This window comes from Ranitomeya imitator, chromosome 7 (genome assembly GCF_032444005.1).
Source record: "Ranitomeya imitator isolate aRanImi1 chromosome 7, aRanImi1.pri, whole genome shotgun sequence".
NCBI classification, from domain to species: Eukaryota; Metazoa; Chordata; class Amphibia; order Anura; family Dendrobatidae; genus Ranitomeya; species Ranitomeya imitator.
Genome location: NC_091288.1, coordinates 215478767 through 215550543, shown reverse-complemented (window position 1 = coordinate 215550543; position 71777 = coordinate 215478767). Strand labels below are relative to the sequence as shown.

General features: G+C 51.3%; 3 protein-coding genes across 9 annotated transcripts; 2 read left to right on the top strand and 1 right to left on the bottom strand.

Moving 5' to 3' along the window:
• Nucleotides 1-23810: 23810 nt before the first annotated feature.
• ATXN2L (ataxin 2 like) lies at nucleotides 23811-35257 on the top strand. 7 transcript variants are annotated; one of them, XM_069734827.1, is made up of 23 exons: nucleotides 23811-24104; nucleotides 24944-24977; nucleotides 28157-28213; nucleotides 28425-28496; nucleotides 28583-28733; nucleotides 28945-29066; nucleotides 29479-29570; nucleotides 29646-29846; nucleotides 29952-30127; nucleotides 30329-30433; nucleotides 30521-30682; nucleotides 31628-31696; nucleotides 31773-31837; nucleotides 32026-32288; nucleotides 32482-32551; nucleotides 32724-32870; nucleotides 32958-33027; nucleotides 33142-33317; nucleotides 33409-33538; nucleotides 33625-33734; nucleotides 33813-34022; nucleotides 34101-34296; nucleotides 34674-35257. In XM_069734827.1, the coding sequence occupies exons 1-23, from the start codon at nucleotides 23944-23946 to the stop codon at nucleotides 34721-34723; spliced, it is 2889 nt and encodes a 962-aa protein (XP_069590928.1). In that variant the 5' UTR covers nucleotides 23811-23943; the 3' UTR covers nucleotides 34724-35257. The 7 variants fall into 7 exon arrangements, with proteins under 7 accessions (XP_069590928.1, XP_069590927.1, XP_069590926.1 ...); XM_069734826.1 differs by having other exon boundaries at nucleotides 33622-33734; XM_069734825.1 differs by having other exon boundaries at nucleotides 32026-32303; nucleotides 34674-34868.
• A 6498-nt stretch (nucleotides 35258-41755) lies between these two features.
• Nucleotides 41756-54172, top strand: TUFM (Tu translation elongation factor, mitochondrial). Its single transcript, XM_069734822.1, has 11 exons — nucleotides 41756-41855; nucleotides 48586-48617; nucleotides 48824-48983; nucleotides 49740-49906; nucleotides 50365-50469; nucleotides 50555-50719; nucleotides 52654-52786; nucleotides 52877-52981; nucleotides 53220-53371; nucleotides 53445-53564; nucleotides 53677-54172. The coding sequence occupies exons 1-11, from the start codon at nucleotides 41816-41818 to the stop codon at nucleotides 53848-53850; spliced, it is 1353 nt and encodes a 450-aa protein (XP_069590923.1). The 5' UTR covers nucleotides 41756-41815; the 3' UTR covers nucleotides 53851-54172.
• CDKL4 (cyclin dependent kinase like 4) lies at nucleotides 54173-65229 on the bottom strand. Its single transcript, XM_069734823.1, has 10 exons — nucleotides 64982-65229; nucleotides 63192-63378; nucleotides 61689-61810; nucleotides 61423-61495; nucleotides 61093-61183; nucleotides 55394-55594; nucleotides 55032-55120; nucleotides 54895-54951; nucleotides 54638-54757; nucleotides 54173-54565 (listed from the first exon to the last, which is right to left on the bottom strand). The coding sequence occupies exons 2-10, from the start codon at nucleotides 63357-63359 to the stop codon at nucleotides 54464-54466; spliced, it is 1023 nt and encodes a 340-aa protein (XP_069590924.1). The 5' UTR covers nucleotides 63360-63378; nucleotides 64982-65229; the 3' UTR covers nucleotides 54173-54463.
• Between the last annotated feature and the right edge of the window lie 6548 nt (nucleotides 65230-71777).

Here is a 71777-nt window from a genome sequence, read left to right as displayed (position 1 = left end):
CATCTACGGCCGCATCCGTCACTGTGGCATCCACCATCAGGATCGTCATTACACATCTACGGCCACATCCATCACTGCGGCATCTGCCATCAGGATCGTCATTATACATCTATGGCCGCATCCGTCACTGTGGCATCCACCATCAGGATCGTCATTACACATCTACAGCCGCATCCATCACTGCGGCATCTGCCATCAGGATCGTCATTACACATCTACAGCCGCATCCATCACTGCGGCATCTGCCATCAGGATCGTCATTACACATCTACAGCCGCATCCGTCACTGTGGCATCCACCATCAGAATCGTCATTACACATCTACTGTCCGGATCCGGTCACTGTAGCATTCGCCATCAGGATCGTCATTACACATCTACGGCTGCATCCGTCACTGTAGCACCCACCATCAGGATCGTCATTATCCATCTATGGCTGCATCCGTCACTGTGGCATCCACCATCAGGATCGTCATTATACATCTATGGCTGCATCCGTCACTGTGGCATCCACCATCAGGATCGTCATTATACATCTATGGCTGCATCCGTCACTGTGGCATCCGCCATCAGGATCGTCATTATACATCTATGGCTGCATCCGTCACTGTGGCATCCACCATCGGGATCGTCATTATACATCTATGGCTGCATCCGTCACTGTGGCATCCACCATCGGGATCGTCATTACACATCTACGGCTGCATCCGTCACTGTAGCATCCACCATCAGGATCGTCATTATACATCTATGGCTGCATCCGTCACTGTGGCATCCACCATCAGGATCGTCATTATACATCTATGGCTGCATCCGTCACTGTGGCATCCACCATCGGGATCGTCATTATACATCTATGGCTGCATCCGTCACTGTGGCATCCACCATCGGGATCGTCATTATACATCTATGGCCGCATCCGTCACTGTGGCATCCACCATCGGGATCGTCATTATACATCTATGGCCGCATCCATCACTGCAGCATCCGCCATCAGGATCGTCATTACACATCTACGGCTGCATTCGTCACTGTAGCATCCACCATCAGGATCGTCATTACACATCTACGGCGGCATCCGTCACTGTAGCATCCACCATCAGGATCGTCATTATACTTCTATGGCCGCATCCATCACTGTGGCATCCACCATCAGGATCGTCATTATACTTCTACGGCCGCATCCGTCACTGTAGCATCCACCATCAGGATCGTCATTATACTTCTATGGCCGCATCCGACACTGTGGCATCCACCATCAGGATCGTCATTATACATCTACGGCCGCATCCGTCACTGTAGCAACCGCCATCAGGATCGTCATTACACATCTACGGCCGCATCCGTCACTGTGGCATCCACCATCAGGATCGTCATTATACATCTACGGCCGCATCAGTCACTGTGGCATCCACCATCAGGATCGTCATTACACATCTACGGCCGCATCCGTCACTGTGGCATCCACCATCAGGATCGTCATAATACATCTATGGCCACATCCGTCACTGTGGCATCCACCATCAGGATCGTCATTACACATCTACGGCCGCATCCGTCACTGTGGCATCCACCATCAGGATCGTCATTATACATCTACGGCCGCATCCGTCACTGTGGCATCCACCATCAGGATCGTCATTACACATCTACGGCCGCATCCGTCACTGTAGCATCCACCATCAGGATCATCATTATACATCTATGGCTGCATTCGTCACTGTGGCATCCGCCATCGGGATCGTCATTATACATCTACGGCCGCATCCGTCACTGTGGCATCCGCCATCAGGATCGTCATTATACATCTACGGCCGCATCCGTCACTGTGGCATCCGCCATCAGGATCGTCATTACACATCTATGGCCACATCCATCACTGTGGCATCCACCATCAGGATCGTCATTATACATCTATGGCCGCATCCGTCACTGTGGCATCCACCATCAGGATCGTCATTATACATCTACGGCCGCATCCGTCACTGTGGCATCCGCCATCAGGATCGTCATTATACATCTACGGCCGCATCCGTCACTGTGGCATCCACCATCAGGATCGTCATTATACATCTATGGCTGCATCCGTCACTGTGGCATCCGCAATCAGGATCGTCATTACACATCTACGGCCGCATCCGTCACTGTAGCATCCGCCATCAGGATCGTCATTATACATCTACGGCCGCATCCGACACTGTGTCATCCGCCATCAGGATCGTCATTACACATCTACGGCTGCATCCGTCACTGTGTCATCCGCCATCAGAATCGTCATTATACATCTACGGCCGCATCCGTCACTGTGGCATCTGCCATCAGGATCGTCATTATACATCTACGGCCGCATCCGTCACTGTGGCATCCACCATCAGAATCGTCATTATACATCTATTGCCGCATCCGTCACTGTAGCATCCACCATCAGGATCGTCATTATACATCTATGGCCGCATCCGTCACTGTGGCATCCGCCATCAGGATCGTCATTATACATCTACGGCCGCATCCGACACTGTGTCATCCGCCATCAGGATCGTCATTATACATCTACGGCCGCATCCGTCACTGTGGCATCCGCCATCAGGATCGTCATTATACATCTACGGCTGCATCCGTCACTGTGGCATCCACCATCAGGATCGTCATTATACATCTACGGCCGCATCCGTCACTGTAGCATCCGCCATCAGGATCGTCATTATACATCTATGGCCGCATCCGTCACTGTGGCATCCGCCATCAGGATCGTCATTACACATCTACGGCCGCATCCGTCACTGTGGCATCCGCCATCAGGATCGTCATTACACATCTACGGCCGCATCCCTCACTGTGGCATCTGCCATCAGGATCGTCATTACACATCTACGGCCGCATCCGTCACTGTGGCATCCACCATCAGGATCGTCATTATACATCTACGGCCGCATCCGTCACTGTAGCATCCGCCATCAGGATCATCATTATACATCTATGGCCGCATCCGTCACTGTGGCATCCGCCATCAGGATCGTCATTACACATCTACGGCCGCATCCGTCACTGTGGCATCCACCATCAGAATCGTCATTATACATCTATGGCCGCATCCGTCACTGTGGCATCCACCATCAGAATCGTCATTACACATCTACGGCCGCATCCGTCACTGTGGCATCTGCCATCAGGATCGTCATTATACATCTACGGCCGCATCTGTCACTGTGGCATCCGCCATCAGGATCGTCATTACACATCTACGGCCGCATCCGTCACTGTGGCATCCACCATCAGAATCGTCATTATACATCTATGGCCGCATCCGTCACTGTGGCATCCACCATCAGAATCGTCATTACACATCTACGGCCGCATCCGTCACTGTGGCATCCACCATCAGAATCGTCATTACACATCTATGGCCGCATCCGTCACTGTGGCATCCACCATCAGAATCGTCATTACACATCTACGGCCGCATCCGTCACTGTGGCATCCGCCATCAGGATCGTCATTACACATCTACGGCCGCATCCGTCACTGTGGCATCCACCATCAGAATCGTCATTATACATCTACGGCCGCATCCGTCACTGTGGCATCTGCCATCAGGATCGTCATTATACATCTACGGCCGCATCCGTCACTGTGTCATCTGCCATCAGGATCGTCATTACACATCTACGGCCGCATCCGTCACTGTGGCATCCACCATCAGAATCGTCATTATACATCTACGGCCGCATCCGTCACTGTGGCATCTGCCATCAGGATCGTCATTACACATCTACGGCCGCATCCGTCACTGTGGCATCCACCATCAGAATCGTCATTATACATCTATGGCTGCATCCGTCACTGTGGCATCCGCAATCAGGATCGTCATTACACATCTATGGCCGCATCCGTCACTGTGGCATCCACCATCAGAATCGTCATTATACATCTATGGCCGCATCCGTCACTGTGGCATCCGCCATCAGGATCGTCATTATACATCTATGGCCGCATCCGTCACTGTGGCATCCACCATCAGGATCGTCATTATACATCTACGGCCGCATCCGTCACTGTGGCATCCGCCATCAGGATCGTCATTACACATCTACGGCCGCATCCGTCACTGTGGCATCCACCATCAGAATCGTCATTACACATCTATGGCCGCATCCGTCACTGTGGCATCCACCATCAGGATCGTCATTATACATCTATGGCCACATCCGTCACTGTGGCATCCACCATCAGGATCGTCATTACACATCTATGGCCGCATCCGTCACTGTGGCATCCACCATCAGGATCGTCATTATACATCTACGGCCGCATCTGTCACTGTGGCATCTGCCATCAGAATCGTCATTATACATCTATGGCCGCATCCGTCACTGTGGCATCCACCATCAGAATCGTCATTACACATCTACGGCCGCATCCGTCACTGTGGCATCCACCATCAGAATCGTCATTATACATCTATGGCCGCATCCGTCACTGTGGCATCCGCCATCAGGATCGTCATTACACATCTACGGCCGCATCCGTCACTGTGGCATCCACCATCAGAATCGTCATTATACATCTATGGCCGCATCCGTCACTGTGGCATCCACCATCAGAATCGTCATTATACATCTACGGCCGCATCCGTCACTGTGGCATCCACCATCAGAATCGTCATTACACATCTACGGCCGCATCCGTCACTGTGGCATCTGCCATCAGGATCGTCATTATACATCTACGGCCGCATCCGTCACTGTAGCATCCGCCATCAGGATCGTCATTATACATCTATGGCCGCATCCGTCACTGTGGCATCCGCAATCAGGATCGTCATTACACATCTACGGCCGCATCCATCACTGTGGCATCCACCATCAGAATCGTCATTATACATCTATGGCCGCATCCGTCACTGTGGCATCCACCATCAGAATCGTCATTATACATCTATGGCCGCATCCGTCACTGTGGCATCCACCATCAGGATCGTCATTATACATCTATGGCCGCATCCGTCACTGTGGCATCCACCATCAGGATCGTCATTATACATCTACGGCCGCATCCGTCACTGTGGCATCCACCATCAGAATCGTCATTATATATCTACCTTTCGCATCTGTCACTGTGGAGTCTGCCATCCAGACGCAAAATTGTGGTTTCTGCCATCCATATCTGACACTGTGATATGCACCATCTGGAGCAGTGATTGTGGCATCTGTCATCCATTTCCGTCTTTTCATTTTGAAAAGAAAATATGAATCGTACCTGTAACCTAAATGTGAAGGTGTATTGTATCGCTAGGGAGTATTCACATGATATGTCATAAATGTATGGTCGATGCTGGTCCCACCACTGGGACCCATGTCTGTTAAAAACAGGGCTCTGAGAACCCCTTTAAAACGTGCTTGTGCCGTTTCTGCGCTTTAAATGGAGGCCAAGATGCTGGTGTGAACGGAGCCCGATTCTAGCTGCGCCATCTCTGTATCTCATTAACTGCTGCTTGGGTCTCACACTTCTGCCTTCAGTGTTTGGTACGGGAATTCGCTGCCTGATCGTTGCTGCCTGATCGTCGCCACCTCATCGTTGCCGTCTGATCGTCATACCCGATCATTGCCGCTTGATCGTTGCCGGTGTTCACCAGGCAACCAAACATGTGGTTATTTTCTATGTCATCAAGTCTTCCTTCTGGCAGCTCTCCCTGGCAATCACAATGCAGACACATAAATGATGAGAAATATGACCTGGTATCATTGCGGGAGGAAGTATTATTTTTATTATTATTATTTATTTATATAGCACCATTCATTCCATGGTGCTGTACATGAGAATGGGTTACATCAAAATACAAATATCACTTACAGTAACCCAAACTAACAATACAGACTGGTACAGAGGGGTGAGGACCCTGCCCTTGCGGGCTTACATTCTACAGGATTATGGGGAAGGGGAAAGTAGGTTGAGGGTTGCAGGAGCTCCGATGGTGTTGAGGTGGCCGTGTGGTCATTACAGGCTGTAAGCTTCTTTGAAGAGATGGGTTTTCAGGTTTCTTTTGAAGGATAAATGTGGTGGATAACCGGACGTGTTGGGGCACAGAATTCCAGAGGATGGGGGATATTCGTGAGAAGTCTTGGAGGTGATTGGTTGAGGAGAGAATAAGCGTGGAGGAGAGGAGGAGGTCTTGGGAGGACCGGAGATTATGTGAATGAAGATATTGAGAGATTAGTTTGGAAATATATGGAGGAGAAAGGTTATGGATGGCTTTGTTAGTAATTTAAACTGGGAAAATGGGAGCCAGTGAAGAGATTTGCAAAGAGGGGAAGCAGAGGAGTAGCGAGGAGAGAGAGTCGGGCAGCAAAGTTAAGGACAGACTGGAGGGATGCGAGAGTGTTAGAAGGTAGGCCACAGAGGAGGATGTTGCAGTAGTCCAAGCGGGAGATGATGAGGGCATGCACGGGCATTTTGGTAGAGTGAGGGTTGAGGAAAGGACGGATTCTGGAAATATTTTTGAGCTGGAGGCGACAGGAGGTGGCGAGAGCTTGGATGTGCGGTTTGAAGGACAGGGCAGAATCCAGGGTTACTCCGAGGCAGCGAATTTTGGGGACAGGGGAAAGTGTGATTTCATTTATTTTCATAGATAGATCAGGTAGGGAAGATATGCGAGATGGAGGAAAGATGATTAGTTCACATTGAGCTTGAGAAAGCGAGAGGACAAGAAGGAGGATACGGCTGATAGACACTCTGGGATTCTGGAGAGCAGAGAGGTGACATCTGGGCCAGAGAGGTAGATCTGAGTGTCATCGGCACATAGATGGTACTGGAAGCCATAGGACCTTATGAGTTGTCCCAGGCCGAGTGTATAGATTGAGAAGAGTAAGGGTCCTAGGACAGAGCCTTGAGGGACTCCAACAGAGAGGGGGCGAGATGAAGAGGTGGTGTGGGAGTAGGAAACGCTAAATGTGCGGTTGGTAAGGTATGAGGAGATCCAAGATAGGGCGAGGTCTTTGATCCCAAAGGAAGAGAGGATCTGTATTAGGAGGCAGTGGTCAACTGTGTTGGAAGTAGCTAGCTTCTTCTCCATAGAAATCAGAACTGCAATCGGAGACATAACTGGATGAGAAAAAAATAAGACGAGTACTCGAAAACAAAAAATTGCCAATTTTATTGTTGTATGATACATAATTTGTAGTTTCCTGTAAAGCTCTGTCTCTTTGTAACATTAAGGTTAGAATTACATTCAAAGGCTGAAAATTAGCCCTCTGTGTCTGTACTGCTACATACTTAGGCAGGTAACTGGTTCATGCAGCTTTACATGAACACCCGAGCCTTACACTATGGCCGGTCCGAATAACTAAAGCAATTGTTACCATCCACCTCTCGTGTCTCCCCTTTTCCCCATAGTTTGTAGCTTGCGAGCAGCAGGGCCCTCACTCCTCCTGGTATCTGTTTTGAACTGTATTTCTGTTATGCTGTAATGTCTATTGTCTGTACAAGTCCCCTCTATAATTTGTAAAGCGCTGCGGAATATGTTGGCGCTATATAAATAAAAATTATTATTATTATTATTATTAGTGATTCACATGACATTGGTCCCGTGGTCATGGAAGTAGTCCATGGCTGCCAGTCGGGAGCCTTGCGAACCACCTGTCCCCATCCCTAGATCCTTTTCTAAAATAGTAAGTCCAGGGGACTTCAGGAGTATTAACTGGACAAGATATTGAAGTAGGATGAAGAATGCAGATGAGGACCAACTCTGGCCTGAGACATCTTACCTGTACAGACACATTATAACAATGGCGGATTGTTTGTATGTGAATAGGTGACGGAAACCTCATTCTCATGCGTGGAATACGAATCTCCCTGGGTATTGTGTGCGAAATGCAAATTAATAACCGGCCCTCAGGGTGTGTGGAGGAAGGGGTCATGGATGAAAACTGCTGCTCATCTGGGGGATTTATGGGCGATGTGTATGAAGACCACTTTTATTTTTCCCTTGTAAATCAATAGGATTATACTTCAGCTTAACCCCTTAAGCCCCAAGGGTGGTTAGCACGTTATGGACCGGGCCAATTTTTACAATTCTGACCACTGTCCCTTTATGAGGTTATAACTCTGGAACGCTTCAACGGATCCCGGTGATTCTGACATTGTTTTCTCGTGACATATTGTACTTCATGATAGTGGTAAAATTTATTCAATAAGACTTGCGTTTATTTGTGAAAAAAATGGAAATCTGGCGAAGATTTTGCAATTTTCCAACTTTGAATTTTTATGCCCTTAAATCAGAGATATGTCACACAAAATACTTAATAAGTAACATTTCCCACATGTCTACTTTACATCAGCATAATTTTGGAACCAATTTTTTTTTTGTTAAGGAGTAATAAGGGTTAAAAGTTGACCAGCAATTTCTCATTTTTACAACACCATTTTATTTTAGGGACCACATCTCATTTGAAGTCATTTTGAGGGGTCTATATGATAGAAAATACCCAAGTGTGACACCATTCTAAAAACTGCACCCCTCAAGGTGCTCAAAACCACATTCAAGAAGTTTATTAACCCTTCAGGTGTTTCACAGGAATTTTTGGAATGTTTACATAAAAATGGACATTTAACTTTTTTTTTTACATAAAGTTTACTTCAGCTCCAATTTGATTTATTTTATCAAGGGTAACAGGAGAAAATTTACCCCAAACGTTGTTGTACAGTTTGTCCTGAGTACGCTGATACCCCATATGTGGGGGTAAACCACTGTTTGGGCGCATGGCAGAGCTCAGAAGCGAAGGAGCGCCATTTGACTTTTCAATGCAAAATTGACTGGAATTGAGATGGGACGCCATGTTGTGTTTGGAGAGCCCCTAATGTGCCTAAACATTGAAACCCCCCACAAGTGACAACATTTTGGAAAGTAGACCCCCTAAGGAACTTATCTAGATGTGTGGTGAGCACTTTGACCCACCAAGTGCTTCACAGAAGTTTATGATGCAGAGCCGTAAAAATACAAAATAATATTTTTTAACAAAAATGATCTTTTCGCCCCCAATTTTTTATTTTTCCAAGAGTAAGAGAAGAAATTGGACCCCAAAAGTTGTTGTACAATTTGTCCTGAGTACACTGATACCCCATATGTGGGGGTAAACGACTGTTTGGGCGCATGGCAGAGCTCAGAAGGGAAGGAGCGCCGTTTGACTTTTCAATGCAAAATTGACAGGAATTGAGATGGGACGCCATGTTGCGTTTGGAGAGCCACTGATGTGCCTAAACATTGAACCCCCCCAAAAGTGACACAATTTTGGAAAGTAGACCCCCTAAGGAACTCATCTAGATGTGTGGTGAGAGCTTTGAATCCCCAAGTGTTTCACTACAGTTTATAACGCAGAAAATACTTTTTTTTCCCACAAAAATTATTTTTTAGCCCAGTTTTGTATTTTCCCAAGGGTAATCGGAGAAATTGGACCCCAAAAGTTGTTGTCCAATTTGTCCAGAGTACCCCATATGTGGGGGTAACCCACTGTTTGAGCGCATGGCAGAGCTCGGAAGGGAAGGAGCGCCATTTGGAATGCAGACTTAGATGGATTGGTCTGCAGGCGTCACGTTGCATTTGCAGAGCCCCTGATGTACCTAAACAGTAGAAACCCCCCACAAGTGACCCCATATTGGAAACTAGACCCCCCCAGGAACTTATCTAGATGTGTTGTGAGAACTTTGAACCCCCAAGTGTTTCACTACCGTTTATAACGCAGAGCCGTGAATCTAAAAAAATTTTAGCTCCCAAAATTTTTATTTTCCCAAGGGTAACAAGAGAAATTGGACCCCAAAAGTTGTTGTCCAATTTGTCCTGAGTACATTGATACCCCATATGTTGGGGTAAACCCCTGTTTGGGCGCACGGGTGAGCTCGGAAGGGAAGAAGCACTGTTTTACTTTTTCAACTCAGAATTGGCTGGAATTGAGATCGGACGCCATGTCGCGTTTGGAGAGCCCCTGATGTGCCTAAACAGTGGAAACCCCCCAATTATAACTGAAACCCTATCCAAACACACCCCTAACCAAATTACCAAAAACCAGCTATTCATATATTTCTTTTGGGGGAGGCGTTTATACCGTTCCGCATTTGGTAAAATTGATAAAGCAGTTTTATTCTTCGGGTCAGTACGACTACAGCGATACCTCATTTATATCATTTTTTTAATGTTTTGGCGCTTTTATACGACAAAAACTATTTTATAGAAAAAATAATTATTTTGGCATCGCTTTATTCTCAGGACTATAACTTTTTTATTTTTTCGCTGATGATGCTGTATGGCGGCTCGTTTTTTGTGGGACAAGATGACGTTTTCAGCGGTACTATAGTTATTTACATCTGTCTTTTTGATCGCGTGTTATTCCACTTTTTGTTCGGCGGTATGATAATAAAGCGTTGTTTTTTGCCTCGTTTGTTTTTTTAGTTTTTTACCGCGTTCACTGAAGGGGTTAACTAGGGGGACAGTTTTATAGTTCGGGTCGTTACAGACGCGGCAATACTAAATATGTGTACTTTTATTGTTGTTTTTATTATTTAAAGAAATGTATTTATGGGAACAATATATATATTTTTTATTTTTTTAACTTTGTAACATTGCCGGGGGGGGGGCATCATGTTATAGTGACAGATCGCTTATCTGACACTTTGCTGTGCACTGTGTCATATCAGCGATCTGACATGCACTCCTGCAATCTTACCAGCGTTTGCTTTGAGCAGGCACTTGGTAAGCCACCTCCCTGCAGGACCCGAGTGCAGCCCCGCGGCCATTTTGGATCTGGGGCCTGCAGGGAGGAGGTAGGAGACCCTTGGAGCAACGCGATCACATCGCGTTGCTCCAGGGGTCTCAGGGAAGCCCGCAGGGAGCCCCCTCCCTGCACGATGCTTCCCTATGCCGCCGAAACACTGCGATCATGTTTGGTCGCAGTGTGCCGGGGGTTAATGTGCCGGGGGCGGTCCGTGACCGCTCCAGGCACATAGTGCCGGATGTCAGCTGCGATAGTCAGCTGACACCCGGCCGCGCTCCCCCTGTGAGCGCGGACGATCGCTATGACGTACTAACCCGTCACTGGGAATTAAGTCCCAGGTCACCTCGACGGAATAGTACGTCAAATGGGATTAAGGGGTTAAAGGGGAGCTCAGGAATGATGTTTAATAGCAATGTGATAACATAGGTTCTCTATGGGGTTAAGGTCAGGTGAGTTTGCTGCCAATCAAGCCCAGTGATACTGTTGTTTTTACACCAGATATTGGTACTTTTGGGCGTGTGGACAGGGGGCAAGTCCTGCTGGAGAATGACATTTCCATCTCCATAAAGCTTGTCGGCAGAGGGAAGCATGAAGAGCTCTACAATGTCCTGGTAGACGGCTGCGCTGACTTTGGTCTTGATAAAACACAGTGGACCTACACCAGCAGATGACATGGCTCCTCAAACCATCACTGATTGTGGAGACTTCACACTAGACCTCCAGCAGCTCGGATTGTGGCCTCCACTCTTCCTCCAGACTCTGGGACCTTGGACCACTGACCACAGTCCAGTTCTTTCCTCCTTGGCCCAGGTAAGACGCTTCTGGCGTTGTCTATTGGTCATGAGTGGCCGGACACAAGGAATGCGACACTTGTAGTCCATGTCCTGGAGACGTCTGTGTGTGGTGAAGCAATGACTCCAGCAGCAGTCCACTCTTTGTGAATCTCCCCCACATTACTGAATGGCCTTTTCCTAACAATCCTTTCCAGGCTGCGGTTATCCCTGTTGCTTGTGCACCTTCTTCTACCACACTTTTTCCTTCCACTCCACTTTCCATTATTAATATGCTTGGATACAGCACTGTGTGAACAGCGGCTTCTTTAGCAATGACCTTTTGTGGCTTCCCCTCCTTGTGGAGTGTGCCAGTGACGCCTTCTGGACATCTGTCAGGTCAGCAGTCTTCCCCATGATTGTGGAGCTACTGAAACAGACTAAGGACCTTTATAAACCATTAGGAAGCCTTTACAGGTGGTTTTTGTTAATTATTCTAATTTACTGAGATAATGACTTTTGGGTTTTCATTGGCTGTAAGCCATAATCATCAACATTAACAGAAATAAACACGTGGAATAGATCACTCTGTGTAATGACTCTCTAGAATATAGGAGATTCACGTTTTGATAATATTCTAATTTTGTGAGAAGCCCCTGTATGTTGTCTGTTATTGTTCCCTATAATTATTGATTATACAGTTTGTCTATATTTCCTGGTTTGGGCTCCATGTGCACTTGGCACTTTATATTTCTTGTTATATATTAGTTTATGTCGATTCTTCAGAGGCACAGGCACTTTACACACAGGATCTATATACATCTTGTGACCAATTGCTCTGTATTACCAGTTATCCACTTTGGGAACATTCCTGATTCTTCAGCCTCCTTTGTCCTCCCCGGTTTCTCCGCAGTACATGGACTTTGTGCCCCAGTATGGACGTGGCACTTTGCTGTTGCCTTTTCCCCCGCTATAAATAACTATGTTTTGCTTTTTACGCTTTTATAAATTATTCTAATATAGATTGTTGATATTTTTTATACTCTCCCGCGTCCAATCTCTTCTTGGGTCAATTTTACGGTTATGGATGAGCGCTAGAAATAGACCGGATTTTCGTTTTTTGTGTTATCAGCATATATGGCACGCAAACGCTGCAGCCAATCCTCAGGATAAACGCTGTAGCCAATCATCAGACTCGGCATATATGGCATGTAAACGCTGCAGCCAGTCATCAGAATAAATGCTGTAGCCAATCATCAGACTCGGCATATATGGCATGTAAACGCTGCAGCCAGTCATCAGGATAAATGCTGTAGCCAATCATCAGACTCGGCATATATGGCATGTAAACGCTGCAGCCAGTCATCAGGATAAATGCTGTAGCCAATCATCAGACTCGGCATATATGGCATGTAAACGCTGTAGCCAGTCATCAGGATAAATGCTGTAGCCAATCATCAGACTCGGCATATATGGCATGTAAACGCTGCAGCCAGTCATCAGGATAAACGCTGTAGCCAATCATCAGACTCGGCATATATGGCATGTAAACGCTGCAGCCAGTCATCAGGATAAACGCTGTAGCCAATCATCAGACTCGGCATATATAGCATGTAAACGCTGTAGCCAGTCATCAGGATAAATGCTGTAGCCAATCATCAGACTCGGCATATATGGCACGCAAACGCTGCAGCCAATCATCAGGATAAACGCTGTAGCCAATCATCAGACTCGGCATATATAGCATGTAAACGCTGTAGCCAGTCATCAGGATAAATGCTGTAGCCAATCATCAGACTCGGCATATATGGCATGTAAACGCTGCAGCCAGTCATCAGGATAAATGCTGTAGCCAATCATCAGACTCGGCATATATGGCACGCAAACGCTGCAGCCAATCATCAGGATAAACGCTGCAGCCAATCATCGGACTTGGCATATATGGCATGTAAACGCTGCAGCCAATAATCGGACTCATCATATAAGGCATGTAAACGCTGCAGCCAATCAAGATAAACGCTGCAGCCAATCTTTGGACTCAGCATATATGGCACATAAATGCTGTAACCAATTATCTTGCTCAGCATATATATCATATAAACGCTCCAGCCAATCATGAGGCTCAGCATTTATGGCATGTAAACGGTGCAGTCAAACATCAGGCTCAGCCTATAAGGCACGTAAACACTGCAGCTAATCATGAGGCTCAGCATATATGGCATGTAAACGCTGCAGCCAATTATCGGGTTCAGCAAAAATGACACATAAGCGCTGAGGTGAGTACTCAAAAGACTCACGTCCAGCACCCCAGGCAATCAGTGACCTTGTCTGGAAGCACAGCAACCCTTCTTAGTACCTGGGCACAAAATGGGACTGAGCTGCTACTAAGAGTACGGAACTAAAGAACAGGAAGTCCGTGGCGCACATTTCCACAAACTGAGGATGAAATGTGGTCAATTCTCAGCCATTTTCCTGCAGGACTACCCAGGAGAGATCCGCAGCCTGTACGTCACCTGTGGACCCAGCCTTGGGCTTTGAGGCATTCAGAACAGAATTCTTCAAGTGGAATCCACTTCAGGAAATGCTCGTTTTTTTCTCCACCAGGTGTTTTTCAGAACCTCGAAAGGTTTTTCAAACATTTTAAAACGTTTTTGTTTTTTTTTTTAAAGGCAGATCCTCTCCAAGATCCTCCTTGAGGGCTGCGCACAGTTCAGGAGACCGCCGACGTATTGTGTCCACTGATCGGAGCGGATCCCTCGCTGGCGTCTTCTATTTCCGAACCCTGAAGCAGTTCACAGTGAGACTAAACCTGCGCAGTTTTCAGTGACGGGAACGAGGTTCATTTTTGTGGCGGTTTGGCAGCACTTTTTCATGTGGCTTCCAGGCTGCAGAGTTTTTCCATGGAGTCTCGTCAAATCTTCCTCAAAAAACCTTGAATGGCAAAACAGACAGTGTGCACAAAGCCTAAGGAGACGTCGTTACACTCAGCCGACCGGACAAGATTTTCTAGAAAAAGACACTGTAGGAAACTGTGGTGTTTTCTGCTGTTTTTTACAGTAATTTCCTGAGTGTTTTTCCGACTTTTTAATAATAATAATCTTAATAATAATAATCTTTATTTTTATATAGCGCTAACATATTCCGCAGCGCTTTACACACATTATCATTGCTGTCCCCATTGGGGCTCACAATCTAAATTCCCTGTCAGTATGTCTTTGGAATGTGGGAGGAAACCAGAGTGCCCAGAGGAAACCCACGCAAACACGGAGAGAACATACAAACTCTTTGCAGATGTTGTCCTGGGTGGGATTAGAACCCAGGACTCCAGCGCTGCAAGGCTACTGTGCTAACCACCACTGCGCCACCGTGCTGCCTGACTTTTTAAATTATATATCTATATAGGAGGGCGAAAACAAAACGCGCTGGGAGCGAACCTGTGGATTATTCCCCAGGGACATTTATACGGTCACTATGGCGCGTCGTCGCCCACACGTGGGCCCTAAAAACTGATGTGCAGTGGTCACATCTCGCTGGTCACTATGAGACCCCGCGCTGCACATCTGGTCACTATGAGACCCAGCACTGCACATCTGGTCACTATGAGACCCCGCGCTGCACATCTGGTCACTATGAGACCCCCCGCTGCACATCTGGTCACTATGAGACCCCGCGCTGCACATCTGGTCACTATGAGACCCCGCGCTGCACATCTGGTCACTATGAGACCCCGCGCTGCACATCTGGTCACTATGAGACCCAGCACTGCACATCTGGTCACTATGAGACCCCCCGCTGCACATCTGGTCACTATGAGACCCCGCACTGCACATCCGGTCACTATGAGACCCCGCACTGCACATCCGGTCACTATGAGACCCCGCACTGCACATCTGTTCACTATGAGACCCAGCACTGCACATCTGGTCACTATGAGACCCCGCACTGCACATCTGGTCACTATGAGACCCCCCGCTGCACATCTGGTCACTATGAGACCCCGCGCTGCACATCTGGTCACTATGAGACCCCGCGCTGCACATCTGGTCACTATGAGACCCCGCGCTGCACATCTGGTCACTATGAGACCCAGCACTGCACATCTGGTCACTATGAGACCCCCCGCTGCACATCTGGTCACTATGAGACCCCGCACTGCACATCCGGTCACTATGAGACCCCGCACTGCACATCCGGTCACTATGAGACCCCGCACTGCACATCTGTTCACTATGAGACCCAGCACTGCACATCTGGTCACTATGAGACCCAGCACTGCACATCTGGTCACTATGAGACCCCGCGCTGCACATCTGGTCACTATGAGACCCCCCGCTGCACATCTGGTCACTATGAGACCCCGCACTGCACATCCGGTCACTATGAGACCCCGCACTGCACATCCGGTCACTATGAGACCCCGCACTGCACATCCGGTCACTATGAGACCCAGCACTGCACATCTGGTCACTATGAGACCCCGCGCTGCACATCTGGTCACTATGAGACCCCCCGCTGCACATCTGGTCACTATGAGACCCCGCGCTGCACATCTGGTCACTATGAGACCCCGCGCTGCACATCTGGTCACTATGAGACCCCGCGCTGCACATCTGGTCACTATGAGACCCAGCACTGCACATCTGGTCACTATGAGACCCCCCGCTGCACATCTGGTCACTATGAGACCCCGCACTGCACATCCGGTCACTATGAGACCCCGCACTGCACATCCGGTCACTATGAGACCCCGCACTGCACATCTGTTCACTATGAGACCCAGCACTGCACATCTGGTCACTATGAGACCCAGCACTGCACATCTGGTCACTATGAGACCCCGCGCTGCACATCTGGTCACTATGAGACCCCCCGCTGCACATCTGGTCACTATGAGACCCCGCACTGCACATCCGGTCACTATGAGACCCCGCACTGCACATCCGGTCACTATGAGACCCCGCACTGCACATCTGGTCACTATGAGACCCCGCGCTGCACATCTGGTCACTATGAGACCCCCCGCTGCACATCTGGTCACTATGAGACCCCGCACTGCACATCTGGTCACTATGAGACCCAGCACTGCACATCTGGTCACTATGAGACCCCGCGCTGCACATCTGGTCACTATGAGACCCCGCGCTGCACATCTGGTCACTATGAGACCCCCCGCTGCACATCTGGTCACTATGAGACCCCGCGCTGCACATCTGGTCACTATGAGACCCCGCGCTGCACATCTGGTCACTATGAGACCCAGCACTGCACATCTGGTCACTATGAGACCCCCCGCTGCACATCTGGTCACTATGAGACCCCGCACTGCACATCCGGTCACTATGAGACCCCGCACTGCACATCCGGTCACTATGAGACCCCGCACTGCACATCTGTTCACTATGAGACCCAGCACTGCACATCTGGTCACTATGAGACCCAGCACTGCACATCTGGTCACTATGAGACCCCGCGCTGCACATCTGGTCACTATGAGACCCCCCGCTGCACATCTGGTCACTATGAGACCCCGCACTGCACATCCGGTCACTATGAGACCCCGCACTGCACATCCGGTCACTATGAGACCCCGCACTGCACATCTGGTCACTATGAGACCCCGCGCTGCACATCTGGTCACTATGAGACCCCCCGCTGCACATCTGGTCACTATGAGACCCCGCGCTGCACATCTGGTCACTATGAGACCCCGCGCTGCACATCTGGTCACTATGAGACCCAGCGCTGCACATCTGGTCACTATGAGACCCCCCGCTGCACATCTGGTCACTATGAGACCCCGCACTGCACATCCGGTCACTATGAGACCCCGCACTGCACATCCGGTCACTATGAGACCCCGCACTGCACATCTGTTCACTATGAGACCCAGCACTGCACATCTGGTCACTATGAGACCCCGCGCTGCACATCTGGTCACTATGAGACCCCCCGCTGCACATCTGGTCACTATGAGACCCCGCACTGCACATCTGGTCACTATGAGACCCCGCACTGCACATCCGGTCACTATGAGACCCCGCTCTGCACATCCGGTCACTATGAGACCCCGCACTGCACATCCGGTCACTATGAGACCCCGCACTGCACATCCGGTCACTATGAGACCCCGCGCTGCACATCTGGTCACTATGAGACCCAGCACTGCACATCTGGTCACTATGAGACCCCCCGCTGCACATCTGGTCACTATGAGACCCCGCACTGCACATCCGGTCACTATGAGACCCCGCACTGCACATCCGGTCACTATGAGACCCCGCACTGCACATCCGGTCACTATGAGACCCCGCACTGCACACCTGTTCACTATGAGACCCAGCACTGCACATCTGGTCACTATGAGACCCCGCGCTGCACATCTGGTCACTATGAGACCCCCCCGCTGCACATCTGGTCACTATGAGACCCCGCACTGCACATCTGGTCACTATGAGACCCCGCACTGCACATCCGGTCACTATGAGACCCCGCTCTGCACATCCGGTCACTATGAGACCCCGCACTGCACATCCGGTCACTATGAGACCCCGCACTGCACATCCGGTCACTATGAGACCCCGCGCTGCACATCTGGTCACTATGAGACCCAGCACTGCACATCTGGTCACTATGAGACCCCCCGCTGCACATCTGGTCACTATGAGACCCCGCACTGCACATCCGGTCACTATGAGACCCCGCACTGCACATCCGGTCACTATGAGACCCAGCACTGCACATCTGGTCACTATGAGACCCCGCACTGCACATCTGCTCACTATGAGACCCCGCACTGCACATCCGGTCACTATGAGACCCCGCTCTGCACATCCGGTCACTATGAGACCCCCCCGCACAGCACATCTGGACACTATGAGACCCCGCACTGCACATCTGGTCACTATGAGACCCCGCACTGCACATCCGGTCACTATGAGACCCCGCACTGCACATCTGGTCACTATGAGACCCCGCACTGCACATCCGGTCACTATGAGACCCCGCACTGCACATCCGGTCACTATGAGACCCCGCACTGCACATCCGGTCACTATGAGACCCCGCTCTGCACATCCGGTCACTATGAGACTCCGCACTGCACATCCGGTCACTATGAGACCCCGCACTGCACATCTGGTCACTATGAGACCCCGCACTGCACATCTGGTCACTATGAGACCCCGCACATCTGGTCACTATGAGACTCCGCACTGCACATCTGGTCACTATGAGACCCTGCACTGCACATCTGGTCACTATGAGACCCCGCGCTGCACATCCGGTCACTATGAGACCCAGCACTGCACATCTGGTCACTATGAGACCCTACACTGCACATCTGGTCACTATGAGACCCCACGCTGCACATCTGGACACTATGAGACCCCGCACTGCACATCTGGTCACTATGAGACCCCGTGCTGCACATCTGGTCACTATGAGACCCCGCACTGCACATCTGGTCACTATGAGACCCCGCGCTGCACATCTGGTCACTATGAGACCCCGCGCTGCACATCAAGTCACTATGAGACCCCGCACTGCACATCTGGTCACTATGAGACTCCGCACTGCACATCTGGTCACTATGAGACCCCGCACTGCACATCTGGTCACTATGAGATCCCGCGCTGCACATCTGGTCACTATGAGACCCCGCGCTGCACATCTGGACACTATGAGACCCCACACTGCACATCTGGTCACTGAGACCCCGCGCTGCACATCTGGTCACTATGAGATCCCGCGCTGCACATCTGGTCACTATGAGACTGCGCACTGCACATCCGGTCACTATGAGACTGCGCACTGCACATCCGGTCACTATGAGACTCCGCACTGCACATCCGGTCACTATGAGACCCCGAACTGCACATCCGGTCACTATGAGACTCCGCACTGCACATCCGGTCACTATGAGACCCCGCACTGCACATCCGGTCACTATGAGACCCCGCACTGCACATCCGGTCACTATGAGACCCCGCACTGCACATCCGGTCACTATGAGACCCCGCACTGCACATCCGGTCACTATGAGACCCCGCACTGCACATCCGGTCACTATGCGACCCCGCGCTGCACATCCGGTCACTATGAGACTCCGCACTGCACATCCGGTCACTATGAGACCCTGCACTGCACATCTGGTCACTATGAGACTCCGCACTGCACATCTGGTCACTATGAGACCCCGCGCTGCACATCTGGTCACTATGAGACCCCGCGCTGCACATCTGGACACTATGAGACCCCGCGCTGCACATCTGGTCACTATGAGACCCCACGCTGCACATCTGGACACTATGAGACCCCACACTGCACATCTGGTCACTGAGATCCCGCGCTGCACATCTGGTCACTATGAGACCCCGCGCTGCACATCTGGACACTATGAGACCCCGCGCTGCACATCTGGTCACTATGAGACCCCGCGCTGCACATCTGGTCACTATGAGATCCCGCGCTGCACATCTGGTCACTATGAGACTGCGCACTGCACATCCGGTCACTATGAGACTGCGCACTGCACATCCGGTCACTATGAGACCCCGCACTGCACATCCGGTCACTATGAGACTCCGCACTGCACATCCGGTCACTATGAGACCCCGCGCTGCACATCTGGACACTATGAGACCCCGCGCTGCACATCTGGTCACTATGAGACCCCGCGCTGCACATCTGGACACAGACTCCGCACTGCACATCTGGACACTATGAGACCCCACACTGCACATCTGGTTACTATGAGACCCCGCACTGCACATCTGGACACTATGAGACCCCGCGCTGCACATCTGGTCACTATGAGACCCCGCGCTGCACATCTGGTCACTATGAGACCCCCGCGCTGCACATCTGGTCACTATGAGACCCCCGCGCTGCACATCTGGTCACTATGAGACCCCGCGCTGCACATCTGGACACTATGAGACCCCGCGCTGCACATCTGGTCACTATGAGACCCCGCGCTGCACATCTGGACACTATGAGACCCCGCACTGCACATCTGGTCACTATGAGACCACGCACTGCACATCTGGTCACTATGAGACCCTGCGCTGCACATCTGGACACTATGAGACTCTGCACTGCACATCTGGTCACTATGAGACCCCGCACTGCACATCTGGTCACTATGAGACCCACACTGCACATCTGGTTACTATGAGACCCCGCACTGCACATCTGGACACTATGAGACCCCGCGCTGCACATCTGGTCACTATGAGACCCCGCACTGCACATCTGGACACTATGAGACACTCCGCACTGCACATCTGGTCACTATGAGACCCCGCGCTGCACATCTGGACACTATGAGACCCCGCGCTGCACATCTGGTCACTATGAGACCCCGCGCTGCACATCTGGACACTATGAGACCCCGCGCTGCACATCTGGTCACTATGAGACCCCGCGCTGTACATCTGGACACTGAGACCCCGCACTGCACATCTGGTCACTATGAGACCCCGCGCTGCACATCTGGACACTATGAGACTCCGCGCTGCACATCTGGACACTATGAGACTCCGCACTGCACATCTGGTCACTATGAGACCCCCTGCTGCACATCTAGTCACTATGAGACCCCGCGCTGCACATCTGGACACTATGAGACCCCGCGCTGCACATCTGGTCACTATGAGACCCCGCGCTGCACATCTGGACACTATGAGACTCCGCGCTGCACATCTGGACACTATGAGACTCCGCACTGCACATCTGGTCACTATGAGACCCCGCGCTGCACATCTGGACACTATGAGACCCTGCGCTGCACATCTGGACACTATGAGACTCCGCACTGCACATCTGGTCACTATGAGACCCCCTGCTGCACATCTAGTCACTATGAGACCCCGCGCTGCACATCTGGACACTGAGACCCCGCACTGCACATCTGGACACTATGAGACTCCGCGCTGCACATCTGGACACTATGAGACTCCGCACTGCACATCTGGTCACTATGAGACCCCGCGCTGCACATCTGGACACTATGAGACTCCGCGCTGCACATCTGGACACTATGAGACTCCGCACTGCACATCTGGTCACTATGAGACCCCCTGCTGCACATCTAGTCACTATGAGACCCCGCGCTGCACATCTGGACACTATGAGACTCCACACTGTACATTTGGTCACTATGAGACCCCGCGCTGCACATCCGGTCACTATGAGACCCCCGCTGCAAATCTGGTCACTATGAGACCCCACGCTGCACATCTGGTTACTATGAGACCCCGTGCTGCACATCTGGTCACTATGAGACCACGCACTGCACATCTGGACACTATGAGACCCTGCGCTGCACATCTGGACACTATGAGACTCTGCACTGCACATCTGGTCACTATGAGACCCAGCACTGCACATCTGGACACTATGAGACTCTGCACTGCACATCTGGTCACTATGAGACCCCGTGCTGCACATCTGGTCACTATGAGACCCCGCACTGCACATCTGGTCACTATAAGACCCCGCGCTGCACATCTGGTCACTATGAGACCCCGCGCTGCACATCTGGTCACTATGAGACCCCGCACTGCACATCCGGACACTATGAGACCCCGCACTGCACATCTGGTCACTATAAGACCCCGCGCTGCACATGTGGTCACTATGAGACCCCGTGCTGCACATCTGGTCACTATGAGACCCCGCACAGCACATCTGGTCACTATGAGACCCCGTGCTGCACATCTGGTCACTATGAGACCCCGCACTGCACATCTGGTCACTATAAGACCCCGCGCTGCACATCTGGTCACTATGAGACCCCGCGCTGCACATCTGGTCACTATGAGACCCCGCACTGCACATCTGGTCACTATGAGACCCCGCGCTGCACATCTGGTCACTATAAGACCCCGCGCTGCACATGTGGTCACTATGAGACCCCGCACTGCACATCTGGACACTATGAGACTCCGCGCTGCACATCTGGTCACTATGAGACCCCGCGCTGCACATCTGGTTACTATGAGACCCCGCACTGCACATCTGGTTACTATGAGACCCCGCACTGCACATCTGGTTACTATGAGACCCCGCACTGCACATCTGGACACTATGAGACCCCGCGCTGCACATCTGGTCACTATAAGACCCCGCGCTGCACATCTGGACACTATGAGACTCCGCGCTGCACATCTGGACACTATGAGACTCCGCGCTGCACATCTGGTCACTATGAGACCCTGCGCTGCACATCTGGTCACTATGAGACCCCGCACATCTGGTCACTATGAGACCCTGCGCTGCACATCTGGTCACTATAAGACCCCGCGCTGCACATCTGGTCACTATGAGACCCTGCGCTGCACATCTGGTCACTATAAGACCCCGCGCTGCACATCTGGTCACTATGAGACCCCGCGCTGCACATCTGGTCACTATGAGACCCCGCGCTGCACATCTGGTCACTATGAGACCCCGCGCTGCACATCTGGACACTATAAGACCCCGCGCTGCACATCTGGTCACTATGAGACCCCGCGCTGCACATCCGGTCACTATGAGACCCCGCGCTGCACATCTGGACACTATAAGACCCCGCGCTGCACATCTGGTCACTATGAGACCCCGCGCTGCACATCCGGTCACTATAAGACCCCGCACTGCACATCTGGTCACCATAAGACCCCGCGCTGCACATGTGGTCACTATGAGACCCCGCACTGCTCAGTCATTGCGATATTTGGCCTCACGAACGAGTCAGATCAATAACCTAATTGATTATTTATCGCTGACAGATGGTGACGTCACATGAAAGGCGCACGTGATGTTCTCGCTCAGGTTATGGTGGAGGTTAGGACCGGCCCTGGCACTGTCTCCGTCCAGGAGGGGGGAGGAGCCGTGACGTGCCCTTGGTCACGTCCCACAGCTCTGAGGACACTCCGTATCCCGGCGCCACCTGAAGATTTGGTTTCGTGACGTCATTCCTAGCGCAGGCTGCCGCCATTTTGTTGCCCCGCCCCTTCCCTCTCCTCCTCTTTCTGTGGAAGCAGCCGCCAGGTAGGCAGCCGTGATCCCGCCCTCACCCACAGACGACGATTGCTATTGGCCGCCTGGTCCCACTTTCTCGTTGTCCTATTGGTCGCCTCCTCGGTGGAAGCCCCGCCTTTCCTCTTCTTGCCGCGCGCTGAGGAAGCCGCTCTATTCCATTGGCCAGAACGGGTCAGCTGCCGCCGATCTGATTGGTCGATCGTTAGCTCCGCCTTCCCCCTGGTCGGGCTGTTGCTATTCGTCGCCGGGAGTGCACGCACAGTCGGCGGCAGCAGCGGTTGGAGCGAGTGTGAGGCGAGCCTCCGTTCTCCCGGCAGGCCCTCCTCCTCCTTCCGCCCGGTTACGCGTTCTCCCGCCAGTGACGGAGCTCGTTATCGCTTTCTTCCTACTATGCTGAAGCAGCCGCAGTCCTCTCCGGCCACCCGCAAACCTGCCGCCACCACAGCAGCGGCCATGGCTGTGTCCACGCCAGGAGGCGGCTCTCCCGGGAGCCCCAACGGCAGCCTCCCCCCGGCCGGGAGCCGGAGCCAGGAGAGGCCCGGAGCGGGCAGGTAAGAGCCACCATTGCCGGTAACGGAAAGGCTGCGGGTGATTGACGCGCGGGGCGGCCAATAGCGCGGGAGATGGGGCGTGTCTGCGAGTCCCGGCGTCACGTGGTGCGAGCTGAGGCTTCCCCGTTACCGGCTGTGCGCATGCTCCGACATCCTCGGGCCTGTGCGGCACGGTCCGGCCGCGGAGGGGGATGCAGCTTCTCCGGGCGGCGGACGGTGACCTGTGCGTGCCGCCATCGGGGGCCTCATCTTACCGGTGAATTAGATCTAGCCCCCATAGTGCCCGTGCACTCCGGCTCTGGGGGTGGACTCTTCTTTTTTTGTTGCTTTTTAATGCATCAAATTACAAGAAAATGAGTGTTTTTGGCTGCTGCAAAATAGATCTGCATTTATTGATTTTCAATGGAATTTTGATGCGTGGCGAATGGTCCGCACGGCGCTGCTCACTGATCCCCCCCCCCCCCGGATGTTATGGGGGGCTACTATTCCGCAGCTGTGAGCAGAGATCTGTGACCCCATAGTGAGCGGTCACCAGCCTGCAGTGTAAAGTATGGTGGAGCCCAGTCTGTGCTGATGTCGGGGAGGATCTATAGAGATCGGATCCTTTACCGGCGATCCTCCGTCCTTTACACTGGTGCAGTGAGTTGGATGTAAGACCCCCAGAGTACAGGGGGCAGCAGCAGCTCCAGGGTCCCTCTGTATAGCTGCTGTGCACATGTGATGGAGACGTGATTCTATTGGGGTCCCACGGAGCAGAGCTGATTCCCCCCCTCCTCCTCATCTTATTTCCCAGTACATTGCACCGTTTATTTATTATTTCCGTTTTTTCCTCGTTGCAGGGGTCGGAGCATAGTGAAGGGTCTTCAGCCTCCGGTAAGTCAGGATGAGATGATTGCAGCTGCTTATGTCGGGGTTCCCATGTCCCATGAATATCGGCCTATTTCCCCCCATTCATCCCTGCGGTTACTGACCGTGTACCTCCTGAGCCGTCTGTCTGGGCGCACAGGGTGTGGAAAGCTGAATACAGTGACTCCTTGATATCTGCCAGCCGATGTCTTATTCCAGAGAAATCCACCATTTTCTTAATATGTAAATCACTCCGTGGAGGTGGAGTCTCGGGGAGATCTCTGTCCAGCCCATAGATCTTAACCACCTCATTTACATATTAGAAAATTGTGGATTTGTCCCTTTTTTTTTGTTGTTCCTGTGCAGGTTTGTCACAAACCCTGATGGCAGCTAAGTGACAATCCTGGTGTCCCGCACTCAGTGGTTATTTACGACTCGCAGATTTATACCTCCAGTTTGTCAATTCTTTCAGCATTTTAGATTAATGAGTGGGGAAGAATCTGCACCAGAACTTGTGTATGAAACTCATCGGTTTCCCCTCCCAAGAGATGCGGACGTTTCTGCACCTCATCCTAAAGCCACCGTCACATGTCCTGATATTTCCGGCACTGGATAAACCAGTACAGGTGCTGTCTGTACTATACATGTGGCATCTGTGTGCGCCAACAGTGCGCTCGGTACGGCAATACAAAGGCCAAGGTTTATGTGTCCACTGTGCAAAGATAGAGATAGAAAGGTGTCCGTGAGATACGTAATGCCATGCGTGTGTAATTTACTGTACATGTAATTGGCTCATAAATGAGTCACGTGCGGTGCCCCCTAGTTTTTTTTAATAACCAGCTAAGGGAAAGCAGCCAGCTGGGGGCTGGTCTTAAAGAAGTTATCCAATACTTGCACAGCCCCTTCTTATACTTGGCGCTGATGAAATAAAAAGCTTATACGCATCTCCTGTGCCAGTTTTGGCCCTTCCGTTCCCAGTTGTTAGGACCCGCGAGTCCGGTGCCCGATCAGTGCTGGTGTTGCTGGCCCCACCTCCGGACAAATCGAGTATCGAGAGGAAGTCCGGGTTGTGGCAGTTCTTGCTTCCTCTTGATGATCGATTATTCCCAAGGCGAGGGCCAGTGACGCCAATGCTGATTAAGCAGCAGGCTCGTGCACAAATATGCCTACACCACTGGATGGGCTGTGCGTGTAAGCAGTTTTTTAAAAAAAAATTTTTTTTATTTATTGGTGCCAAAGATTTTAGATCCAGAAGGGGTTGTCCTATTAGTGGACAATCCTTTTAATAGTCTGGGGAGGGGGCCAATAACCATGGAGCTTTCCAGCCTATTGGTATCTTCTCCCAGCTGTCTCCTTTACTTTGGCTGGTTATTAAGAATGGGAGCCCTTAAAAAGATGTAGGGTCCCCCTCTGTTTTTGTTTTGTTTTTTTAATAATCAGTAAGGGTATGTGTCCACGTTCAGGATTGCATCAGTATTTGTAGCCAAAACCAGGAGTGGAACAATTAGAGGAAAAGTATAATAGAAACATCTGCACCACTTCTGCATTTATTATACTTTTCCTCTAATTGTTCCACTCCTGGTTTTGGCTTACAAATACTGATGAAAAATCCTGATGCAATCCTGAACGTGGACACATACCCTAAAGGTACAGCACCAGCTGTTGCCTGGTATCAGTCTGTGAAGTTCCATGGCTATTGGCCCCTTCCCAGCCTAATAAGACCAGCCCTCGGCTGCCCCAGAAATGGCGCATCCATTGGATGTATAAACTTTAGCGCTTTGCCTCTGCTCTTCCCGATTGCTCTGGGGCTTGTGGGGTTGAGTTGAGCATCTGTCGCTGACCTCAATCCGTGTCATTCGTAATGGTGAGGCGCCTGTCAGATACACCCATCACTAACCCCCTAGTCAAAATGAGTACACAGGTCTGTAAAAATCACTCCCCAACAAATTTCCCTCTTTCGCCCATTTATTTAGAAAAAAAAAAATCCGCACTGGTCCGGCGTAATCCAAATGGAGGACCCTAGGACAAGCCCCCTTCAGAGAACGCAGCTCCATACACGGGAGCCGCCGCTGCCCGTTCTTGCGCAGCACGAGATCCCAACTGCTGTGAGGTCAGTAAGGTTATCGCAGTTCACAGCCGTCGGGTCTCGCTCATTATCCCGACTCTCGTGCTGCCCTCTGTCTGACCCGACAGCTGTGAACTGCGGTAACCTTACTGATGTCACCGCAGCTGGGTTCCCGCAGTGAGAACTGGCACTGGCTGTTTCTCCAGTGTATGGGGCTTCATATAGCTGAAGACTGGGATCGTCCTGGGACCCCCATTTGGATTATGTTTATTTATTTTTAATGGTGAGAGGGAAATTTTGTTGGGAATGATTTTTACAAATAAAGAACTTTAGTCTTTCTTTTGACTACGGGGTTAGTAATGGGGGCGTCTGACAGATGCTTCTCCATTACCAGCCCCTGGGCTTGATGGCAGTGACAGCTGTTGACGTCAGCAATTTCATTACCCCGATTGCAAATGCACCAGGGCAATCTAATGGTTGTGCCAGTTCTGGGGTGGCTGGGAAGGGGCCAATATCCATGGACTTTCCCAACCTACTAATATTATCCTGCAGCTGTCGTTTCACTTAGCTGGATCTTAAAAATAAAGGGGACCCCATATTGTGTTTTTTTTTTTTTTTTTTTTTTTTTGCTAAAAACCTGTACAATAAAATAAGCCACGGCACCAATTAGATCTCACATGGACATCTTTCTATCGGTCCCTATTTTTGCACATCTTTAAAACCTAAACCATCTGTCATTTCTATTGTCACACAGATCATACTTCTGTCATCTGTGTGCAGGATATATTTACGTCTGTGCTGCCTGGAAAAAAAAAAATTCATGTGCGCAGGCCCATAGACTATAATGGGGGTGCAGGAGTCTGTTTGCAGTACGTGTGAAAACTCACCATAAGTATTGGAAACGCATTCGTGTGAATGAGGCCTTAGAGAATGGATCGCAGATATTAAGGTACCGTTTTATTCAGTATCCTATGACCTGCGTGCCCACAGGCGGCTCAGGAGGGGCGATCCTACTGACAGATTCCCTTTAATGGGTCCAGGGGCAGCTCGTGTAGATGCTGTCACCGTACTGGGTTCTCGAGGCTTTTCTGGTGCCGTCCTCAGGTTATGACTAATCGGTGTTTCCGCTTTTTCTCCGCAGGTCTTTGAAGGCATTTATAATAACTCCAGAATGCTGCATTTTTTAACTGCTGTAGTGGTGAGTAATGTGGGCAGAGGAGTAAGTGACTGTAGTCGGCCAGGATGGCATTGCCAGCGTCACCAGCACTGATCCCAAGTAATGCCGCAAGGTCAAAGGTGGACATGCCCTTCGCCTGCACATGGTTCTCGCCCCTATATGCTCACTGCGCTATGTAATGCTGTGATGTTTATATATATATATATATAATTTTTTTTTTTTTTTCCTTAAGGGCTCGACGTGTGATGTGAAGGTGAAGAACGGGACCACGTACCAAGGCATCTTCAAGACCTTGAGCTCTAAGGTGAGAGGATCTGGTGATTTCTGGCTGTGTATCGATGGCTGCCTTCCTGCTCACGCAGTTCACTTAAATCTTCTTCTCCCCCACAGTTTGAGTTGGCCATCGATGCCGTGCACAAGAAGACGAGCGACCAGGTGCCAGGGCCGAAGCGCGAGGAGATCGTGGACACCATGATCTTCAAGCACTCGGACGTGATGCTCGTCCACTTCCACAATGTGGATTTCAGCTACGCTACGAAAGGTAGGAGGCTCCTGTTCACACATGATCCGCTTGTCCTCATGATGCTCTACTACAGGCATGTGCTCCACAGTAAGCAGGAGGAATCTGATTAATGTTGTGAGCTGCTGCCTCATCTCCTTAGCTTGTTGCAATCATGGATGCGTCCTCTTCCGTTCAGCAGTTTCCAGAAATGGTTTGACGCTTTCTTCCCCTTGTGATCCATCCATTGCAGATAAGTTCACAGATTCTGCCATCGCCATGAACTCCAAGGTGAATGGGGAACACAAGGACAAGGTTCTGATGCGCTGGGACGGAGGAGAAAACAGCGACGACTACGACCTGGACTCTGATATAGTGAGTGCTTTTTGTTATACGCATGAGAAGCTGTGACTACTGGGGAGTCATGATCCACAACGAGACATCAAGAAAAGAATGTCCCCTGACAACTAGCGAGTGGCGCTCTGTAGGCGGCCATTGTCCTCTCTGCTGGGGAGCGGCGCTTTGTAGGCAGCTGTAGTCCTCTCTGTTGGCGAGCGGCGTTCTGTAGGCGGCCACTGTCGCCTCTCTGCTGGAGAGCGGCGTTGTGTAGGCGGCCGCTGTCACCTCTATTGGCAAGCGGTGCTCTGTAGGCGGCCGTTGTTGTCCCTCTCTGCTGGCCAGCGGCGCTCTGTAGGCGGCCGTTGTTGCCTCTGCGCAGAGTCCTCGGCAGCACAGAGTATTTGAGGTGATGAGTAAGACAAATGTTAATGTTCTTCCTCCTTTGCAGTCCAATGGCTGGGATGCCAATGAGATGTTCAAGTTTAATGAGGACATCCATGGAGTGAAGACGACGTATGACAGCAGTCTGTCCTCATACACGTGAGTTGTGGTGCTTGTGTAGGTGGCTCCCATCACCCTCGTACCTCGTGTACTACCTCTACCCTCATCTTACAGAGTACCTCTAGAAAAAGACAACTCTGAGGAGTTCAGGCAGCGGGAGGCCCGGGCGACTCTCCTGGCCCGGGAGATCGAGTCCAGCCCGCAGTACAGAGCGCGGATCGCCATCGAGAACGACGAATGCCGGACAGAGGAGGAGAAGCACAGCGCGGTGCAGAGGCCCAGCACCGACCGAGACAGCCCCAGCCTCGGCTCAAGGTCCGTGTGATCGTCTTCAGCTGGGGGGCAAATATGGTGGCCTCTAAGTTAGTCAGTGCTGTGGTCTCTTATGTTCATGATTGCATCTTACTTTTCCTCCACCAGGGATGGAAAGTACAATCCTCTACCACAGCGGGTCCGAGATGGCTCACGAGGAGCCCTACGAACAAACTCCTCCAGAGGAGGCAGGTCCGGGATGGGGATGACGTCCCGTGCGCCCCCTCAGCATTATCCGGACACAAGCTCCAGCCCCATCCCCGAGCAGCGGGGCATAAATGGTGGTAAGTGGTGATGTGCCCCTGGAATCTTTGTTCACGCAGATTTATGCATTTGTCTGACTGAAATCCGTGTGCTAGTCATATAGAAGCGACTACTGTGCAGAAACCACAGTGGTAGCCACATGGGCCCGGACTGCAGCCACACACCCAAAATAGGAGGTCACTGCAAACGCAGAATGTTTACTGAATTGTCTTCTTTTGTAGGGCCCTCAAGGATGTCCCCCAAATCGCAGCGTCCTATCCCCCGATCCACCAAGCCCATGTCCTCTCCGTCCAGCCGCCCTATAGAAGTTTCTACCTCCCCATCAGGTTCTTGTTTTGCTTATGAGCTGTTTTATATTGTTGGGTTTTATAATGATTCCTGATTGCTCATTTATTTATTTTTTTCTTGTCTAGGTTCCTCCCGAGTCTACACCCCCCTGTCTCCAAAATCTGCCTCCTCTGCTAGCTCCATGGATTCATCTTCTCAGTCTTCGACCCCAGATCCCCGGCCTGCGGCGGAGATGAGTATCTCCACCAAACCCGCGTCTCCGAAGACAGTCGCTCCCAGCTCGGAAGGTGAGGAACGCTTGCCGGCTCGTGAACCCGGGCAGTCTCCCCGACCACGTGGGGGGGGCTGGAGAAGAAAGTGATAACGGAGGCAGGAGCCATGGCTTAGTTTTCTACATGACTTTGTATAGCACGTAGATTATATGGGCACCTGATGACATTGTGATACTTACACCTGTGTAGAAAGTGTATACCTGTATTTTAGATCTTTTGGTGCTGTGCCGGAGTCACTTTGCCACTGTTTGATTTGTAATACACGGTTTTTATATGTAGATTATGAAGCGAATAAAATCTGAAATAGTTTTTCTTCTGCCGCCCGCGTACTGACCTGTGGCTACCAAATGTGGTCAATATACGAGTCCAGAAATCCAGATATTTTTCTAGTGACTTGTAGGAGCCCCCGACGTTCAGCGCTACCAAATATGCTTTTCTTGTATTGCAATGTAGATTGAATCTTTCCAGAAGCTTGCACCCATGCAATACCAGACCCGGCCTGTGCCTGGCAGGGGTGCTGTTTGGGGAAAGAAAAGGGGGAAATATGTGTGAAAATTGTCACCGGGTTGAGATTGTGATAAGGAGGTGGTCTACAAACACTGACCGTTGCACTCTACTGTAGAGATGCAGTTTGTAGCCCACCGCCTGTGTCTGGGGGTTAGAGCCCCCTCTAGTTAGCTGTAGAGATCAGTCAGGATGACGTCCAGGCGCGCCAATTGTTCGTCTCCTCTTAGAATCCGAACTTCCTAATTTTTTCCACTGAGATTTCAGTCTGGGAGGAGACTGGCGCCCGTTCGTTTCAGCATGGCTCTTTCCAAGACTTTAATGCTCCTTTAAGTTATCAAAATACGGGGCTGATTTGCAGAGAATTGTTTCTTTAGGTGTAATTTTTATTTTTTTGCCATTGAGCAATGTTAAAGATAGAATTTCTCTGTCCTCTTTCTTCCTGTACAATTGTAGGTAAGGACCCCCAAGCACCGGTGAAAGAGCTGAGCTCCCCGTGTGAGATTGCCAAGCCGCCGTGTAAAGGTCTGTGTGCTGCGTCCGTCTCGGCCGGTCCCCATCGCTGCCGGATTCCTGTACTGATCTCTCTTCCTCCCCGCAGTGCTGCAGACTGAGCAGAAGAGGAACCAGCTGGACGAACTGCGCAAATTTGGGGCCGAATTTCGGGTAAGTTATGTTTTGTGTGGGAAGGAGGTGAGATGTGAAGCTGGAGACCCCAAGTCTGACAGATGTCGCTCCTACCTCCGGTGTCATTACGTGATCGCCGTTTTTATATCTGCGCACTTACAGAGCACGGTTAAACTTATTTCTCGGCCGAGCCGACGCTCAGTAATGTTCCTTCCTTTCCTCTTCAGCTTCAGGCGACTCCATGTCCAGACGCCTCATTAGAGTCTTTCTCCTTGAGACAAAGGGAACAGCTAGAAAGTAAAATGGCCCCACTGGATCCCGTTCACGTGGAGATCCCTGAATCGCGGGACCTGGGGCAGAAGATCCCTGAGTCGGTTGAAGAGACCAAGGAGGAACAGCGTATATGTGAGAATAACGAGCGCCCAGAAGAGGCGGCCAGTCCTGCCAGCAAAGGGGACGCCGAGGAGAAGGAGGAGCAAGTGGTGTGCGAGTACGTATACCGGGGGTAAGGTCCGGGACAGCAGGGCGAGGAGCCGAGCTGCAGGCGGGTGGTCTGTGTAACGTCTAGAACCGTGACACTTGGCGGCAGCTGTACTGAGAAACTTCTTTCCAATTATTTTTTTTTTTTTTTTTTTTGAGGGATCTTCTCTTTTTAATTCATGTGTTTTATGTTTTGTTTTTAGCCAAGTGAAAAAATCCACTCTGAATCCCAACGCAAAGGAGTTTAATCCCACCAAGGTCCTCCTGGCAGTGGTGAGTCCAGCGCTCCGCTATCTGGTTGTGGTGCACATGACCGATGGCCATGGACCCCATCCCCATTTTAGTGTCTGGTGGATACGTGATAAGTTGTGGTTTTAGTTGGGATCCACCCTAACTTTTCAGTCTTGACCCTGATGACACAAGTCTGCTTACGTATTTCTTCCAGAACAAGGCGACTAGCACGCCTACATCGCCCGGTCCCCGAAGTCATTCCTCCACTACCACCATCCCGATGCTGACGGCCGGCCAGAGCGGTGTGTACAGCCCGTACATCTCCTACATCAATCCGCTGCACATGAGCCCGGCCGTGCAGGTGAGACCCCCGCTCTATGACTGGCCCCTCTGTCAGCACGGGACTAATCTGCAGGTAGAAGAGTTTAGTGATCTCTTCTGTCCTCAGGCTCCTCAGATGTATCCGTACCCCGTATCTAACTCTGTGCCAGGCCAGCAGGGAAAATACAGAACAAAAGGTAAGCTGTCCTTGCCTGCGACAACCTGCCCGGTGGTGCCCTGCGCTCCGCACCTCGCCCGGTGGTGCCCTGCGCTCCGCACCTCGCCCCTCATTCTGCCGTTCTTTCTCGCAGGTCCTCCCCAGCGCTCTGACCAGCAGAACTCGGCCACCTCCCTCATGCAGGCAGCGGCTGCGGCCGGACCGCCCCTTGTGGCTGCTACGCCCTATCCTTCCTACATCTCCTATAGCCCGCAGCAGTTCCCCGGACAGCCCACCATGATGCAGCCCATGGCTCATTACCCTTCACAGGTGAGGGGGACGGCAGGACACGCACTAGCACTGATGCTGCTTTTTTTTCGGTTTCATTAATCTTTTTTAACCCCTTTTTTTTTTTTTTCAGCCTGTATTTGCCCAGATGCTGCAGGGTAATCCTCGCATGATCGCGTCCGGGAATCATCCACAAGCCTTAGTTTCTTCCTCCAACCCGCAGTACCAACCCACAGAGCAGCCCACCCCCCAGACACTATATGGTGAGTGGCAGGTCCTGGAGTTCGGGGGGTTCAGCTGCCTCGCGCCATGTCCAATACCTGTCAAATGCTTCTTGTCATTCCAGCAGCTGTGCACCAGTCGTACTCCCACCACGCACCTCAGCTGCACCCCCAGCCGGCCAGCACCCCCACCCAGAGCCAGCAGCAGTCTCAGCATGCCAACCCCAGCCCTGTGCAGGTGAGTATTGGCACGTCCTCCATCTCCACAGCCCGTCAGATGGATATTGGTGTCTGAGCCCCGTCTCCTTCTCTCCAGCACCAGGCCGGCCAACCTCCGCACCTTGGCAGTGCTCAACCCCAGCAGAATCTGTACCACACAGCTGCCTTGACGGGAACGCCACCCTCCATGACTCCTGGACCCACTGCACAGTCCCCACAGAACAGCTACCCACAGCAGGCCGTGTACGCCATCCATGCCCACCAGCAGCTGCAGCACGGCTATGCAAACATGTCTCACGTCGCCCAGGTAATGCAAGGAGCCTGCAGAATTAAAGGGTATGTCCAGAATGGGAATAGCCCTCCAAATACCTGTTTTTGTCCCCAGGCACATTTACAGAGTGGCGTTACTGGAGCACCTCCCCACCCCGGAGCGCCTCACCCACCACATCCCGGTGCCCCCCACCCTACACCCGTAATGCTCCTACATCCCTCACAGACACACGGTGGCCCCCCACAAGCAACAGTCTCACAGACCGGGGTATCCACCCCTTCTCCATATACCTATATACCACATCCCCAAGGTGAGTAGCACGGGAAGAGCTGAAACGTCCCCCAGCCGGGCAGTCTTGTATCTTGGGGACTCTGCTCAGTTTAGGATGATGGGTGGCCTTTAACAGCTCCAGTGTAGACCACTGTGTCTCCATGGTAACAGACTACAAACTGTCGTGTAGTCAGATCCTCCAGGCGTCGTCCATCACTCCTTGTTGGCCCCTGGGATGGCGTGACTGCAGGACCGCACTGTAGTCTGTTACCGTGGAAACACATAGGTCTTCATAAAAGCTGTATACACTAAAAAAGAACAAGCACGCTGGTGATGGGCTATAAACTGTGACCTTCTGTAATTTGTATGAAATGATGATTAACTATATTTCATCTAATTCTATATTCTTTGTTCCAGTTCAGTCTCATCCGTCCCAGCAGCTTCCATTTCATCCTCCCGGTAACTGATCTTCCTAAGCTGTGACTCCGACTTCCACAGTCATAACCCTATAGCCAGTCCTGCCTCCGGGGCCCGGCACGGAGACCTCCTGACGCAGTGATTCTGCGGGGTCTGCACCCAGGTCGTGCGACAAAGGGGGGACGACTGCAGCCACACGGAGGGTTCATCAGAGGCGGACGGTGGAGGCAGTCTGTCCCCCGATTGGCACCAGGAGAATGTTTGTTTTAGTTTTTGGTTATTAATGCAGCGGAGGAGGGGGGGGAAGGCGCGGCCCCTCGCTCCATAGAGACTGGAAAAACGACACAAGATTTTATTTTTTATTTATAACTATAAAAATCGGGCAGTTTTTGAGATGGTCCACTTTCATCTCCCACCCCTTATCCTTCATCTCCCCAGTTCCCCCCTCAACTTGAACGGAGTGATGGACTACTTTTACTTTTTATTGAATAAAATATTTAAAAAAATAAAAAAAAAAATTTAAAAAGCCGTACAAAAAAAATATAAAATACAAAAAACACAAAAATAAAAGTTTTAAACTAAAACTCTGGATCTAGTGGATTATTCCAGGAGGTGAGTGTGATGGCGAGTAGCTGGTATCGCTATGTGCCCCCCTGTACCTTCAGAAGGGGCTGGCGAGTGTTATAGGGGGACGTTCATCAACCGAAAGAAGCCCGAATTCTGGGGAAAAGCCTCATGGCTGACACCACATCACGTGGTACCGACGTGTCTGACTATGGGGGGGTGTAAAAATCTGAATTCGACCATATAGATGAATCTGCCCCTACTTCTATTAACCTGCGGCATTTTTGCGTTTTCGTTTTTTGCTCCCCTTCTTTTCAGAGCCATAACTTTTTGTTATTTCCATCAATATGGCCATGCGAGGGCTGGTTTTGCAGGACGAGTTGTACTTTTTGAAGAAAAACATTTGTTTTAACATTGTGTACTGGAAAACGGGAAAAAAAATTCGAAGTGCGGTGAAACTGCAAAAACGTGCAATCCCCACACTTGTGGTTTTTTTTTTTTGTTTTTTTACCATGTTCACTAAATGCTGAAACTGACCTGCCATTATGATTCTCCAGGTCATTACGAACTCAGACACCAAACGTGTCTACAGTTGTTGCGTTTTTTTTTTTTTTTTTTTTTTTTTTTTTTTTTTATTGAAGTGGAGAAAAGAAATTCCCAAATTTTGGTAAACAAAAGTGCCATTTTTCGACACCCGTAGCGTCTCCATTTTTTGTGCTCTGGGGCCATGTGAGGGTTTTTTTTTTTTTTTTTGTGCACCGAGCTTACGTTTCTATTGATACCATTTTGGTGTAGATATGATCTCTTGATTGCCCGTTATTGACATGTAGTGGTGACAAAAAATCCGACTTTTTTTTTTTTAGGGTGTCCCCCCATCCTCTTTAAGCTGTTAAGCAGTTGGGTTAACGCTAATATTGATCAGGCGATTCTGAATCTGGAGATGCCAAAAATTTTATTTTTTTTTCATTTTGAAGGGAGGTGATATGAACTTTGTATATATCATTTTTTCAAACTTTTTTTTTTTTTTTGTACTTTTTGCATGCTTCAATAGTTTCTACTATAAGCTGCAGTTGTCTGATTGGCCCTGCTACATACAGGTGATGCTCAGATCGCCTGTGTAGCAGAAATTCTCACTTGCTATGAGCACCGTCCACCAGGCAACGCTCATAGCAATCAAGTTATGACCACTATAGAATCTGCTGGAGACCTCTGGTTGTCATGCCAACCCATCGGTGACCCGCGATCACGTGACAGGGTCACAATGGGTGGGATTTTTCAACGCGCTTCCAGAAAGCGCAAGTTAAATGCTACTGTCAGATATTGACAGCGGCATTTAACTAGTTAACAGCTGTGGGTGGATCACGATTCCACCTGTGGCTGTTAGAGGCACATGTCAGCTATTTTGAACGGCTGACGTGTGCTGGGAAAGATGTGGGCTCAGCGCTGAAGCCCACATCACAGGGAGTGATTCTGATGGCGTACTATTACCCCAATGTCGGAAAGGGGGTTAAAGTGGAGTGGTCTCGGGGTCCTGGGACCCCCATTGTGGTGTAGGTGTTCCCAAAGCCTAACATTACATGTGCTGTAGGAATGCACTTTAAACCCCTTCATCCCCAGGCCATTCTGTGCTTGTTTTGCTTCCCCCTTTTTTTTTTTTTTTTTTTTTTTTAAATATATTTTTACCATGGTCGCTAGTGGTATATCTGATTCCCCCAGTCACTGAGTGTTCAGATACTAACCATGGAGAGGGTTGTTATTGTTTTAAGTGGTGAAGAAAAATTTCAAAATTCGTTTGCTCATGTCACCATTCTCCAAGATTTATCGCAGGTTTTTTTTTTTTTTTCGGGTGCTGTGGCTTTTATACTTTTCTTCATTAAAATACATGTTGCATTTTTTTAATGAAAATTAAATACTGTTTTACAGCACCAACAAAAGCGGAAATGTCACATCTCATGCATAAATTTGTTTTTTTTTTTTGTTTTTTTTTTTCCCTGACTGAATTGGAGAATTGCAGCATGTCGCTTCTACTTTAAGGGTTTTTTTTGTTGTTTTTTTTTGCACCCATTGAAAGCAATGAGGGCAAAACACACAGGGCTCAGGTTTTGGTGCTGAACACGGAATTAAACTATCAGTGTGCGCGAGAGACAAATGTACCTGAAAAACAACCTGCTGCAGCACAAACGCACTGTGTGAATACAGCTTTAAAGGATAAAATCTTGAGCAGCGAGCCATCACTTTCTGATGGTGAATGCCAGTCTATGGACTCCGGCCACATGTGCTGCTGAGTCCGCTCCTCACAGGGACCAATGTGAGGAGACCGGGCGGCTCTGCACTTGGTGGAGGTTCCCATAAATAATGGTGCAGAGGACCCAGAATATGGCTGAAACAACGGCGCTGTTTACACACATGGACCAAAACGATGCTGACGGGAGTGTGCGAAATATTAGTGGAGTGTTAGATGGCCTGGGGGAGACCTGGATAGTCCTACTCCCATCCCATCTTGTGACCCATGACTGCAGGAGCAGACAACACCATGGTCTTGGGGCTCAGCCGAATAAATCGGACCGCGGTGCACAGAAATCCATGAAGTTGTCCCACTCGGGTGGGGAGAGCTGCCGGGCATTACTGTCCAACGTATGTGACGTCGTCCCTTACAGTGCAGAGACAAAGCTAAGCATAGAAGCGGGAAGAAAATAAGTAAAATGCCAAACCGTGAAAATAAAATGTGTGCACTGATAATTACACTCACATTTGTGCTACTCCCATACGCCGCACACGTGACCTGCTCTTCAATCGGCCATTTGTAACTTATTGCCAAGACCTGTCATGTGTGAAAACAAGTACTGAGCTCGCGTTACCGCTGTACTGAGCTTGCGTGACCGCTGTACTGAGCTTGCGTGACCGCTGTACTGAGCGCGCGTGACCGCTGTACTGAGCTTGCGTTACCGCTGTACTGAGCACGGATGACCGCTGTACTGAGCTCGCGTGACCGCTGTACTGAGCGCGTGTGACCGCCGTACTGAGCTCAGGTGACCGCCGTACTGAGCGCGTGTGACCGCCGTACTGAGCTCAGGTGACCGCCGTACTGAGCGCGTGTGACCGCCGCACTGAGCTCCCGTTACTGTCGTACTGAGCTCGCGTTACCGCCGTACTGAGCTCGCGTGACAGCCGTACTGAGCTCAGGTGACTGCCGTACTGAGCTCAGGTGACCGCCGTACTGAGCGCGTGTGACCTCCGTACTGAGCTCAGGTGACCGCCATAATGAGCTCGCGTGACCGCCGTACTGAGCTCGCGTGACAGCCGTACTGAGCTCAGGTGACCGCCGTACTGAGCTCAGGTGACCGCCGTACTGAGCGCGTGTGACCGCCGTACTGAGCTCATGTGACCGCCGTACTGAGCTCAGGTGACCGCCGTACTGAGCTCAGGTGACCGCCGTACTGAGCGCGTGTGACCGCCGTACTGAGCTCAGGTGACCGCCATACTGAGCTCGCGTTACCGCCGTACTGAGCTCGCGTGACAGCCGTACTGAGCTCAGGTGACTGCCGTACTGAGCTCAGGTGACCGCCGTACTGAGCGCGTGTGACCTCCGTACTGAGCTCAGGTGACCGCCGTACTGAGCTCGCGTGACCGCTGTACTGAACTCGCGTGACCGCTGTACTGAGCACGGATGACCGCTGTACTGAGCTCGCGTGACCGCCGTACTGAGCTTGTGTGACCGCCGTACTGAGCTCGCGTGACCGCCGTACTGAGCTCAGGTGACCGCCGTGCTGAGCTCAGTGACCGCCGTACTGAGCTCGCGTGAACGCCGTACTGAGCTTGCGTGACCGCCATACTGAGCGCGTGTGACCGCCGTACTGAGCGCGTGTGACCGCCGTACTGAGCTCAGGTGACCGCTGTACTGAGCGCGTGTGACCGCCGTACTGAGCGCGTGTGACCGCCGTACTGAGCTCAGGTGACCGCCGTACTGAGCACGTGTGACCGCTGTACTGAGCGCGTGTGACCGCTGTACTGAGCTCAGGTGACCACCGTACTGAGCGCGTGTGACCGCCGTACTGAGCTCAGGTGACCGCCATACTGAGCTCGTGTGACCGCCGTACTGAGCGCGTGTGACCGCCGCACTGAGCTCGCGTGACCGCCGTACTGAGCTCGCGTGACCGCTGTACTGAGCACGGATGACCGCTGTACTGAGCTCAGGTGACTGCCGTACTGAGCTCAGGTGACCGCCGTACTGAGCTCAGGTGACCGCCGTACTGAGCGCGTGTGACCGCCGTACTGAGCTCGCGTGACAGCCGTACTGAGCTCAGGTGACCGCCGTACTGAGCTCAGGTGACCGCCGTACTGAGCGCGTGTGACCGCCGTACTGAGCTCGCGTGACAGCCGTACTGAGCTCAGGTGACCGCCGTACTGAACTCAGGTGACCGCCGTACTGAGCGCGTGTGACCGCTGTACTGAGCTCGCGTGACCGCTGTACTGAGCACGGATGACCGCTGTACTGAGCTCAGGTGACAGCCGTACTGAGCTCAGGTGACCGCCGTACTGAACTCAGGTGACCGCCGTACTGAGCGCGTGTGACCGCTGTACTGAGCTCGCGTGACCGCTGTACTGAGCACGGATGACCGCTGTACTGAGCTCAGGTGACTGCCGTACTGAGCTCAGGTGACCGCCGTACTGAGCTCAGGTGACCGCCGTACTGAGCTCAGGTGACCGCCGTACTGAGCTTGCGTGACAGCCGTACTGAGCTCAGGTGACCGCCGTACTGAGCGCGTGTGACCGCCGTACTGAGCTCGTGTGACCGCCGTACTGAGCTCAGGTGACCGCCGTACTGAGCTCAGGTGACCGCTGTACTGAGCGCGTGTGACCGCTGTACTGAGCTCAGGTGACCGCCGTACTGAGCTCAGGTGACCGCCGTAGTGAGCTCGCGCGACCGCCGTACTGAGCGCGTGTGACCGCTGTACTGAACACGGATGACCACTGTGCTGAGCTCGCGTGACTGGCGTACTGAGCTCAGGTGACCGCCGTACTGAGCTCAGGTGACCGGCGTACTGAGCTCAGGTGACCGCCGTACTGAGCACGTGTGACCGCTGTACTGAGCTCAGGTGACCGCCGTACTGAGCGCGTGTGACCGCTGTACTGAGCACGTGTGACTGCCGTACTGAGCTCAGGTGACCGCTGTACTGAGCACGTGTGACTGCCGTACTGAGCTCAGGTGACCGCCGTACTGAGCTCAGGTGACTGCTGTACTGAGCGCGTGTGACCGCTGTACTGAGCTCAGGTGACCGCCGTACTGAGCGCATGTGACCGCTGTACTGAGCACGTGTGACTGCCGTACTGAGCTCAGGTGACCGCCGTACTGAGCTCAGGTGACCGCCGTACTGAGCTCAGGTGACCGCTGTACTGAGCACGTGTGACTGCCGTACTGAGCTCAGGTGACCGCCGTACTGAGCTCAGGTGACCGCCGTACTGAGCTCAGGTGACCGCTGTACTGAGCACGTGTGACTGCCGTACTGAGCTCAGGTGACCGCCGTACTGAGCTCAGGTGACCGCCGTACTGAGCGCGTGTGACCGCTGTACTGAGCTCAGGTGACACTGGCACCATTTGTGTCTGTTACTGATCTGTCCCTAAAAGTGAATGGCCGGTTGTCAGTAATGTGTGATGATGTGTTAGATTCCCATCCGAGACCCCTGTGCACCGGATCATGGGGGTTCCAGGGGTCATACATATGGGGGCTCCCCCTTAGACGTTAGTTGGTTGCCCATATTTTGCAGGACACCAGGACCACACTGTCCGGGCTGATGAGTTTCCCGACCTGCTGGGCAGGTCAGTCCGGCCATTGTGGTTCGTGTATGACGTGTGGTGCTCGGGTCTGTGTGACCCGTCCCTGATGGACCCCACGGTCGGGCTCGGTACCCCCGACCGTGGCATAGTCCAGTATTACAGCTCAGTGCATTCATAGTGATTGGTAATCAGCTGCAGTGCCGGACAGAACCTGTGCACAGGTGGGGGGCGCTGTTGGACGTTGCTTATTCTGTAGATATGGGGCTCGGCTCATACTGCTGACACTTTGCATCAATTCTAAGGACAAATCAATATGTAACACGCTGGCCCTTATTAATAGTCGTTTCTAAGGAAAAAATATTATCCACAGCAACCAATCAGATCTCCTCTTTCATTTTAAACTAAGCTTTGGGAAGGTGTAAGCAGAAATCTGATTAGTTGATGCTGAAAGCGCCATTTTATTGGTTTGTAAGGAAATGTATTGCCAATAAGTACCAATCAGATCTCCTCTTTCATTTCAGACCACGCTTTGGGTTGCTACAAGCTGAAATCTGATTGGTTGTGACTGACAGCGCCGTTTGTATTACAGCTGGACCAGTTTTCTATTGGTTTATCATATACAGACTTCATCCCATACAGTACTAGTTTGTGGGAGGAGGAGGGTGCAACTACTAATTCTGAAGAGAAAAATTGCCACCACCAAGATGGCGTCTGATGTCAACTTTCCAGCGGCGGCCATATTTCTAGTGGACTGACTCGATGTATTTCCGGTTCCGGCTCGTCACTTCCGCAGGCAACCAAGATGGCGGCGCGTGCGGTGCTGTCGGCGTGCAGATCTGCCGGTGAGGAGGAGACCGTGTGGCGGCGGGGGGAGGGGGTGTAATCGGACCGAGGGGAGGAGGCGGGGGCCGGGCGCCCCCTGGTGGCCACTGGAGGTCCTGTGACTGAAGAAGACACGTGTGGCGCAGGGTGACCCCTCCTGTGACCTCTGACCCCCCAGGAGTCTGACCTCTGCTCTGTGGTCCTGGATTAACCTCTTCAGTGCCAGCAATCAGTGTTTTCTGTTGATGACGATGGAGATTTATTGCCAGAAATGAATGTTGCTCTCCGCCCTCCTGTCCAGATCTCGCCTCACCACCTGCAGGCTCCACCCGCGCCCGTCCCACCTCATCCCAAACCTCACCACGGTCTTCATCCCAACCCTCACCCATCTCTTCAGCCGTTCACTCACAGCTGGTGTCTTCCCCTCATCCTTCAAACACGCCCCGATCACACCCATCCTCAGAAAGCCTCCCTGAGCCGTCCTCTGTGTCCAGCCATCGCCCGATATCTCTTCACTTATGTCTCCAGATTACTGGAGCAACACGTCCATTTTGATCTGTCCTCCCATCTCTCTTCTTGCTCCCTCTTCAACCGCTTACAATCAGGCTCCCGGTCACATCACCCCACTGAAACTGCCCTAACTAAGGTCACCGATGACCTACTAACCGCCAAGAGCAAGCGACACTACTCTGTCCTCCTCCTCCAGGACCTGTCCTCTGCCTTCTACACTACTCTGTCCTCCTCCTCCTGGACCTGTCCTCTGCCTTCTACACTACTCTGTCCTCCTCCTCCAGGACCTGTCCTCTGCCTTCTACACTACTCTGTCCTCCTCCTCCTGGACCTGTCCTCTGCCTTCTACACTACTCTGTCCTCCTCCTCCTGGACCTGTCCTCTGCCTTCTACACTACTCTGTCCTCCTCCTCCTCCTGGACCTGTCCTCTGCCTTCTACACTACTCAGTCCTCCTCCTGGACCTGTCCTCTGCCTTCTACACTACTCTGTCCTCCTCCTGGACCTGTCCTCTGCCTTCTACACTACTCTGTCCTCCTCCTCCTGGACCTGTCCTCTGCCTTCTACACTACTCAGTCCTCCTCCTCCTGGACCTGTCCTCTGCCTTCTACACTACTCTGTCCTCCTCCTCCTGGACCTGTCCTCTGCCTTCTACATTACTCTGTCCTCCTCCTCCTGGACCTGTCCTCTGCCTTCTACACTACTCTGTCCTCCTCCTCCTGGACCTGTCCTCTGCCTTCTACACTACTCTGTCCTCCTCCTCCTGGACCTGTCCTCTGCCTTCTACACTACTCTGTCCTCCTCCTCCTAGTCCTGTCCTCTGCCTTCTACACTACTCTGTCCTCCTCCTGGACCTGTCCTCTGCCTTCTACACTACTCTGTCCTCCTCCTCCTGGACCTGTCCTCTGCCTTCTACATTACTCTGTTCTCCTCCTCCTGGACCTGTCCTCTGCCTTCTACACTACTCTGTCCTCCTCCTCCTCCTGGACCTGTCCTCTGCCTTCTACACTACTCTGTCCTCCTCCTCCTCCTGGACCTGTCCTCTGCCTTCTACACTACTCTGTCCTCCTCCTCCTCCTGGACCTGTCCTCTGCCTTCTACACTACCCTGTCCTCCTCCTCCTGGACCTGTCCTCTGCCTTCTACACTACCCTGTCCTCCTCCTCCTGGACCTGTCCTCTGCCTTCTACACTACCCTGTCCTCCTTCTCCTGGACCTGTCCTCTGCCTTCTACACTACTCTGTCCTCCTCCTCCTGGACCTGTCCTCTGCCTTCTACACTACTCTGTCCTCCTCCTCCTCCTGGACCTGTCCTCTGCCTTCTACACTACCCTGTCCTCCTCCTCCTGGACCTGTCCTCTGCCTTCTACACTACTCTGTCCTCCTCCTCCTGGACCTGTCCTCTGCCTTCTACACTACTCTGTCCTCCTCCTCCTGGACCTGTCCTCTGCCTTCTACACTACTCTGTCCTCCTCCTCCTCCTGGACCTGTCCTCTGCCTTCTACACTACCCTGTCCTCCTCCTCCTGGACCTGTCCTCTGCCTTCTACACTACCCTGTCCTCCTCCTCCTGGACCTGTCCTCTGCCTTCTACACTACCCTGTCCTACTCCTCCTGGACCTGTCCTCTGCCTTCTACACTACCCTGTCCTCCTCCTCCTGGACCTGTCCTCTGCCTTCTACACTACCCTGTCCTCCTCCTCCTGGACCTGTCCTCTGCCTTCTACACTACTCTGTCCTCCTCCTGGACCTGTCCTCTGCCTTCTACACTACTCTGTCCTCCTCCTCCTGGACCTGTCCTCTGCCTTCTACACTACTCTGTCCTCCTCCTCCTGGACACGTCCTCTGCCTTCTACACTACTCTGTCCTCCTCCTCCTGGACCCGTCCTCTGCCTTCTACACTACTCTGTCCTCCTCCTGGACCCGTCCTCTGCCTTCTACACTACTCTGTCCTCCTCCTGGACCTGTCCTCTGCCTTCTACACTACTCTGTCCTCCTCCTCCTCCTGGACCTGTCCTCTGCATTCTACACTACCCTGTCCTCCTCCTCCTGGACCTGTCCTCTGCCTTCTACACTACCCTGTCCTCCTCCTCCTGGACCTGTCCTCTGCCTTCTACACTACCCTGTCCTCCTCCTCCTGGACCTGTCCTCTGCCTTCTACACTACCCTGTCCTCCTCCTCCTGGACCTGTCCTCTGCCTTCTACACTACCCTGTCCTCCTCCTCCTGGACCTGTCCTCTGCCTTCTACACTACTCTGTCCTCCTCCTGGACCTGTCCTCTGCCTTCTACACTACTCTGTCCTCCTCCTCCTGGACCTGTCCTCTGCCTTCTACACTACTCTGTCCTCCTCCTCCTGGACACGTCCTCTGCCTTCTACACTACTCTGTCCTCCTCCTCCTGGACCCGTCCTCTGCCTTCTACACTACTCTGTCCTCCTCCTGGACCCGTCCTCTGCCTTCTACACTACTCTGTCCTCCTCCTGGACCTGTCCTCTGCCTTCTACACTACTCTGTCCTCCTCCTCCTCCTGGACACGTCCTCTGCCTTCTACACTACTCTGTCCTCCTCCTCCTGGACCTGTCCTCTGCCTTCTACACTACTCTGTCCTCCTCCTCCTGGACACGTCCTCTGCCTTCTACACTACTCTGTCCTCCTCCTGGACCCGTCCTCTGCCTTCTACACTACTCTGTCCTCCTCCTCCTGGACCTGTCCTCTGCCTTCTACACTACTCTGTCCTCCTCCTCCTGGACCTGTCCTCTGCCTTCTACACTACTCTGTCCTCCTCCTCCTCCTGGACCTGTCCTCTGCCTTCTACACTACTCTGTCCTCCTCCTCCTGGACCTGTCCTCTGCCTTCTACACTACTCTGTCCTCCTCCTGGACCTGTCCTCTGCCTTCTACACTACTCTGTCCTCCTCCTCCTGGACCTGTCCTCTGCCTTCTACACTACTCTGTCCTCCTCCTCCTGGACACGTCCTCTGCCTTCTACACTACTCTGTCCTCCTCCTCCTGGACCCGTCCTCTGCCTTCTACACTACTCTGTCCTCCTCCTGGACCCGTCCTCTGCCTTCTACACTACTCTGTCCTCCTCCTGGACCTGTCCTCTGCCTTCTACACTACTCTGTCCTCCTCCTCCTGGACACGTCCTCTGCCTTCTACACTACTCTGTCCTCCTCCTCCTGGACCTGTCCTCTGCCTTCTACACTACTCTGTCCTCCTCCTCCTGGACACGTCCTCTGCCTTCTACACTACTCTGTCCTCCTCCTGGACCCGTCCTCTGCCTTCTACACTACTCTGTCCTCCTCCTGGACCTGTCCTCTGCCTTCTACACTACTCTGTCCTCCTCCTCCTGGACACGTCCTCTGCCTTCTACACTACTCTGTCCTCCTCCTCCTGGACCTGTCCTCTGCCTTCTACACTACTCTGTCCTCCTCCTCCTGGACACGTCCTCTGCCTTCTACACTACTCTGTCCTCCTCCTGGACCCGTCCTCTGCCTTCTACACTACTCTGTCCTCCTCCTCCTGGACCTGTCCTCTGCCTTCTACACTACTCTGTCCTCCTCCTCCTGGACCTGTCCTCTGCCTTCTACACTACTCTGTCCTCCTCCTCCTCCTGGACCTGTCCTCTGCCTTCTACACTACTCAGTCCTCCTCCTGGACCTGTCCTCTGCCTTCTACACTACTCTGTCCTCCTCCTGGACCTGTCCTCTGCCTTCTACACTACTCTGTCCTCCTCCTCCTGGACCTGTCCTCTGCCTTCTACACTACTCAGTCCTCCTCCTCCTGGACCTGTCCTCTGCCTTCTACACTACTCTGTCCTCCTCCTCCTCCTGGACCTGTCCTCTGCCTTCTACACTACTCAGTCCTCCTCCTGGACCTGTCCTCTGCCTTCTACACTACTCTGTCCTCCTCCTGGACCTGTCCTCTGCCTTCTACACTACTCTGTCCTCCTCCTCCTGGACCCGTCCTCTGCCTTCTACACTACTCTGTCCTCCTCCTCCTGGACCCGTCCTCTGCCTTCTACACTACTCTGTCCTCCTCCTCCTGGACCTGTCCTCTGCCTTCTACACTACTCTGTCCTCCTCCTCCTGGACCTGTTCTCTGCCTTCTACACTACTCTGTCCTCCTCCTCCTCCTGGACCTGTCCTCTGCCTTCTACACTACTCTGTCCTCCTCCTCCTGGACCCGTCCTCTGCCTTCTACACTACTCTGTCCTCCTCCTCCTGGACCCGTCCTCTGCCTTCTACACTACTCTGTCCTCCTCCTCCTGGACCTGTCCTCTGCCTTCTACACTACTCTGTCCTCCTCCTCCTGGACCCGTCCTCTGCCTTCTACACTACTCTGTCCTCCTCCTCCTGGACCTGTCCTCTGCCTTCTACACTACTCTGTCCTCCTCCTCCTGGACCCGTCTTCTGCCTTCTACACTACTCTGTCCTCCTCCTCCTGGACCCGTCCTCTGCCTTCTACACTACTCAGTCCTCCTCCTCCTGGACCCGTCCTCTGCCTTCTACACTACTCTGTCCTCCTCCTCCTGGACCTGTCCTCTGCCTTTGACACAGTGGACCATTCCCTATCATTACAGATTCTCTCATCCCTTGGCATCACAGACTTGGCCCTATCTTGGATCTCATCATACCTAACAGACCGGACATTCAGCGTCTCCCTCCCCCACACCACCTCCTCACCTCGCCCCATATCTGACGGAGTCCCTCAAGGCTCAGTTCTAGGACCCCTACTCTTCTCCATCTACACCTTCGGCCTGGGACAGCTCATAGAATCCCACGGTATGCAGTACCACCTCTACGCCGATGACACGCAGATCTACCTATCTGGACCCGACCTCACTTCCTTACTGACCAAAATCCCGCACTGTCTCTCTGCTATTTCATCTTTCTTTTCTGCTCCTTTTCTAAAACTGAACATGGACAAAACAGAATTTATCTTCTTTCCCCCATCTCACTCTACCCCTCCACCAGATCTGTCTAACAATGTCAATGGCGGCTTACTTTCCCCAGTCCCACACGCCCGGTGCCTCGGGGTGATCCTCGACTCTGCCCTCTCTTTCAAGCCACATATCCAAACCCTTGCCTCCTCCTGCCGTCTCAAACTCAAAAATATCTCCCGCGCATTCCTTGACCACGACACCACAAAACCCTAGTCCATGCCCTCATCATCTCCCGCCTCGACTACTGCAACCTCCTGCTCTGTGGCCTCCCCTCTAACACTCTCGCACCCCTCCAATCTATTCTAAACTCAGCTGCCCGACTAATCCACCTGTCCCCCCGCTATTCCCCGGCCTCTCCCCTCTGTCAATCCCTTCACTGGCTCCCCATCACCCAGAGACTCCAGTACAAAACCCTAACCATGACGTACAAAGCCATCCACATCCTGTCTCCTCCATACATCTGTGACCTCGTCTCCCGGTACTTTCCTACACGCAACCTCCGATCCTCACAAGATCTCCTTCTCTACTCCCCTCTTATCTCCTCTTCCCACAATCGTATACAAGATTTCTCTCGCGTATCACCCATACTCTGGAACCCTCTACCACAACACATCAGATTCTCACCTACCATCGAAACCTTCAAAATGAACCTGAAGACCCACCTCTTCCGACAAGCCTACAACCTGCAGTGATCCACAACCCGCTCTGCCCCCTCCTAGTGTATCCTCACCCATCCCCTGCAGACTGTGAGCCCTCGCGGGCAGGGTCCTCTCTCCTAGTGTATCCTCACCCATCCCCTGCAGACTGTGAGCCCTCGCGGGCAGGGTCCTCTCTCCTACTGTATCCTCACCCATCCCCTGCAGACTGTGAGCCTTCGCGGGCAGGGTCCTCTCTTCTAGTGTATCCTCGCCCATCCCCTGCAGACTATGAGCCCTCGCGGGCAGGGTCCTCTCTCCTACTGTATCCTCGCCCATCCCCTGCAGACTATGAGCCCTCGCGGGCAGGGTCCTCTCTCCTACTGTATCCTCGCCCATCCCCTGCAGACTGTGAGCCCTCGCGGGAAGGGTCCTCCCTCCTTATGTACCCGTGTGCCTTGTTTTTTGCTCAGGTTTATTGTATTTGTCTATATTTGCCCCCTTCTCACATGTAAAGCTCCATGGAATAAAAGGTGCTATAATAATAGTAACATTACGTCTCTGCCTCTGTCCCCGCCCACTTGTCTGGCAGGCTCCGCCCACATGGCGGTGTATCACTGCGTCCCGCCTTGTTTTATCCTCACCTCTCTCCTCTTCTTTCCACAGTTTTCTGCCGGCTCCACGGTTCGCGCATTGCGGTGAGTAAATGGCGGCTAGGACGAGCCGCGAGGCTTCATGGTTCTCGGCACCTCTGCTTCCTGCCATCGTCTGCACCTGTGACAAACCCTCAGCTGTGAGCAGTCGTGGGTCAGGTGCAGATGACAGCAAGAAGAGGACCAAAACGCAGCAGAGATGTGTTATCTGTCCTTCCGTACGGAGATTAGTGACTGCGGTCTCCTTGCAGACGTGGCCGAGCCCCGCCGCCTGCTACTGCCCCCTGCTGTACAGGAGCTACGCCGCGGAGGCCAAGAAGACCTACTCCCGGGAGAAGCCGCACATCAACATCGGGACCATCGGGCACGTGGATCACGGCAAGACCACGCTGACGGCTGCCATTACAAAGAGTGAGTGATGATCGGGGGAGGGGACACATGACCTCACGAGGCCTCACAGACACCACGTCCTTACCCGGTCCCTCCATCTTTATTGAGGCCACTCCTTCTTGGTACTAAAGGCTTTCTTGCCCCTCTCCTTTAGTAAAGTCACTCCCTTAAGTCCATAATAAAAAGCTGTTTCTGGCCCCGCCTCTTTGTCTATAAAATAAGCTTTCCTTGCTCCTCCCCTTTATTATGGCCACTCGTTGTATATAAAAGGCTGGCCTTTCTCCTTTATTGATGAAAGGCTGCACCTGGTCACACCCCTTTGTATATAAAAAGCTCTCCTGGCCACTCCCCTCTGTATGAAAGGCTACCTCTCCAGGCCACTCCTTTTTGTCCATAAAAAGCTGTTGCCCTGGCCCCTCCTCCTTGATTATGAAAGGCTGCTCCCCTTTATTGGTGGAAGTCTGCTCTCCTCCCATTTGTCTATAATCTCACATCCCATCCCACCTTATTGAGGCCACGCCTCCTCTCCAGGCCCCTCCTATCTTCTCCGTGTTTTCTGCTGAGGTTGGGTTGATGCAGCGCTGCAGTGTAAAGCATGGAGGGCGGTCCTGGAGTTTGAGCCTCGGTACAGAGGACCTTAGACTGCAGTAGACAATGAGGGATCTGATGTCTCTGATCAGAGCAGTGGCGGTAGAGCGCCACCTCTGGACGCTGCGTTGCCCGTACTCTTCACTGCTCTCTAGTGACGCGGACATGTATTTTTCTTCTATATTCCAGTCCTGGCCGAGACCGGAGGGGCGCAGTTTAAGAAATATGAAGAAATCGACAACGCCCCTGAAGAAAAAGCGCGAGGTATCACCATAAACGCGTCACACGTGGAGTACACCACCGCCAATCGCCACTATGCGCACACAGACTGCCCGGGGCACGCGGACTACGTGAAGGTGCGTGCTGGGCGCAGTGTGGGATTGGTCGGGGTTGCTGTGCGGGACGGGACGGGGGTCGCTGCTCTCTGTGCATGGTTGCTGCGTGCGCTGTGCAGGGCGGGGTTGGTGGTTGCTGCATGCACAGGGCAGGTCGGGTCGAGGTAGCTATGTGCTCGGGGCGGGTCGGGGGTTGCTGCGCGCACGGTGCAGGTCGGGTCGAAGTAGCTGTGCGCTCGGTGCGGGGTCGGGGGGACGAGTCGGGGTTGCTGTGCGTGCAGGGCGGTTGCTGCGCACGCAGTGCAGGGCGGGTCGGGGGTTGCTGCGCGTGCAGGGCGGGTCGGGGGTTGCTGCGCGTGCAGGGCGGGTCGGGGGTTGCTGCGCGTGCAGGGCTGGTCGGGGGTTGCTGCGTGTATGGTGCAGGGCAGGTCGGGGTGCATCTTGCTTTCCAGGTTACACAATAACGTTCCCCTCTACAGAACATGATCACAGGGACGTCCCAGTTGGACGGCTGCATCCTGGTCGTGGCCGCCACAGACGGGCAGATGCCGCAGACACGGGAGCACCTGCTGCTGGCCAAACAGGTAATGCTGCGCTCGGGGAGGTGTCGTTCTCGGGGCACCTGGCCTCCTTCTCTGTCCATTATTAACCCCCGCCGTCCTGCCGCAGATCGGGGTGAAGCACATTGTTGTCTACATCAACAAGGCCGACGCTGTGGATGACAAGGAGATGCTGGACCTGGTGGAGCTGGAGATCCGAGAGCTGCTGTCTGAGTTTGGCTACGATGGCGAGGGCACCCCAGTCGTGGTTGGGTCGGCACTGTGTGCTCTCGAGGTAAGAACCTGTGAGGAGGGTACGGGATCTGCAGGGTTAATTTGCGGTTTGATGGCAATTACTAGAGGGCTCACAATCTACAAGCGATGGGTGAGGATACAGTAGGTGAGGGTAGAGATGGTCGTGCAGCGGTTTGGTCAATCGGTGGTTACTGCAGGTTGTAGGCTTGTCGGAAGAGGTGGGTCTTCGGGTTCTTTTTGAAGGTTTCGATGGTAGGCGAGAGTCTGATATGTTGTGGTATAGAGTTCCAGAGTATGGGTGATACGCGAGAGAAATCTTGTATACGATTGTGGGAAGAGGAGATAAGAGGGGAGTAGAGAAGGAGATCTTGTGAGGATCGGAGGTTGCGTGTAGGTAAGTACCGGGAGACGAGGTCACAGATGTATGGAGGAGACAGGCTGTGGATGGCTTTGTACGTCATGGTTAGGGTTTTGTACTGGAGTCTCTGGGTAATGGGGAGCCAGTGAAGGGATTGACAGAGGGGAGAGGCCGGGGAATAGCGGGGGGACAGGTGGATTAGTCGGGCAGCAGAGTTTAGAATAGATTGGAGGGGTGCGAGAGTGTTAGAGGGGAGGCCACAGAGCAGGAGGTTGCAGTAGTCGAGGCGGGAGATGACGAGGGCATGGACTAGGGTTTTTGTAGATTCTTGGTTGAATAATTTGTGGGATGTTGGAAATATTTTTTAGATGAAGGCGGCAGGAAGTGGAAAGGGCTTGGATATGTGGTGTGAAGGAGAGATCAGCGTCAAGGATTACCCCGAGGCAGCGAGCTTGTGGGACTGGGGAGACTGGGCAGGTCTGTTTGGGGGTTGAGTGAGATGGGGGAAAGATGATGAATTCTGTTTTGTCCATGTTAAGTTTTAGAAATCTAGAGGAGAAGGATGAAATAGTGGACAGACATTGAGGGATTCTGGTCAGTAGGGAGGTGATATCTGGTCCAGAGATGTCGTCAGCACAGAGGTGAGACTGAAAGCCATGAGATTCCATGAGCTGAAGGTGTAAATGGGGAAGAGGGGGCCGGGCGGATGGGTATAAGGATAGAGAGGTTACGGAAAGTTGTGATAGAGCGTGGATGGGAGGTAGAAGAGACTGTGGGGATGTGGTGAGGAGGACCAGGATTAGAAATGTCACCGGCAGTAAGAAGGACCAGGAGAGGCATGAGATGGATGGAGGGAGATATGACCAGGTCACTACCAGGTGTCGGGATCGGGGGCTTCAGTAGAAAGTGTAGGACTATGGGGGTGACAGTGACAACAAGTGGACATTGCTTACTCCATGTATCCAGCCACGTTCTGGGCTAATTCATAGCCGTCCACTTCAGTGCTGCACTTAGATGATGCTCGGCAGCCGGACCACACGGCACACAATGAGGAATACAATTACAGCGGTCTATAGGAGAATCTCATTAACCCTTTGTGGATTCTGGCATTTTTTCCCTTTTTTTTTTTTTTTATGGTGTGTATTCTCTTGCACCAGTAACCCGACATCAGTCCAGATCAGAACGACAACAGCGATCATAAACGTAGAAAGGTTTTTTTTATATGGTAATGGTTAACGAGTAAGAACCTTTGTTTTCTGAGAACTGTCACTTTATTTCCCCGGAGTTGTGTGTGTGTCTATTCAATATTTTTATTCCTCCTTTATTGTGAAAACATTGCGAGAACAGGAAGCGCCGAGACCTACAGAAAAGGGAGGAGCGAGGTTTTTTTTTTTATTTACTAATTCAGCCCTTTTATTCCTCATCCGTGGGATGGGAGAGATCTGCTGGATCATGGAATATTCTGGATTATTGGACATCGGTGGGAAGTCTGTATAATGGGGCAGGGCTGTGGAGTCGGTAAGCCAAATCTCCGACTCCACCAAAATGGACTCCGACTCCACCGCCCTGTAATGGAGGGATCCTCGGTGGATTGAGCCGCAGCTTTTATCTTACAGAACCGCAATACGGACATCGGCTTGGACTCGATCATGAAGCTCCTGGACGCCGTGGACAGTTACATTCCCATCCCTGAGCGGGACCTGGACAAGCCCTTCCTGCTGCCGGTGGAATCCATCCACTCGATTCCAGGTATGTGTCATGGCCCCCGTCAGTGCCGTCTGTGGTGGGCTTCAGTAGGCGCCTTCATACCGATTCCTCCACTGTTTGCTTCCCTTTCAGGCCGTGGCACGGTGGTGACCGGGACCCTGGAGCGCGGCACAATCAAGAAGGGCGATGACTGCGATTTTGTCGGGCGCAGTAAGCAGCTGAAGTCGGTAGTGACAGGTAGGTGCCCGTCCAATCACCAATTAAAGGGTTTTCTGGGCTCTTTTACCCTATTAAAATGATGGTCCTGTTTTCCTTTCGGGGCACAGAGGCGGCCATGTTTGTGCCGTCACTCTACGTGGCATGTATAGGAGATATGGACAAGGTCTGACCACCATGGCCGGCGAGGGTTCGTCAGTCGGACCCCAGCAGTCCTGCTCATATTCTCTGACCTCACCTGACATTTCTTCTGGCACAGGCATAGAGATGTTCCACAAGAGCCTGGACCGGGCGGAGGCCGGAGATAACCTCGGGGCTCTGGTCAGAGGGTTAAAGCGAGAAGACGTCCGGCGAGGGATGGTGATGTGCAAACCCGGCTCCATCAGGCCTCACCAGAAGGTGCAGGCTCAGGTACGGGGCAACATGGCGGCTGTGTGATAACTAGTCCTGGGAGTGGCGCTAACGCGTTTCGTGCTTCCTTCAGGTCTACATCCTCAGCAAGGAAGAAGGCGGACGCCACAAGCCATTTGTCACCAACTTCCTGCCTGTGATGTTCTCCCTGACGTGGGACATGTCCGCCCGGATCACGCTGCCCGAGGGCAAGGTCAGTCCCTGGATTACATCCCCATCATCCACTCCCGAGCCTGGGATTAGCAGGATTCTAACTCCTCTCCTGCCACATTACACCATGCTGATGTTAACTCTTTCCCTCCCAGGAGATGGTAATGCCCGGGGAGGACTCCAGCCTAACGATGACTCTGCGGCAGCCCATGGTCCTGGAGAAGGGACAGCGTTTCACCCTGAGAGACGGGAACAAGACCATCGGCACCGGGATCGTGACCGACATCTTAGAGATGACAAAACAGGATGAGGAAGGCTGGGGGTCATGAAGACCCTCACTACAAACTGATATCGAGGGGGGGGGGTCCTAACATGAAGATGAACCAGAGGAGCGCGTAATCCTCCATGCTCCGCACTCTCAATAAACGCTGCCGCCAGTCACGAGGGCCATTACTGTGTCCTGGGGGGTTGATTTGGGGGCTTCTGACCCTTGGGTCCACACGTCTCCCGCTCTTTGCCATCCATACGGATACGTTTTTCATTATCATGTGACCGTCACGGTCCGATCACACTTTGTGGTTCTGGCTGATCTGTACATTCTTCCCATGCGTTACTATGTTTTCTTTTGTAATAAATATATTTGGTCCCAGATCAGAAAATCAAAGTAATTATTGAATAAAAGAACAGAAGGGGTTGAACGCAAGATGTGGCCGTCCTCCGGTCACAGCCAAAGCTGCATCCAGTTCAGAGTCCTGCTGCGTTCCTGTTAACGCTCAGGAGGGGCAGCGTTTCTCACATCACTACATAAAGGTAGTCGAGTCCTGGTATTAGAGGTTCTGATATTATACTGGTCCTAGATCGCCGGCCATTTTTAGTAGAGCAGAGGTGACATCGTCATCAGCGTCGGACTCTTCCCTGAGAAGTTCTGGTCCCGTAAAAGCATTAAATATTGGGGAAGTGCTCAAACTTCTGCACCCGGGGCTTGTTCTTGCCCTCCGGAGCAGGTGAGACACCATTTCCTGGAATCTGAGGCAACAGTTGAGTCTGAAAAAGAAAGAAAAATGATCAAATGCCGCTGCCCCCGAACAGTAGCCCAGTTTCTGGCGAGGGTCTCACCTGTCTCCGCCTTGCTTTCCCTTTCCTCTTCTCTGGCTCCTCGCGGGCGGGGTTTAGGTAAGAGCTTTCTAAGAGTTGCTCACAGGTGAGACGATCATCGGGATTCATGCGGAGACAGCCCTGCGGGGGGAAGAGCCGGAGACGTGAAAATAAACGTAAATTATATGCGCCGGCCACCAGGTGGCGCCACATCTGCAGGATTCTGTAAGTCAGCCCGTCACTAAAATAACAAGAAAAACCAGAATTCTCCACTTTACCTTCATGAATGTCATCGCCATGGGCTGAATACTTGGGAATTTTTGTTCCAAGGTTTCCTTTAGGAGAAGAAAATATGGAATTATAACGACCGAAAAAGCTTTGCCGCAAAGTCACATGACAGAAAGCGGGTACCCACCACATCACCGGGGACTGGTTCAGGGATACTGGCACCATGGAAAAACTGGTTACTGTGGAAGACGTACTGGTGTCTCGGAATTAGTTTTCCTGGACGGTAAGACGAGAAGAATATAAACCAAATCTGTATAGTTACTTTAATAACCCCTGACACAAAGCTCCAAATCCTCTGCGAAGACGGTAAAACTCCAGCAGCCACCACTAGGGGGAGCTCAGCTATATGAGGACATGTGGTGAGCTCCCCCTGGTGGCAGCAGACAGAATGTCGTATTATAATTGATCACACCTTCCAAGGAAAATGATTGGCTTCCTCTGCAGCCCCACGGTCTGGCCCCATGGTGTATACACACGAGGTGCTCTCACCCAGGGTCCTAATGACCAGGTAGAGTTGGTCCATATCTGATTTCCCCGGCCACACGGGCTGACCGGACAGCAGCTCAGCAAATACGCAGCCTATAGCCCACACGTCCACCGCAGCTCCATACTGTGTATCCCCGACCAGCAGCTCCGGGGCCCGATACCAACGAGTGGCCACATAATCCGTGTAATCGTCACCAGGCCGAGCTGTAAAGACGAGAGAGAATGCGAGGAACCACAAATAATATGTGCACTTCTTATAATACACAGATACATAATAAGATTGTCTGCGGCCACCACTAGGGGGAGCTCCCTGTATACAGAGATACATGATAAGATCCTGTCTGCAGCCACCACTAGGGGGAGCTCCCTGTATACAGAGATACATGATAACATCCTGTCTGCAGCCACCACTAGGGGGAGCTCCCTGTATACAGAGATACATGATAAGATCCTGTCTGCAGCCACCACTAGGGGGAGCTCCCTGTATACAGAGATACATGATAAGGTCCTGTCTGCAGCCACCACTAGGGGGAGCTCCCTGTATACAGAGATACGTGATAAGATCCTGTCTGCAGCCACCACTAGGGGGAGCTCCCTGTATACAGAGATACGTGATAAGATCCTGACTGCGGCCACCACTAGGGGGAGCTCCCTGTATACAGAGATACATGATAAGATCCTGTCTGCGGCCACCACTAGGGGGAGCTCCCTGTATGCAGAGATACATGATAAGATCCTGACTGCGGTCACCACTAGGGGGAGCTCCCTGTATACAGAGATACATGATAAGATCCTGTCTGCGGCCACCACTAGGGGGAGCTCCCTGTACACAGAGATACATGATAAGATCCTGTCTGCGGCCACCACTAGGGGGAGCTCCCTGTACGCAGAGATACATGATAAGATCCTGACTGCGGCCACCACTAGGGGGAGCTCCCTGTACGCAGAGATACATGATAAGATCCTGACTGCGGCCACCACTAGGGGGAGCTCCCTGTACACAGAGATACATGATAAGATCCTGACTGCGGCCACCACTAGGGGGAGCTCCCTGTACGCAGAGATACATGATAAGATCCTGACTGCGGCCACCACTAGGGGGAGCTCCCTGTACGCAGAGATACATGATAAGAACCTGTCTGCAGCCACCACTAGGGGGAGCTCCCTGTACACAGAGATACATGATAAGATCCTGTCTGCGGCCACCACTAGGGGGAGCTCCCTGTACGCAGAGATACATGATAAGATCCTGACTGCGGCCACCACTAGGGGGAGCTCCCTGTACGCAGAGATACATGATAAGATCCTGACTGCGGCCACCACTAGGGGGAGCTCCCTGTACACAGAGATACATGATAAGATCCTGACTGCGGCCACCACTAGGGGGAGCTCCCTGTACACAGAGATACATGATAAGATCCTGTCTGCGGCCACCACTAGGGGGAGCTCCCTGTACACAGAGATACATGATAAGATCCTGTCTGCAGCCACCACTAGGGGGAGCTCCCTGTACACAGAGATACATGATAAGATCCTGTCTGCAGCCACCACTAGGGGGAGCTCCCTGTACACAGAGATACATGATAAGATCCTGACTGCGGCCACCACTAGGGGGAGCTCCCTGTACACAGAGATACATGATAAGATCCTGACTGCGGCCACCACTAGGGGGAGCTCCCTGTACACAGAGATACATGATAAGATCCTGTCTGCGGCCACCACTAGGGGGAGCTCCCTGTACACAGAGATACATGATAAGATCCTGTCTGCAGCCACCACTAGGGGGAGCTCCCTGTACACAGAGATACATGATAAGATCCTGTCTGCAGCCACCACTAGGGGGAGCTCCCTGTACACAGAGGTACATGATAAGATCCTGTCTGCAGCCACCACTAGGGGGAGCTCCCTGTACACAGAGGTACATGATAAGATCCTGTCTGCAGCCACCACTAGGGGGAGCTCCCTATATGTAGAGATATATGATAAGATCCTGTCTGCAGTCACCACTAGGGGGAGCTTCCTGTATACAGAGGTACATGATAAGATCCTGTCTGCAGCCACCACTAGGGGGAGCTCCCTGTATACAGAGATACATGATAAGATCCTGTCTGCAGCCACCACTAGGGGGAGCTCCCTGTATACAGAGATACATGATAAGATCCTGTCTGCAGCCACCACTAGGGGGAGCTCCCTGTATACAGAGATACATGATAAGATCCTGTCTACAGTCACCACTAGGGGGAGCTCCCTGTATACAGAGATTCATGATAAGATCCTGTCTGCAGCCACCACTAGGGGGAGCTCCCTGTATACAGAGATACATGATAAGATCCTGTCTGCAGCCACCACTAGGGGGAGCTCCCTGTATACAGAGATACATGATAAGATCCTGTCTACAGTCACCACTAGGGGGAGCTCCCTGTATACAGAGATTCATGATAAGATCCTGTCTGCAGCTACCACTAGGGGGAGCTCCCTGTATACAGAGATTCATGATAAGATCCTGTCTGCAGCTACCACTAGGGGGAGCTCCCTGTATACAGAGATACATGATAAGATCCTGTCTACAGTCACCACTAGGGGGAGCTCCCTGTATACAGAGATTCATGATAAGATCCTGTCTGCAGCTACCACTAGGGGGAGCTCCCTGTATACAGAGATACATGATAAGATCCTGTCTGCAGTCACCACTAGGGGGAGTTCCCTGTATACAGAGATACATGATAAGATCATGTCTGCAGTCACCACTAGGGGGAGCTCCCTGTATACAGAGATACATGATAAGATCATGTCTGCAGCCACCACTAGGGGGAGCTCCCTGTATACAGAGATACATAAGATCCTGTCTGCAGCCACCACTAGGGGGAGCTCCCTGTATACAAAGATACATGATAAGATCCTGTCTGCAGCCACCACTAGGGGGAGCTCCCTGTATACAGAGATACATGATAAGATCCTGTGTGCAGCCACCACTAGGGGGAGCTCCCTATATGTAGAGATATATGATAAGATCCTGTCTGCAGTCACCACTAGGGGGAGCTCCCTGTATACAGAGGTACATGATAAGATCCTGTCTGCAGCCACCACTAGGGGGAGCTCCCTGTATACAGAGATACATGATAAGATCCTGTCTGCAGCCACCACTAGGGGGAGCTCCCTGTATACAGAGATACATGATAAGATCCTGTCTGCAGCCACCACTAGGGGGAGCTCCCTGTATACAGAGATACATGATAAGATCCTGTCTGCAGCCACCACTAGGGGGAGCTCCCTGTATACAGAGATACATGATAAGATCCTGTCTACAGTCACCACTAGGGGGAGCTCCCTGTATACAGAGATTCATGATAAGATCCTGTCTGCAGCTACCACTAGGGGGAGCTCCCTGTATACAGAGATTCATGATAAGATCCTGTCTGCAGCTACCACTAGGGGGAGCTCCCTGTATACAGAGATACATGATAAGATCCTGTCTACAGTCACCACTAGGGGGAGCTCCCTGTATACAGAGATTCATGATAAGATCCTGTCTGCAGCTACCACTAGGGGGAGCTCCCTGTATACAGAGATACATGATAAGATCCTGTCTGCAGTCACCACTAGGGGGAGTTCCCTGTATACAGAGATACATGATAAGATCCTGTCTGCAGCCACCACTAGGGGGAGCTCCCTGTATACAGAGATACAGGATAACATTTTGTCTGCAGTCACCACTAGGGGGAGCTCCCTGTATACAGAGATACATGATAAGATCCTGTGTGCAGCCACCACTAGGGGGAGCTCCCTATATGTAGAGATATATGATAAGATCCTGTCTGCAGCCACCACTAGGGGGAGCTCCCTGTATACAGAGATACATGATAAGATCCTGTCTGCAGCCACCACTAGGGGGAGCTCCCTGTATACAGAGATACATGATAAGATCCTGTCTGCAGCCACCACTAGGGGGAGCTCCCTGTATACAGAGATACATGATAAGATCCTGTCTGCAGCCACCACTAGGGGGAGCTCCCTGTATACAGAGATACATGATAAGATCCTGTCTACAGTCACCACTAGGGGGAGCTCCCTGTATACAGAGATTCATGATAAGATCCTGTCTGCAGCTACCACTAGGGGGAGCTCCCTGTATACAGAGATTCATGATAAGATCCTGTCTGCAGCTACCACTAGGGGGAGCTCCCTGTATACAGAGATTCATGATAAGATCCTGTCTGCAGCTACCACTAGGGGGAGCTCCCTGTATACAGAGATACATGATAAGATCCTGTCTACAGTCACCACTAGGGGGAGCTCCCTGTATACAGAGATTCATGATAAGATCCTGTCTGCAGCTACCACTAGGGGGAGCTCCCTGTATACAGAGATACATGATAAGATCCTGTCTGCAGTCACCACTAGGGGGAGCTCCCTGTATACAGAGATACATGATAAGATCCTGTCTACAGTCACCACTAGGGGGAGCTCCCTGTATACAGAGATTCATGATAAGATCCTGTCTGCAGCCACCACTAGGGGGAGCTCCCTGTATACAGAGATACATGATAAGATCCTGTCTGCAGCCACCACTAGGGGGAGCTCCCTGTATACAGAGATACATGATAAGATCCTGTCTGCAGCCACCACTAGGGGGAGCTCCCTGTATACAGAGATACATGATAAGATCCTGTCTGCAGTCACCACTAGGGGGAGCTCCCTGTATACACAGATATATGATAAGATCCTGTCTGCAGCCACCACTAGGGGGAGCTCCCTGTATACAGAGATACATGATAAGATCCTGTCTGCAGCCACCACTAGGGGGAGCTCCCTGTATACAGAGATACATGATAAGATCCTGTCTGCAGCCACCACTAGGGGGAGCTCCCTGTATACAGAGATACATAATAAGATCCTGTCTGCAGTCACCACTAGGGGGAGCTCCCTGTATACAGAGATACATGATAAGATCCTGTCTGCAGCCACCACTAGGGGGAGCTCCCTGTATACAGAGATACATGATAAGATCCTGTCTGCAGCCACCACTAGGGGGAGCTCCCTGTATACAGAGATACATGATAAGATCCTGTCTGCAGCCACCACTAGGGGGAGCTCCCTGTATACAGAGATACATAATAAGATCCTGTCTGCAGTCACCACTAGGGGGAGCTCCCTGTATACAGAGATACATGATAAGATCCTGTCTGCAGCCACCACTAGGGGGAGCTCCCTGTATACAGAGATACATGATAAGATCCTGTCTGCAGCCACCACTAGGGGGAGCTCCCTGTATACAGAGATACATGATAAGATCCTGTCTGCAGCCACCACTAGGGGGAGCTCCCTGTATACAGAGATACATGATAAGATCCTGTCTGCAGCCACCACTAGGGGGAGCTCCCTGTATACAGAGATACATGATAAGATCCTATCTGCAGCCACCACTAGGGGGAGCTCCCTGTATACAGAGATACATGATAAGATCCTGTCTGCAGCCACCACTAGGGGGAGCTCCCTGTATACAGAGATACATGATAAGATTCTGTCTGCAGCCACCACTAGGGGGAGCTCCCTGTATACAGAGATACATGATAAGATCCTGTCTGCAGCCACCACTAGGAGGAGTCTGCTGTGGATTTAGACTGTTTTCATTACATGTGGTGATGAATTGCTCCCTCTAGTGGTGGCAAAGAGGGTTACAGTAATCATTGTGCTATACTTACTTAATATTCGAGCGAAGCCAAAATCACAGAGTTTTATGACCCCCTGCTTGGTGAGCAGAATATTCTCCGGTTTTACATCTCGATGAATGCACTGAAGAAGAATATATTGATATGATTGGGACAAATATACTCAACACAAGTAGAATTAAAGGGGAGGTCTACTTTATCTCATGTCTAGCGGCAGATGACAGAATTGGGGGAATGTGATCTGGGACCCCACAACGCAGTAATACTCAGCACGTGATCTGCGGGGCTGTAGATTTCCATCTGGGCCCTAAATCATGTAATATCGTACAGTCGTGGTCCCTTGTAGGGGCCGCGGCTCCTTACGCTGTTCTTGTGGCAGAAGTTCACGGCCTGCAGGATCTGCTGCACAATGATTTTTGTCATCATCTCGGGAACTCTGAAACAGAAGTCATGGAAGGGTTAACGTGAGACCCTCTTATAATGCTCCAGCACTGTTATAAGAGCAAGACTTAATGGGTACTGGCCCTTTAAGACAACAAGTACCAACTCGTCACAGACGGACTAGCGGCAGCCTGCGCGGTGCTGACGGTCCCACCCTCTGGGCAGCGGGCACGCGGTCATGGACCTACCCGTTGGGGTGTTTCTCCAGCTCGTTGAGGACGGTGTGGTCACAATATTCAAACACCAGATGCAGCTTCCTCTTCCTCCGGAAAACCTCCAGCAGGTTCACCAGGTTACTGTGCTTCAGTTGCTGCAACAGACGAGATCATGGCGGTGACATTCTCTATATAAACATTGGTTTCCACCTATCTACAAAAACCATCCTGGAAACCATCAGCATGGAGGCTGTTCTGCGGAAACCATCAGCATGAAGGCTGTTCTGTGGAAACCATCAGCATGGAGGCTGTTCTGGGGAAACCATCAGCATGGAGGCTGTTCTGCAGAAACCAGCAGCATGAAGGCTGTTCTGGGGAAACCATCAGCATGGAGGCTGTTCTGCAGAAACCAGCAGCATGAAGGCTGTTCTGTGGAAACCATCAGCATGGCGGCTGTTCTGGGGAAACCATCAGCATGGAGGCTGTTCTGCAGAAACCAGCAGCATGAAGGCTGTTCTGGGGAAACCATCAGCATGGAGGCTGTTCTGCAGAAACCAGCAGCATGAAGGCTGTTCTGTGGAAACCATCAGCATGGCGGCTGTTCTGTGGAAACCATCAGCATGGCGGCTGTTCTGTGGAAACCATCAGCATGGCGGCTGTTCTGTGGAAACCATCAGCATGGAGGCTGTTCTGAGGAAACCATCAGCATGGAGGCTGTTCTGCGGAAACCATCAGCATGGAGGCTGTTCTGGGGAAACCATCAGCATGGAGGCTGTTCTGCAGAAACCAGCAGCATGAAGGCTGTTCTGGGGAAACCATCAGCATGGAGGCTGTTCTGGGGAAACCATCAGCATGGAGGCTGTTCTGCAGAAACCAGCAGCATGAAGGCTGTTCTGGGGAAACCATCAGCATGGAGGCTGTTCTGCAGAAACCAGCAGCATGAAGGCTGTTCTGTGGAAACCATCAGCATGGCGGCTGTTCTGTGGAAACCATCAGCATGGCGGCTGTTCTGTGGAAACCATCAGCATGGCGGCTGTTCTGTGGAAACCATCAGCATGGAGGCTGTTCTGAGGAAACCATCAGCATGGAGGCTGTTCTGCGGAAACCATCAGCATGGAGGCTGTTCTGCGGAAACCATCAGCATGGAGGCTGTTCTGCGGAAACCATCAGCATGGAGGCTGTTCTGCGGAAACCATCAGCATGGAGGCTGTTCTGGGGAAACCATCAGCATGGAGGCTGTTCTGCGGAAACCATCAGCATGGAGGCTGTTCTGCGGAAACCATCAGCATGGAGGCTGTTCTGCGGAAACCATCAGCATGGCGGCTGTTCTGCGGAAACCATCAGCATGGCGGCTGTTCTGCGGAAACCATCAGCATGGCGGCTGTTCTGTGGAAACCATCAGCATGGAGGCTGTTCTGTAGAAACCATCAGCATGGAGGCTGTTCTGTGGAAACCATCAGCATGGAGGCAGTATAGACCCCTCTGAAAAGATCAGCACAGTATACCAAGTACGTTCATGTCACAGAGCAGTCTCACCTTTAACATCCGTATCTCACGTAGCGCAATCTTTTTAATTACGGGGTCGTCCTCAGACTCCACAAACTTCTTGATGGCCACCACTTGTCCGGTCTCCTTATTCCGACACTTGAAGACGACTCCATAGGATCCTTCTCCAATCTTGGCCAATTTCTCATACTTCTCCATCCCAGGACGTAAGGTTATTCTGTTATCATTTATAAGGTGTCATCATATAAATACAACTCTAACTGTGATCAGTAATCTCCCAGCAGAATAGTGAGTGCAGCTCTGGGGTATAATACAGGATGAAACACGGGATCAGTAATGTATTGTATGTACACAGTGACTGCACCAGCAGAATAGTGAGTGCAGCTCTGAGGTATAATACAGGATGTAACTCAGGATCAGTAATGTAATGTATGTACACAGTGACTGCACCAGCAGAATAGTGAGCGCAGCTCTGGGGTATAATACATGATGTAATTCAGGATCAGTAATGTAATGTATGTACACAGTGACTGCACCAGCAGAATAGTGAGTGCAGCTCTGAGGTATAATACAGGATGTAACTCAGGATCAGTAATGTAATGTGTGTACACAGTGACTGCACCAGCAGAATAGTGAGTGCAGCTCTGGGGTATAATACAGGATGTAACTCAGGATCAGTAAAGTAATGTATGTACACAGTGACTGCACCAGCAGAATAGTGAGTGCAGCTCTGGGGTATAATACAGGATGTAACTCAGGATCAGTAAAGTAATGTATGTACACAGTGACTGCACCAGCAGAATAGTGAGTGCAGCTCTGGGGTATAATACAGGATGTAACTCAGGATCAGTAATGTAATGTATGTACACAGTGACTGCACCAGCAGAATAGTGAGTGCAGCTCTGGAGTATAATACAGGATGTAACTCAGGATCAGTAATGTAATGTATGTACACAGTGACTGCACCAGCAGAATAGTGAGTGCAGCTCTGGAGTATAATACAGGAGGTAACTCAGGATCAGTAATGTAATGTATGTACACAGTGACTGCACCAGCAGAATAGTGAGTGCAGCTCTGGGGTATAATGCAGGATGTAAATCAGGATCAGTAATGTAATGTATGTACACAGTGACTGCACCAGCAGAATAGTGAGTGCAGCTCTGGGGTATAATACAGGATGTAACTCAGGATCAGTAAAGTAATGTATGTACACAGTGACTGCACCAGCAGAATAGTGAGTGCAGCTCTGGAGTGTAATGTTACATGTGATAGTACAGTATAGGTAATGTAAACTGATGGTTTTTGGGATTAAACCAAACCAGATGATTTCAGACTAAGAATTTCGCACATAACCGGTGCTGGGCTCTTGTGCGGACACTGTGGTGATGGGTCGCGCTCGGTGTCGGTGCTGTCATCACACCCGTGCACCATATTTCTGTCCGCTAATCTCTAGTCAATATTTACCAGCTCGGCGCTGACCGCAGGCGGACGGTGGGACAGGTATTTACAGACAGGTAATGATTGATGATAAATGTGGACATGTGACTGCCAGGCGGGGGCCTAGACTTCGGGTGGGGGGTCCACACTGGGCACAGAGTATATTCTATGTGATAACACAATAGTATAAAGAAGTAATGTAAGATCATGGAACAACATCATGCCCCCCAGGGTGCAGGATAGCCAGTGGCTCGGTGGTCCGCACTCACCATTCTATCTACACTTCAGGGGGCTGCTGCGGCCCAGTTCTGCTCTCTACATTGAGTAACTTGAGTCTAATCTACAGTTAGATCTAACAGGTAATCGGAGGAATAATACGTCACCGCAGACTGGAGCAGCCTCAGGAGTCGGGCGAATATTCCCAGGATCCGGCGTCACCGGCTGCATTTCCAAAGCTGCGTACAATAAAGTCTCCCCCAGCAGTGGTAATAGGAGTCTATGGGTTGCCGGGGGCAACCATTCACCGGCGGCAGAGGGAGGCAGCAGTGACAAGGCCCAGCCTCCTGCTATTTGTTTGTGGTCGGAGCAGGCATTGCCATGGTGACAGCAGAGAGCTGCAGGCCTGAAGCCTGTCTGTAGTACTACAACCACCCTCATGTCACCGCTGTAATTACTACACGTCACGGCTCAGATTACAGTTATCTAAAATGGGCTCCAGACACCCCTAGTGTATAATGTCCTGCCCAATGTCCTACCCCAGCGAACAACCTCTGACCCCGTCACCCCCCCGGTGTATTACATCCTGCCCCTTGCCCCCGGTGTATAACTTCCAGCCCCTGGCCACCCCGAGTGTATTACCTTTGGCCACTGGCCCCCCCTAGTGTATGTCATCCAGCCCCTGACCACCCCGGGTGTATAACCTTCGGCCCCTGGCCACCCCGGGTGTATAACCTTCGGCACCTGACCACCCCGGGTGTATAACCTTCAGCCCCTGGCCACCCTGGGTGTATAACCTTCGGCCCCTGGCCACCCCGGGTGTATAACCTTCGGCCCCTGGCCACCCCGGGTGTATAACCTTCGGCCCCTAGTCACCCCGGGTGTATAACCTCCGGCCCCTGGCCACCCCGGGTGTATAACCTTCGACCCCTGGCCACCCCGGGTGTATAACCTTTGGCCCCTGGCCACCCCGGGTGTATTAACCTCCGGCCCCCGCCATGCCATCTACTTTTACTAACGTGACGGAGCAGCCGGTGGTGCAGAGCTCCCTGATACCAGAGCGATCCTGTAATAGGAACCACCAGGGTAATAAGTCTGTCCATGACATGTCTTTCTCCTGGATCTTCCCCCATCACCGTGAGAAATATTATTGAGAAGTGTAAGGAACTAAAGAAAAAGACCCCATAATATTACTGATCATGGTGCGGAGTGCTGAGGGGCAGAGGGCAGAAAAGTCACCAACGCTCAGCAGACTCCATAACTGCAGAGTGCAGACCTCTTCTGGTATAACGTCAGCACAAACATTGTGCCCCCACCGGTTGCTTCATGGCCGAGCAGCTGCAAGTAGCCGTACATCACCAAGCACAATGCTGAGCGTTGGAAGGAATGGTGTAAAGCCGCCACCACTGGACTCTGGAGGAGACGTGTTCTGTGCAGTGACGGATCGCACTTCTCTATCTGCGTCTGATGGAGGAGTCTGGGTTTGGTGATTACCCCCTGACTGCATTGTGCCCCCTACACAGATAGTGGAGGAGGATAATGCTATGGGCCGTTATCAGGGGGCGGCCTCGGCTCCTTAGCTCCAGTGAAGAGAAATCTTAATCTTCAGCATAAGACATTTCGGACAATTGTAGCTTATGACTGTGCTGACCCTTCTCCGCCCCCCAATTGACTGTGCCCCGTGCAGAAGCTCCATACAGACACATGGAGGGGGAGTCTGGTGACCGGCTGGACTGAGCCTGGACATCGGCCTCATCATAAAACAGAGTTTGCGAGCCCACTCTCCGTCCAACATCATAAAGATGCAAAAATTCCCACCAAAACCTTGTAAAAAAACCTTCCCAGAAGAGCGGAGCCATAATATCGGCAGAGGGACCACTCCATATTAATGTCTATATGTAGGAAGGGAGGTCAGAAAATCTCCTGGAGGGAGATGTGGGGGTCACATACTTTTCCCAATATTGTGCATATAACTATGATCCAGATCTGCCAACATCGCTGGAAGTGCACTGGTGCCGTAGATGTGTATTGGGGGTTTTATTATATAAGGAGAAATATAGTATTTGAGGAGGGACCGTCCCAATAGTGGACAACCTCTTTTAAAGATATGTTTACACTGAGGTTTATTTTTAGTAGGTTTTGAAGCGAATCCATTCCAAAAACCTCTCCAAATATTCACTGATGGGGATTATCTAGCAGATCCACTAGAAATCCATATAAAAAAAATTCAGCATGAAAATACTCATTATTATTAATATTTTATTTATTACTATAGCACCATTTATTCCAAGACACTTTACATGTGAAAAGGCATTTACATAATAAAAAACAAGGACAATAATCTTAAACAACACAAGTCACTGACTGGAACAGGAAGAGAGAGGACCCTGCCTGCCAGTTCAGGATAGATTGAAGGGCTGCAAGAGTGTTAGAAGGGAGGCCACAGAGTAGGAGGATGCAGTAGTCACAGTGGGAAATGATGAGGGCATGCACTAGTATTTTTGCAGATTCTTGGTTAAGGAATGGGTGGATCTTGGAAATATGTTTTAGATGGAGTCGGCAGGAATCTGTTCTGTTTTATCCATTGTGAGGCAGTGACCGATGTCACATGTGAGGCCACTGTATGTTCCCCCCAGGATGCGTACGGAGGCGTATTGAGGCTATGAGAGTGCATTGCAGTCACAGGCGTAGCTGTGATTGCAATGCAGAATAAAAGTAAGTGTTAGTCTTGGACAAGGTATTTGTCCAGGGCAGGTTTAAGAAAACCGGTTGGGCTATTATTTTTGACACGGACTACAGGATGGTAGTGGGGCAGTCCGTTTCCTTCATGGCCGGGTTTTCCATGTGGCCCAGGGCCACAGATTCTAGTTAAAAATCCTGCAGTAAAGGGTTTGGGTGTGTCAGGTTCAGAGTCAGTGTCAGTCTGGTGTTTGCACGAGTACAGAGCAGGAGGTTTTGCAGAGCTCCACCTGTGTGAGGCAACACAGGCCAGAAGAGCCAAACAGCCAAAGGAACTGAGATGCCTGGCACTCACAGCATACACGGTGGTGCAGTCGCCCATGGCAACTAGTCTTGGAGGTGGACTGGCGTGTTTATTGGCTGCAATCTGGAGGATATGGTTCCCGGCTGCAATCCGGAGGATATCGTGTACTGTGTAGTGCTCTGAGATGAACATTAAAGAGACGTTTTGTACTTTGCTTTGCTTGTACTCATCACTGCATAGGGTGCTACCGCTGCACTATGCTATGTTAAGTTTTAGAAATCTAGCAGAGAATAAAGATTAAATAGCAGACAGGCGTTTTGAGATATCGGGTCCAGAGAGGAAGATCTGTGTGTCATCAGCATATTGTTATACTGAAAGTCACGAGACTCCATAAGCTGTCCCAGGCCTTAGGTGTAAATGGAGAAGAGCAGGGGTCCTAGAACTGAACCCTTGATGGTACCAACAGATAGGGGGCGAGGTGAGGAGGTGGTGTGTGAGTGGGAGACGCTGAATATCTGGTCTGTTAGATATGAAGAGATCCAAGATAGGGTCAAGTCTGTGATGCCAAGGGATGAGAGGGTCTGTAGTAATAGGGAATGGTCCACTGTGTCAAAGGCAGAGCACAGGTCCAGGAAGAGGAGGACGACAGAGTAGTGTCGCTTGGTTTTGGTGGTTAGTAGGTCATTGGTGACTTTAGTCAGGACAATTTCAGTGGATTGCTAGATTGTAGGCAGTCAAAGGAGAACAGAGGTGGGAGGACAGTTCAAAATGAGTGTGTTGTTGAAGTAGTTTTGAGGCATAGGGGAGAAGTGATAGGGGGCATTAGCTAGACAGAGAGGATGAGTCAAGAGAGGGCTTTTTGAGGATGGGTCTGATCGAGACATGTTTGAAATATGAGGGGAAGACAACAGTTGCTAGTGATAAGTTGAAGAGATGGGTTAGGGTTGAAATGAAGGCTGTGGTGAGGTTTGGGATGAGGTGGGACGGGATCGGGTCAAGAGCACAGGTGGCTAGATGTGATCTGGAGAGTAGAAAGCAAAGTTGATCTTCCATTACGGAGGAGAAGCTGGTTTTGGAGGAGGAGGACTGAGTAGCTATGAGGAGGGGCTGTGGGGACTTTAGGCAAAAGCTTTTACCTTTAGAGTCTTTTTGCTGAATTTGAGGAAACTATCCAAAATCTTCCTCAAAACTTGGAATTTCTGCTTAAAAGAAAGACCTGCACTTGAGAATGTTAAAGAAGACTTTTTCCAGCTTTATTAACCATCCTAGTTTGCTTAATATTTGTATGGCTCCGGAGAGTTGATTTTTTTTTAATCACATCTTAAGATCATAGTGATAAGGAACAAAAGATTCCTTTGTCCTCTTCTGTGAGTAGCCACATCTTCCGCCACCTTTGTAAATACGACTTGAGCTATGGAGATCCCAAAAAGAAGTGGGCAGAACTGAAGGTGTAAATGGAGTGGAATAAAAATCTTCTTTTCTTGTCCCTAGACTCAGCCAAAAGATCATCCGGTACTGATCCTAAGAGGAAACCTCCCTCACATGGAATGTAGCACTGACGACCTTTAGAACCTGCGTCACGTGGCCAAACATCATGAAGTGTCATCTGACACATCTGACAGGAAAAATGATGCTTTTCTCAGAAGAGGCATAGAGGAAAGTTAATTATCTCTAGAGGTTTTAGAGCCCGTTTACATGAACTGATCGACAGCACTAAACGACCGCCGGTCTGTAAACCCTTACCGCTCGGCGGTCCTTTACTAGCCCGTCTACACAGGAGCTCGCAGTAGATGACAAGCAAGGGTCTCAAACTTGGCTGGGTATATGGGCCGCACATAGAAAAAGGATGAGAGGACATTTTCAGTGATACCATATTATTTTTTCTATACACCTTTTGATCATTTTTTTCAACATTTTTGTCTTGATTTTTATTTTACTCTTTTAAATGGCATTTATCATATGGGTTATGGTTGCTTTATAAGTGTTCATACTTTGTTTTGAATTTTTTTTTTTACATTTTTACAATTTGTATTTCCTTTTTGTGTCCCCCAATTGGCCACATACAGTAATTTTGTCTTACAATTAGAACCATACAGTAATTTTGACCAACATCTTTAGGAATGTCCCTATCTGTTAGTAGTTTCCTCATCTTGTAGTAATGCAATCTTGTAGTAATCCTTCTCACCTGACCTCCACTCCACCTCCACTCCCTCGGAAACGTGTCCTCTTCTCCTCCGCAGCCTGGGTGGCCCATGGCAGTGACGTCACATGGTGCCCGTGCTGGCCTCTGATTGGCTGGTGGCTGGTACTGGCATTGCGGTGCAAAGAGCTGGCGTCTGCTTCACGACACATTCAATTGCATATGCGTCCAAAGATTCACTCACGTTGGTGGCCTCCAGGACAGGGCCATGATCATCACGGGAGCTCCGGTGCCTGTGGGCTGCATAAGGCAGCCTCAGGGGCCACATGAGGCCCGCATGTTTTAGACCCCCGTCATATAGGCTGCCATGGTTCTCGGCAGCGCAACTCCTTTCACAGGTCGAGGCACCACCAAAAACGATGATGTTTTGCACTGCGTAACAGAACATTTCACTCAATGAACAAGCATTTTGAATGAGCAAACAATATGGCCGCCAACAGTGGTGGTCAGACTCCTGAATGTCAAATCTGCCTTCTTGTAGTATTCAGGGACACAGGAGACACACCTCTAGGCAGAAGCACATTGTAGCCCCCAGCAAAGGTGTCACGGAGGTCATATTGTTTGGACGATCTCCATAGGACATGAGTGAAACATTAAAAGTGAATGGATTTTCCAAGAGGCACCAAATTCCTGGCTGTGTCGATGGCTGGCCGCATTGTCGTCACCAAACCATTAATACTTCATCCATAATAACTCATTAAATCATCTTTGGGAGCATTGGAAATACAGCAGCATGCTAAAGTATTCACCCCCTTGTCTTTTTATCTATTTGGTTACATTACAACCTGTGTGTAAATATTTTTCCAATCTGATTTGTGTGCGATGTATCAGCACTAAATAGTCTAAGATGGTGAAGTGAGAAAAATATAGGCATAAATTAAATTTATGGGATCAAATAACTAAAAATTGGCCTGGGCATATTTATTCACCCACTTTTGAGATTAAGCCACTAAAAATTTCAGGCGCAAGCATTTACCTTCATAAGTCCCATGCTTAGTGACAGGATGTACCTTTTCTGAAAGGCCACAGAGGCTCAAACATCATTAACAAGAGGCACCACTAACCAAACAAGACCATGAAGGCCAAGGAGATCTCCAAACACCATATCGACCAAGGAGATCTGCAAACAAAACCACGAAGACCAAGGAGATCTCCAAACAACACCATGAAGACCAAAGAGATATCCAAACACCATGAAGACCAAAGAGATCTCCAAACAACACCATATTTTGACCAAGGAGATCTCAAAACAACACCACGAAGACCAAGGAAATCTGCAAACAAGACCACCAAGACCAAGGAGATCTCCAAACAACACCAAGAAGACCAAGGAGATCTCCAAACAACACCACAAAGACCAAGGAGAGCTCCAAACAAAACCAAGAAGACCAAGGAGAGCTCCAAACAGCACCAAGAAGACCAAGGAGATCTCCAAACCACACCACAAAGACCAAGGAGAGCTCCAAACAAAACCAAGAAGACCAAGGAGAGCTCCAAACATCACCATGAAGACCAAGGAGATCTCCAAACAACACCATGAAGACCAAAGATCTCCAAACAACACCTTGAAGACCAAGGAGATCTCGAAACAACACCATGAAGAACAAGGAGATCTCCACACAAGTCGGGGACAAAGTTGTTGAGAAGTACAAGTCAGGGTTGGGTTATAAAAAAAAATCCCAATATCTGATGATCTCCCAGAGCACCATCAAATCCACTATCATCAAATGGAAAGAACATGGCACCACAACAAACCTACCAAGAGAGGGCCTCCCACCAA

Coding starts and splice junctions, on each gene's coding strand:
- ATXN2L (XM_069734824.1), top strand. CDS start 23,944: ATGCTGAAGCAGCCGCAGTCCTCTCCGGCCACCCGCAAACCTGCCGCC. Junction 30,128..30,328: donor GCAGCGGGGCATAAATGGTG/GTAAGTGGTGAT, acceptor CTTCTTTTGTAG/GGCCCTCAAGGATGTCCCCC. Junction 33,539..33,621: donor CACCCCCCAGACACTATATG/GTGAGTGGCAGG, acceptor TTGTCATTCCAG/CAGCTGTGCACCAGTCGTAC.
- TUFM (XM_069734822.1), top strand. CDS start 41,816: ATGGCGGCGCGTGCGGTGCTGTCGGCGTGCAGATCTGCCG. Junction 50,720..52,653: donor CGGCACTGTGTGCTCTCGAG/GTAAGAACCTGT, acceptor TTTATCTTACAG/AACCGCAATACGGACATCGG. Junction 53,565..53,676: donor TCACGCTGCCCGAGGGCAAG/GTCAGTCCCTGG, acceptor TTTCCCTCCCAG/GAGATGGTAATGCCCGGGGA.
- CDKL4 (XM_069734823.1), bottom strand. CDS start 63,359: ATGGAGAAGTATGAGAAATTGGCCAAGATTGGAGAAGGATCCTATGGA. Junction 61,496..61,688: donor CTGGAGAAACACCCCAACGG/GTAGGTCCATGA, acceptor CTTCTGTTTCAG/AGTTCCCGAGATGATGACAA. Junction 54,758..54,894: donor TGGCGATGACATTCATGAAG/GTAAAGTGGAGA, acceptor TTCCCCCCGCAG/GGCTGTCTCCGCATGAATCC.